We start from the raw sequence: 72,089 nt of genomic DNA, 5'->3' as shown, positions 1-72,089 counted from the left end.
GTGCTAGATCCGTGCCCAGGATCTGAACTGGGCTACTGAAGCTGAGTGCACAAACTTAACCACTCAGCCCTGGGGCCAGCCCAAACATCTCTTATTTTTAAAGAGAAGTTAAAACATGGAAAGTACTATACTTAGTGCTTTCCTCCTTTGATTTCATATATTTGACACAAATGAATGAGCCAGTGTCACCCCCCCCACTCCCTGACTCCCAGAGTTTATGCTTAGGATGAACAAATCATTTATTTTCCAAACCAGGATCATTTAGAGCAAAAAGAGGCTCTAGTGAAACTCAACAGGGCACATTTTTGCTTTTCCCCATTCAAACTTTCTATGTCTCATCTTCCTCAGTGAAAGCACTGGCTCGCAACATAACACAATTATTCATTTGCTCAGAGCAGTAAAACATTTGAAGTTGTTTCAGAATTGCTTCATTCACACTACCACAGAAAACAAACCTACTCAAAAGAGTTCAGGATTTGGTTGTGCTTCTGCTCCGCCTTCCACCTCTCCCAAGACTCAGGGTATGTATTCAGCTATTGTGTTCATACTTTTCCTTTTGTTCTTTCTTCATTGTGGTTACGGAAGTCAGCGAAATACAATCGGGTTCATTTGTTTCAGTCTTAGTTTTTTATCCCTTCCCATCCTTCGTGATTTGATTTGATTTGATTTTTGGAAAATGTAGAACAATAACAGGGTTCAGAAAATCAAAAGTGTATAAAATTTTATTATCAGAGAAGAGTCACTCCCCCTCTTAGCCCTTTGAGTCTGTGAGCATGTATTTTCCATCCCTGACTGGTAACTCTCTCATGGAAAGGTGACAGTTTGTGTCCTTGTTGAGTATATGGAGAGGAGATGAGAAGAGCTGCAAGTTGGAAAGCCCCAGGTGGCACAGAACCCCTGTGGATCACCCGATTTATTGCTGCTCCTCCAGAAAACTTCCCTGGCCAGGGACTCCACTTGAAATACTAAAGAAGCAGAATTTGGTGGGGAGACTTCCTCTGTAATCTGCCATCCTGGTGTTTGGTGGAGAAAGAGAGGAGTGAGTATCTGGGAGATTTGGTAATCCTACATCTGTTTTCATCATTTTCGCAACTCAGCAAGGCTTTTAATCTTTCTGGAAACCCCCTCCAATATCATGTCACCCAGGATATGATTATTTACTACTATGGATATTGGGCCAATAAATATCTTCTAAATATAAGACAAGGGAGGAAAGCTCTCTCCCCTAAATTGTCTTCTTTCTTCTGCACCCATCAACAAACATTTCTTAAGCTTGCGCACATAATATCTTCTTATGATGCTTAAAGCCTATTTATATCTAGACTAATATTCTTTCACCATTATAAAGTTGTTCATTTTTTCCCTTTGTCTTGACCATATTTACCAACATTAGTCTCATTTATATATCATTTATATTTTTATTGAGTATAGAGTTACTTTTATTTCTGTTTCATTAATTTATTCTTTTGTCTTCAATGCCATCTTCCTTCTACTGTCTTAAGTAAAACTTATCGGAATGCATAGGTTAACTTTAAAATGTGTTTTCACAGTTTAAATTTATTCCCTTAAATCTATTAAATCAGGCAGGCTGATGATTGATGAGGATTTTAGGCTGGTTAATTTTAAAACTTCAGATGAGAAGCAGGCTCCGAGGAGTGGAATTTGCTTCCCCTTTGATCAGAGATAGTTGCATTTGTGAAGGAAATCTCCATGCCTCCCTCTCTGCACCAGGAGGAAGAGGGGATGGCCTTATCTCTGGAAACTCTTAATGGGGAAGGCAAGAACTTAAGTTGTTTACTGTCTGGCAACCTCATGTAATTGACCCCCCACCCCAAAATCCTCCTTTGTCTTTAGCTGAAGATAATATTTGAGCAGTGACTTCTGCCATTTACTCAATCCGGTTTGATTCTTACCTAAAAGTTATGGGACCGCCCAATGGCCGGACCCTACCGGCACTGGTACCATTTTAACTTTTTTTTTTCTTTGTCTCATAAAGAGATAACCCACATACCTATGCCTTGAATTTAGCTCTAACCCTCAACTTGGGGCAGCAGAAGCTCTGACTGCTCATGGGTCCTGTCCCCATGCTATTCCATACTATTCTCTAAATAAAAGAGCACTACTGCCAGATCTTAAGAGTCTAAGAAATCTTTCTTTCGACTCCTCAGCTCACCGACCCCTCATCAATGATGTTATTCAGATTCTCTATATTTTATTTATTTTTGTGAACTGAGTGACATTTTCAGATATAAATCTATTGAACTCCATCTTGTGTCCCTCCCTTCCCAAAGCTTTTTATGTGTAAAAAAGCAATCATCAATTCTAAATCATACAAGGTTAAGCCATTAATGTGAATAAATAAAGCTGGTTTTATGGAATCTACGGTGAATTAGGGGCTGCATGCCCAATCAGTGGAGTTGACATTACCTAGCTCCATTAATCATTTGTAATGGGAGGACACTGGCCAGGACTATAGCATTTTCTTATTTTTAGAGAGAAACAAAAACCTCAGATTGTTTAGAAGTTGGCATATCATTTAAAAATTTTAAACTACATAATGGGAAAAAGAAGAGAAATATTGAGGCCATAAACTGCCCATTTTCCCCCATTGTGTAGCCTATGTTTAGACGAATGACATTCATAAATGCACATCCACATACCCTAGATAAAATGCTAGCAAATCATATACAACTTAGAAAAGAACTAGCTTCCTCTTTCAAATTAGTTTGAATCAATATTTATATGTCCAATAATATGAGGTAGGATTTTGCAAACAAAGGTGCAATTTGTTAATATTGAATTTGCCACACTAAGGAAAATGATACGCACACTCTCTTTCCCTCTAGATCATCTGGCTTTGAATAAAATAAACTTCTTCTAGACATTAACATTATGGTTTCTGGTGAGTTGATAATGGGAATTCTCTTCCTCTTCCAGACTGGAGTTGGGCTTCTAGGGAATTCCTCACTTCTTTATCTTTATACATTGACATTGTTCACTAAACACACTCAGAGACCCACCGATCTAATTCTCAACCAATTGGCTTTAGCCAACTCCCTGGTCCTTTTCTCTAGGGGAATCCCTCAGACATTGGCTGCTTTGGGTTTGAAATATTTCCTGGGAGAAGTTGAGAGTAAGGTTAGCTATTATACCCACAGAGTGGCCCGGGGAGTTTCCCTCTGCACCACCTGCCTCTTGAGTGGCTTCCAGGCTGTCACAATCAGCCTTAGTGATTCCAAGTGGGCAGAATTCAAACTTAAAGCTCCCAGATTTGTTCAACCCTCCTGTCTCCTCTTTTGGATTCTTCATCTTCTGATAAATATTGTTGTGCCAATGAAAGTGACTCACCCAGAGAATACTACAAACATTACAGAAAAGCATTTTGGATTGTATTCTACAAAAGGGTCTGATTCATTTACGTCCTCACTCTATGCATTCCTGTTTTCCTTCCTTGATATTTTGTGTTTGGGACCCATGGGTTGGGCCAGTGGCTCCATAGTGCTCTTCCTGCAAAGACATAAGCAGGGAGTCCAATACATTCACCACACCGGCCTCTCTCCCAGAGCCTCCCCGGAGACCACCGCCACTCGCACTGTCCTGCTTCTGGTGACCTCATTTCTTTCCTTTTATTCTCTCTCCTCCATCTTGTCACTTTATACGAGTTGCTTTGCCAACCCAAGCCTGCGCCTGGTGAACATCAGTACATTCCTGGCTGCTTGTTTTCCAGCTTTCAGCCCCTTTGTGCTCCTCAGCTGTGATATTCAAATCTTCAGAAACTACTTTGTCATTTGTCGTAAAACAAAGATCTCCGAGTGGTCCTTTGACAAACAGCTACCGTTCTTCCGACAGTTTGTAAGCACTCGATAGTCAACGACTGTGGGTCTCAGTCTAGACTCCTCTAAAATTTATCCTGTTTTCTTTCCAAGATGAGATTTCAGTTTTCTGATTAAATTTAATTTTCTAAATGCATTTGCTATTTCCTCTTTGAATATTGCCTTCCAAGGCAGCAAACATAAGTTTTCCTCCCTGCAGAAACTACACAACCAAGAAAAAAGGTCCTACTTATATTGACACTTGGCATTACCCTAATGAAATGGCAGGGCCTATATAATAGCCCTATAGTGGAAGACCCACTTGATACTGTTCCTGCCCTACCGTGCATGATTTGAATTAGCTTTTCTTTTCCTCTTTTTATCCCCAAACCTCCCCAGTACATAGTTGTATATTCTAGTTGTGAGTGTCTCTGGTTGTGCTATGTGGGATGCTGCTTCAACCTGGCTTGATGAGCGGTGCCACGGCCGCACTCAGAATCCGAACCGGTGAAACCCTGGGCCCCGAAGCAGAGCACGCGGACTTAACGACTCCGCCACAGCGCCAGCCCCTGAATAAGCTTTTTAAGGCTTCATCCTTTGAAATGGATCAGCTAAGGACCAGCAGGCACTTGAAGAAACATTCTACCCTGAAACAGAAAGATAAAGACAGACAAATGGGGAAGAAAAGTAACATGGAGAAAACAAGGCATACTGTGGAAGTAGAATAAAATTTTACAACTTGCAGATAATATTGTTGGTGAGATAGGAAACTCTATTGCATGAATAAGACAAGTGTAGGATGCTATTAAAATGAATGATAGAAGGCTAAAAAGAGCTTTTTGGAATTAGGAACATGACAGAAGACATTAAATATTCAGTAGAGTCGTTGGAAGATAATATGGGGGAACCTCTAGGAAATTGGAAGAAGGGAAGAGAACATTAGATACATTAGGAAAAAATAGCAGAACTTCCCCAGAGGTGAATATCTGAATAATAGGTGTCCCTAGAAGGAAGAAATACAAACATGGAGAGGAGAATAATATCAAAGAAATTATACAAGATAGTTTCTCAAAGCTGAAATACATCCATTTACAGACTGAAAGAGCCCATTTGTTTAGCAGGAAATTAATTAAAATAAGCCCATATCTCACTCATCAGCCATGCTATGGAGGCAACCCATATGCAAAGTGGAGGAAGATTAGCACAGATGTTAGCTCAGGGCTAATGTTCCTCCAGCAAAAAAAAAAAAAAAAAGAGGAGGACTGACAATGGATGTTAGCTCAGGGCAAATCTTCCTCACACACACACAAAATAATAAGCCCGTATCTAAATTTCAGAATTTGGGGAAGGAAAAACATATTATTAAAGATTCCAGAAAGCAGACATCAGGTCATATCCAAAGGGAGAAAAATCAAAATAGCTTCAGATTTCTCAAGAGCAACATGGAAACTGGAACGCAATGGAGCAACGCTGCCAAAATTCTGAGATGTTTTCCAAACTCAAATTGGATACCTGTCAAAATGTCAATCAGAGATGATTTAGAATGGAGATATTTTCAGAGAGGCAAGGTCTGAGTGTTCTCTTTTATTAATGCTTCTCCAGGAATTATTGAAGGCTAAAAACTCTATAGAGAAAGTAGCTGAAAAAGAGGAAAACGTGGACCCCTGGAAACTGGAGATTCAACCCCCTAGAAATGCTAATGAGATTTGTTCAATGACAGAGAAAGGAAACCTTGGCTGACAGCTGCACAGCCAGCCTAGAGATCACATAGTCCAGTTGGTCACAGAGAAATTTATTCAAGAAGGATGTAAAACTGATAGAATTCCTGATGTGTTCTGCGGAGATTTAGGAATAAACGAATAGTTTGTACATGGAGAAACCAAACATATTAACATACGTTAATTTTTAACTTCAGGAAATTAAAATTGTAATGAGAATAGAAATGTAACATAAAAGCTCATGTAGTTCAGTGGTTAATAGTTGTAACGTATAAACACTGATCATTTATTTGACCAAAATATATGTATTTAAGCTAGCGAAGAGGGTTTATTTGCTATTCTGTCAAATGCATCTCTAAATGATACACCGGCAAATGTAGTTGAAATATATAAGGTAATGTAAGGAATGTTGAAGCTGGGATCAGAGAAGCAGACAGGGCAGATCATGAAGGAGATTATGGGCTAGGGTGGCCATGTTTAAGACTTCGTCATTTTCATTGGACTCTCATTCTGTCAAATAGTTACTTCATTCTGTTAACTGTTATACAACTGGGCTATGGAAACTGAGTTTCTATTCTGTAATGACAACATAATCCTCACTTCCATCAAACCCAATCAGGTTTGATTTCCAATCCTAGATCCCCATTCTTGATCATCTGTCATCTACAACTCTTTCTGGAAGCAAATTCAAAGTTTGAATTCAGGAATCTGTATCCCCTCTACCCATTTGAAGCATAAAGAAAATAAACAGAGGCTTACAAAACCTTTGAATATACTAGAAGGAAGAGATCTAGACTGAACTTTCTGGAGTGTCTTCAAGCAAAACTTGGCCAAACTGGAGGCATTATTTCTGCAAGGGATTTCTGTCACAGACAGGAGGATGGCATGTCATGAGGGTACCTCTGGAACTCTCATGTCCGAGACCCAATATTATAACTAAATCTAGGCATCAGAACCCTTTACCACTGCCACCTCATTCGACTTTTAACATTTTGAATAGCCAGTAACAGGGAATAGAACCTTCTGCGAATAAGATCATTATCCCCACAAACTTGCTTGACAAAGCAATCAGCAGAGAAATGGCACCTGTCTCACTTCTAGCTTCCATATATCAGCAAAATTTTAAGAAAACTTAGATTTTATTTAAATTCTTTTAAAAATGTTAAGAGAATTTTAAAAACTTGTTTCACTCCCACAACATAGCAGAAAAGGAACTGGTGAATTTAGACTTCTTAGAATTACAGCTTCTTCAGTTCAGGAAGGCACACTAAAAAGAGGGTGATTGATGCTGAAGGTCAATTTACCGTACCCATCAAAATAATCAAGAAAATATTAATCTAGGTATCAAAGTACGAACAGTACAAAGTCTGTTAATATAATTCGCCATATCAATTCTGAAAGTAAAAATTCAGATATTTATAGATTCTAACACTTGGTAGAATTCAGTGTCTATGTTGAAAAATATTACCAAGTCAGAAATAGGAGGAAATGCCCTTAAGATGGTAAAGGTTATACATTAAAAATCTCTAGCAAACGTATACTGGAGAAATATATATGCATTTCATTTAATATCAGGAACAGAGAAAGAATGTCCATCATTAATACTTCTATTTAAAATAGTACTGGAGATCTTCTCTAATTATATAAGAAATGAAAGGGAAATGCTAAAACTATTATTTTCAGATAATATGATAGTCTATGATGAACATCCAATAAAAGCACTGGACAAATTGTTAGATCTAATGGGAGATTTCTGAAGGGCTATGCCCCAGGCTTGTGTCCATGCCTCTTGGATGCTGTTCATGGCCTGGCCAGCCAGAACTGGGGGTTTTTGAGAAAATATAGAATTCACTATGTGTCTGTCAGTATACTAACCATGCCACGTGTATTAATTAATGTAATCCTCATAACAGTATATAGTATATTATTATTTGTCCATGTTAGAGATTCAAAAACTGACACATAAGGAGATTAAATGACTTGAATGTGTTAAATGATTATGCATGTGGAAGTTGACCTTGGTTGGGAGGCCAGTTGGTCTTGGAGTCCATGTTCTTAACATTCTTGGTGTGGTTGGAATTCCAGCCTCAAATTTTGATCCCATTACACCACCCCAGTGTACGCTTCTATTGCTAGAGTCCGATTAAATCGAGAATATAAATTTACTTTAGGTCACATGAAGATTGTGCTCTTCTGTTCATTTAACTTCATCCAAGTCCTCACAAATATTCCATATATGAATATGAGGAACTTAGTTTGATACTGTCCAGGTCCCTGAGAGAAACTGCTAATCAGATCACAGATAGGGTTTGAAATCCGGGATAGCTACTGCACTGCCCTGCTGTGTTGCTCATATTATTGGAGAAAGGGGGAACCCTTGACTATGGAGGAGAAATGGCAATAGCCCTATCTCCTGGAGAATGTGAGGAAATGAGACAGATGAAAGCCGTCACAGATAATAGAACATTTGGCTAGAGAGGAAGTGGGATCATTAAAATATTATTTGAGCAGATCTCACTGAATTTGTTAGGTTTGTCAGGGCAGGTTAACAAAATACACTTCTTATAGGCAACCAAAAAATAACCAGCCTGATTCCTCTCATCCCTCCTTTATAGACACTCTCTCTTTCTTGTACCATCTTCTCTAGTTTTCGTCCATACCTTTTACACCAGTAAGGGAGCAAGATAAAAGAAATCGTCCCCCTCAAAATGACGGCTGGTACAAAAGGGAAAACCTGTGTGTGAATCCTAATATTTATGGAGCCGTTTCACATTATGTGTTCAAAGGAAACAGTGCACAATCTCATGAGTAAAATGCATGCATGTTTATGTTATTACAACTCATTATAATTTCTCCTTGTCATCGTTCTTCCATGTAGCATAAATTTATTCCCTGTCACTTTGAGGGTAAACTCATCCCCCTCAGGGTGTCATCGGTCACTTTGGTGTCTCTTTCTGTTTTCGGGGTGGAGTTTAATTCCCATCAGCTGAGTCGACATTCAGTCATATCAATCCTCTGAGTGTGTTCCTGTCACTTTGTAGAGGAGGAAGTTTCACATTATGACATCCTGTCTTCTGCAGCAAAACCAAGCCATCTGAGCTAGTCTGGAGGAGCACAAAATCCCTTAAAAATGTTTGCCAGCTTGCATCTAAAATTTGATTTTGAAACTTCAAAACAGCGGGTTTTGTTTTCTTCTTACTCCTTTCTTGACCCTAGGGTGATAGATGCCTCTGGGACTAAGGTTGGAATGGGGCAGGATTGCTAAACAACAGAAAAAAAACAGGAGGGAAAACCTACAGTGATTAATATACCAAAATATAAGCCTAATATACATGGGAGTAATCAATCATGCTAATGAAGAAAGTGGAGATAGCTATGGAAAAGTGTAGAGAGCTATGGGAGGAATGTCTTCATTGAGGAGGAAGAGGGGAAAGAGTATTCGGGAAGTGGGGGAATGCTGGGATTACTGAGGAGCATGGAATCCAAAAAATCATTTAAGGAAGTAACGAGTGGTCAAAAATTTCATAGGTTGCACGTTATGGAAGTCAGGATGAAATCCTAAAACACAAAATGACTGACTTCTTTTCCTCTTTGGGTATGGACTATTAACACACTGAGTGAAGCTGCCACATTGTGTTAAGATTATCAACAGTTTCTCTATCATACTTTAAATTTTTTGCCTCAATTAGATTTTTAAAAATATAATTATTGCCATTCAGGCACTTTTTTTGGATATTTACAAATAATTATCAAGTTCAATATTTCCATATTTCTTTAGCATTTTTGGTTTTGGTCTTATGCTTAGAAAATCCATGTGTATATCAAGATTTAAGTATATATTTACATGACTTTCACTGAGTCATTTAGCTATTCCATCCATTCAAAGTGTATCTATATGTAAAGAATAAAATTGGCACACAATTACCCCTCCACACACATACTGTTAATCAGTTTACCTAACACTATTTATTGAATAAACTATCTTTCTCCTGTTATATTAAATAATATATTTCCCAGATATTAGTCTTCCTTTGTATTTGGGTCTTTCACTGAACTATTTATTTTGATCCTTTGGTAAATATATTAAATTAAATTAAATCAGATGAGGTGACTCATGGTAGGCCTCTCAATAGCTTGACCAATGTCATTAGAGGATTGGGGATTTGAGCCACGGTTATAGGTTCTATCTCCCGACCTTCTCCAAGGAGGGAGGAGGGGTAGATATTGAATTCAATCACATGGTCAATGATTAAAACATCATGCCTACATAATGAAACCCCAGTAAAAACTCTGGACACTGAAGCTTAGTGGAGCTTCCTGGTTGATGAATACATTGAGGTACTGAGAGGGGTAATGCCCTGATTCCAAGGGGGGAGGGACTCTTCTGCATGTTGCCCTATTTGTCTCTCCATTTTACTGTTCCCAACTTGTATCCTTTATAATAAAGCTGTGTTCATAAGTATAGTGCTTTCCCAAGTTCTGTGAGTCATTCCAGTGAGCTGTCAAACCTCAGGGGTGTCGTGGGAACTCCCTAGATTTGTAGCTAGTTCATCAGAAATGCAGGTGACCTGGGGACCCCTGAAGCTTGTGTCTGGTGTTTGAAGTGGGGGCAGTCTATTTTGGGACCATGCTGTTAAACCTATGGAGTCTGATGCTAACTCCGATGGTTGACATCAGAGTTAAATTGTATTGTAGTACACCAGTTGGAGTGGTATCAAAATAAGCAGTTTCATACTTTTCAAGTTCCTGAACTCTGAAGATGCATTTAAAGGGACATCAGTGGAAACAGTGGAGTAAGGACCCCGAAAAATACTTTCTTTCATAAAAATAATGAGAATACTGGCAAATATGGACAGAATAAATTTTTTCAGAACTCCAGAAATTAACTAAAGGCTTTTGGCAATCTGGGGAATGTTTATTCAAGAAAAAGCAGAATCTTAGAACAGTGAGTTTTGTGGCATTTTATTTTATTTAATTAATTAGTTTGTTTATTTTTTGGTGAGGAAGATTGGCCCTGAGCTAACATCTGTTGCCAATCTTCCTCTTTTTTTTTCTCCCCAAAGCCCCAGTACATAGTTGTATATCCTAGTTGTAAGTCCTTCTATGTGGGATGCCACCTCAGCATGTCTTGATGAGCAGTGTGTAGGTCTGTGCTCAGGATCTGAACCAGCTAACTCCGGGCTGCTGAAGCAGAGTGTGCAAACTTAACCACTACGCTACTGGGCTGGCCCCCTTTTGTGACATTTTAATTTTCCCTATTCTGATTCTCTCCCTCCCAAGCTTCACAGTAGCCTTGAAAACCAATAGCCCACAATCTCTTGGGGAAAACCAGTAGCCTGGAAGCCTTTGGAGGGGGCATAGTGGGGTTGAATCTCCTTAAAAGCCCATTCCCAGAGAACTGTCATTATTTGAACTGCCTGGTGCTTCCCTGGAAGACCCTATTCACGAGGTTGTCTTTATTTGACCTGCCTCAGTGCTTGACCACTGTAAAGAGCCTTCTCCCTACGGACATTTGTTAGAAACAATTGGTGGCAATTGTTTAACATCACAATTCTTGAGGTAGTGTCTAGCAGCTGGGGCAAAAAATACACTAACCAAAAACCTTAAAAGGAAAAGCTGGGAATGCAATACTCATACGGGGCTTTGAAAGCCTCAGCATATTCCTGGAAATCCAGAAGACCATGTACATGTATAGGGCTGTGTTCATGCTCAAGAAAGATCTGAGAAGGCCCTAAGTTCTCACGTCTGACTGACCTTGAAGCTCTGTGCAAGAGGAAGTGGAGGCTAAAGTGGATGGAAAACTGCTTGGCTGAGTGTTGAAGGCATGCCCCAACAGACACACAGAGCCTGTCTTATTTAAAACACAACCCCATAAGGCAGTAATTATAATTCATGATGATTGGCATAAAATATATGAATATGTTATTTCTATGACAATAATAGCACAAAGGAGGGGAGGAGGGAACAGAGCTATATAGAAGCATGGCTTTGTATATAATACTATTGAAATTAGGTTGTTAAATTGTTTGAATTGTAATCACCAGGGCAATGACTAGGAAAGTAACTCACAAATATAACAGAAGAAATAAAAAGAGAATTAAAATGATATATTAGAAAATATCTACTTAATACAAAACAAGGCAGTTATGGAGACATAGTGGGACAAAAAAGACATAGGATGTAATAGAAAATAGCAAAGTGGCATATGGAAATCAAACCTTAGTAATGACATTAAATGTAAATGAATTAAGCACCCCAATCTAAACACAGAGATTAGAAGAATGGATTGAAAACACATGATCTAACTCTATGCTGTCTACAAGACACACCTTAGATTTAAATACACAAATAAGTTGAAATTAAGGAGATAGAAAAAGATGTGCCATGCCAACAGTAACCAAAGTAGAGCTGAAGAACCTATAACTAATATCAGTCTAACTGTCTAAAAACTATAAGTAATATACAGTTTAATAAAATAGACTCTAAGAAAAGTTTTACTAGAGACAAAGAAAGACATATTATAATAATAAAAGGGTCAATACATTAAGAAGATAATTATAAACCTACCTGCACTTAATAACAGAGCTCTAAATATATGAAACAAAAATGGACAGAATTGAAGGCAAAAATAGACAATTCAGCAGTAAGAGTTGGAAATTACGATAATGGATAGAACAACTAAACAAGTTCAGCAAGGCAAGAGAAGACTTGCATAACAGTGTAAACCAACTAGAACTAACAGACATCTACAGAATGCTCACCCAAGAATAGCAGAATACATAGTCATCTCAAGTACACATGGAAAATGCCCAAGGCTAGACCATATGTAAGGCAATAGAATGAGTTTCAATAGATTTAAAAGGATTGAAATCATGCAAAGTATATTCTTTGACTACAATGGAATGAAATTAGAAATAAGTAACAGAAGGAAATTTGGGAAAGTCACAAATATGTGGAAATTAAACACATTCTTAAGTAACCAGTGGGTCAAAAAGTAAATTACAAGGGATATTAGAAAATGCTTTGAGGTGAATGAAAACAAAAATACAACCTACTAAAACTTATGGGATGCAGATAAAGCAGTGATTAGGGGAAAATTTATAGCTGTAAATGCCTACATTTAAAAAAGAAGAAAGAACTCAAATCAATAACCTAAACTTCCACTTTAAGAAACTGGAGAAAGAAGAGCAAACTGAACCCAAAGCATGCAGAAGGAAGGAAATATTAAAGATTAGATAGGAAACAGATGAAATAAAGAATATAAAAACAATAGATAAAAATCAACAAAGCCAAAGTTCATCCTTTGAAATATCAACAAAATTGACAAACCTTTAGCTAGATTGATCAAGAAAAAAAAGGAAAGAAGACTCAAATTACTAAAATCAGAAATGAAATAGGGGACATGACTAATGACCTTACTGAAATAGAAAGGCTTATAAAGGAATGGACAAAATCCTAGAAACTACTGAAACTATAAGAAACAGAAAATCTGAACAGATCTATAACAAGAAAATAGATTGAATTAGTAATTTAAACATGTCCTATAAAGAAAAGTCCAGGGCCAGACGGCTGCTTCATTGGTGAATTCTACCAAACATTTAAAGCAGAATTAACACCAATCTTTCACAAACTCTTCCAAAAAATACAAGAGGAGGGAACACTTCCACAGTTATTCTATGAGGCTAGCATTACCCTGATTCCAAAGCTAGACAAAGACATTACAAGAAAACTACGGTCCAGTATCTCTTATGAATATAGATACAAATATCCTCAACCTAATACTAGCAAACTGAATCCAGCAACACTTAAAAGGACTATACACTAAGTGAGATTTATCTCAGAAAGGCAAGAGTGATCCAACATAAGAAAAATCAACAAAAGTAATACACCACATCAATAAATGAAAGAGAAAAAAACCACATGATCATCTCAACTGATGCAGAAAAAGCGTTTGACAAAATTCAACATTATTATTATTTTTTAAATGAACTGATCCATTTCTTTCTTTCTCTTTTGTGAGGAAGATTGGCCCTGAGCTAACATCTATTGCCAATCTTCCTCCTTTTTTTTTCTCCCCAAAGTCCCAGTGCATAGTTGTATATCCTAGTTGTAGGTCCTTCTGTTTCTTCTATGTGGGACGCCACCTCAGCATGCCTTGATGAGCAGTGCCACGTCTGCGCCCAGGATCCAAACCTGTGAACCTTGGGCTGCTGAAGCAGAGTGCGTGAACTTAACCACTCAGCCACAGGGCCAGCCCCTCAACATTATTTTATAATAAAAAACATTCAACAAACTAGGAACAGAAAGGAACTTAACCTGATAAAGGGCACCCCTGAAAAACCCACAGCTAATATCATACTTGATGATGAAACGCTGAAACTTTTCCCCTTAAGATCAAGAACAAGACAAGGTTGTCCACTCACCACTTCTATTTAATACTTTCCTGGAGGTTCTAGCCAGGGGATTAGACAATAAAAAGAAACAAAAGGCATGCAAATGGAAAAAGAAGAAATAGACGATCTCTATTTGTGGATGACATAACCTTGTATACAGAAAATCCTAAAGAATATGACAAAAAAACTATTAGATATAGTAAACAAATTCAGCAATGTGGCAAGATACAAGATCAATAAAAAACATTAATTCAAAGTATTTCACTGTTCACTGAAAATACCAACCCAATAGCAATAAGTACCCCTATCACTCAGACAGTGGGCTTTAAATACTACTTTTCACTAAAACGAACCTTGAAGAAATGTATGAACCCAGATCTGGGGCAGGAGATTTATAAGATAACCCTGGAATATCTCGCAAAGCCAGATTGCAAAGGAGGTATATAACACACTACGTGGCCCACGCAAAACAAAACACGACTCAGGAACCACGTTAAAGAGGCTCTCACTCTAAAGGAACAGCATTTTGAGTACCAATAAAGATAATAACTGCAATGGATTAAAACATATCAGTTAAATACCTGAGTTTAAAATGATACTAAAGAAATCTAATTCAATGCCATCGAAGGATGCTAATAAACCAACTCATTAGGTTGATAACTGGCAAATAAAAAGAAAGAATCAAGAATTTATTCTGATTTTCCTATATTAACCATACCATTGGCTAACCAAATAGTTGAGAGAATATTTCTCTTTATGGAAACGTTAAAACTAATAAATGTGGGAGAAATGAAGGAAATTGATTATCACGACTCTTTAATTTCTAATGAATCAATAGATGTAGGAATTGATTGACAAGCAGGAATTTTAAAAAAAGAGAGACAACAAGTCTTTGTGTGTCTCCTGTTGAAAGAACATGACACCATCTAGGAAGTGGTCTTGCCAAAAATATGGAACTTCAATCTAGATAAGGTCTTTACACTCAACTGAGAATGTCCAGGAAATAAAAAAAACCATAGGAATCTATTAATGAAATCACAGGATGCTATCAGCAAAATCCAGATTGTGAAAAATACTACTAGGAAAACAATGTAATTTCTTCTTCAATTAGTTGTTTAGAAATGAAAAGATGGAGGTGGAACCAAACATTGAAATAGACTTAACTGTCAAATCTACCAATTACAACGTGTAGACCTTATTTGAAATCTGATTTAAGCAAACTATAAAATAATGACTCTAACACATTAGAAATTTGAAACCTCACTGAATTTAATTTTCATTTAAAAATAATTTCATATGCGAAGAAATGTAAGAATAGCACAAAACCCTTTTTCCTGAACGATTTTAGAGTAAGTTGTCAACATAATGCCCCCATCACTCCCAAATAAACTAGTGTGTATTTCTTATAAGCAAGGACATTTTCTTGCATATTTGCAGTGCGACAAACAGAAAATAAATATCAGTTCATTACTACCATCTAATACACAGACCCCATTTGAGTTTCACAAACTCTTCCAATAATGCCCTTTATGGCAAAACAATCCTATCCAGAAGCAAGTGCTGCTTTTAGCTGTCAAGTCTCTTTATTCTTCTCCGATTTGCAAGAATCAGTCTTTCCTTGACCTTCATTTTTGAAGATTACAGGAGAGTTATTTTGTAGAGTGTCTTTCCATTTGAGTTTGTCAGATGTTTCCTCATGATAATATTCAGGTTATGCATTTTATTTTTTGGCATGATGCTGTTCTTTTCACTGCGTCCTTTTGGGTAGTACCCGATTTCAATTTGTCCCACGTGATGTTAATTTGCATCACTAGATTCAGGTGGTTCTTGCCAGGTTTCTTCACTTTACTGTTTTTCTTTTGTCATTAATAAGTATTTTGTGAAGAGATAATCTGAGACTACGCAAATATCCTACTCCTCATTAAACCCAGACCCACCATTTTGGTACCATTGATGATTCTTGCTTGAAACGATTATCACCACAGTGATTGCTAGATTGTGATTTTTTTGTAGTTCCTCATTCTTTATACACTTATTCATTCGGAATTCTGCTGTAAAAAAAAGTGTCACCACTTATTTATTTCTATTAACAGAGGCTCATGGATTCTTATTTTATTCAATGTACTATAATCCATTATCATTGTTACAAATGACCCCAGAGGTGGTCAGTGAGATCTCCTTTAAGCCGGCTTCTCTTGGAACGTCCCCGGTGCTCTTTGAGCACCTCCTTATTTACTGACACAAGATGTTCCAGGCTCATCTTGTGCCTTCCAAGGTCCAATCCTGGAAACAGCCACTTCTCTATTAGCAAAGAATGATATTGAGAAACTAAGACCTGGGCAGTAGTTTTGCTCACTGCTATGAGTGGGAGAGGTGTCGCTAGTTCAAGATGTAAGAAATATATGTATATACATATGCATACATATATATTTATATACTGGAAACCATGCATTCATGCCAAAACTCCAATTCCAATGCATAATAGAGTTTATTCTCTTTCGTGTTTGTAACTTCCTTCTCTTTCAGTGAGACACCTGGCTCCTACTGTCTCTAATATGTTTACTTATTTGATGAGTTCCCCTCTAAGTAGCAGATCTTTAAACTCATGCCACTGCTCCCTCCCATAGCAACATCTGCTTCTTCCACTCAGTCACCAACCTGGGCTTCCTTCCCCCGCCTCCTGCTCAGATGTCATTATCATGCTTGGGCACTAATCCCATGCTGGGATGGGTCATCAGCCATGTCCCCTTCCACCCTTTCCCACCAGCTCCACCTAACGGATTTTGGGCTAGAAGGAAGAATGGAAGGACTGCATATTTGACATTAAGGATTTGCTCCTAATTACATATGTATGAGAAAATAGCAATGAGGTTATATATATATATATATATTTTTTTTTTTAAAGATTTTATTTATTCCTTTTTCTCCCCAAAGCCCCCCAGTACATAGTTGTATATTCTTTGTTGTGTGTCCTTCTAGTTGTGGCATGTGGGACGCTGCCTCAGCGTGGTTTAATGAACAGTGCCATGTCCGCGCCCAGGATTCGAACCAACGAAACACTGGGCCGCCTGCAGCGGAGCGCGCGAACTTAACCACTCAGCCACGGGGCCAGCCCCGCAATGAGGTTATATTTTTAAAAAATAATCCTTTAAGAAAAACTGAAATATTTATAAATGAAATGTGTTGTATTTGCTTCAAAACAATAAGAGATTGGGAGAAGTGGGTAGATGTAGAGAGAAAACCGAATTGCTTATAAATTGGTAATTGTTGGTGCTGGTGGTAGGTACATGAGGGTTCATTACACTTTCCCATAACAAAATATTTTTTTAAAAGGCAATAAACAAATTTCCCTCCTAACACATAGTTCTCAAAATTGTTGTGCTTTTCCTTTGTATTTTTTTCCATTTGAAATATAACACTTTATCAAATATATGGGAAAAATATACTTTGGAGTATTTTTTTGAACTGGAACTAATTTATGTAGTTTTGGAAAGAACTGGATGGCTCCAAATCTGAATGTTTACATACAGGTTCAGAGCAACTCTTTCCACTAATCCAACACTTTTTTAAAGTTTCTTTTAAAAACAATATATTTTGTTTTTCTTTAGGTATTTTATATTGCAACTGTGACGTAATGAATTAACTCTTTTTTTCCAAATAGGTTGCTGATGGTATTAGAAACCCTCACTTTTGTTATTTAATATCTGGCTGCTGCTGAATTCTTAATAATTCTAGTTGTTTTTACTTGGCTACACTTTTCCTCAAAAAACAAAAATATCAGAGGCATAATAAGTATGAATTTATTTCTAATTACTTTTTCCTCAATGAAAAAGCATTTATTGCTTTTATTGTGACCTTATATATGGGAGCTTATTAAAAATTCAAGCAGACTCAGAGTGACATTGGCAAGATGGCAGAATAGGAGGTCCCAGCCCTTGTTTTCCCACAGAAATATCAATTCAACAATGATATGTGAACCTAAATACCTTTATGAGAATTCCAGAATCCAGCCAAGAAGTTGCAGTACTCCAGGCAAGGACAAAACTGAGAACAGCTGCATTTAAATGGGTAGGAGCAATTTCATTCTACCCATGTCTGCCCTTCCCCCAAGCTGGCACAGCTCAGTCCCAGGAGAAAACGCCTTGGCTCACAACTTCTCCCCTGAGGGGAAAGAGAAGAGTGGAGCATGCATCCAAAATTCTGGCTTTTTGGAGGGCTGCCCAAGGTACTGGTTTCTGTCTCACCTTACTCAGAGTGCTGATGGAACTGGCATAATTTGGATACCGGTGGATCATGAGAATGAAGAAAAGCAGAGAGCTGGCATGGCTCTGTGTACTCAGGAGAAGGAGCACAACTTGAGGCTTCTCCCTTGGGTGGGAGAAGAGTGTGTCCTGTATTCCAGCTCTTCGGAGTGCTGCCTGAGAGACTGGCTTCTGCCTAGCTTCATTTGAAGCACTGACAGAACCAGCATAGGTTGAATACCTGGGGGCCACTGAGGACAAAGGAGAGTGGGGGCAGCTTGCTGCAGCCAGTACAGTTTAATGGGGAGGGGGGGCGGAGAAGCAGCATAACCTGAGGCTTCTCCCTTGGGAGGGAGAGGAGTGGTGCATGCATCCAGACTTATGGCTTTTCAGAAGGATTCATGAGGGGCTGGGATCTGTCTTGCCTGACTCAGGACACTGATGGGGAGTTGGCAGACCTTGGATGCCTCATGGCTGCTGAGAACAAGGGAGAGCAGGGTGGCTTGCTGCTGTAGAAATGGAGAAGTTGTAGTACCACAGACACCAGAGGAGCAAGAGATTACAGTCCCTGGTAAAAGAAACTGGCAACCCTCTTTGAGAAATTGCACACACAGGCCCAGAAAAGTCACACCCCTCCAAAAAACATGTTTCAGAGGACCCCAGGATCTCTAGCCCAGCTTATTGGTGAGGGTCTTCTTCTCTATGAAACCAGTCCAAAAGGCTAGGAGAAGTGGTTTTTTCAAATGCACGGATCTTAACACAAATTTATGATACACATGAAGAAACAAGCATGGCCCAAATACAGGAACAAAATAAATCTTCAGAAATCAATTCTAAAGAAATGGAAGTATATGGGTTACCTGAAAAATAATTCAAAATAGCCAACATAAAGATGCTCTACAAGTGCAAGAAAATAATGCTTGAACAAAATGATAATATCAACAAAGAGAAAACATTAAAAAAGAACTCAACACAAATTTTGGAGCCAAAGAATACAATAACTGAACTGGAAAATTCACTAGATGGGTTCAACAGATAACTTGATCAAACAGAAGAAAGAATCAATGAATTCAAAGATAGGTCACTTGAAATTATCCAGTCAGAGAAACAAAAAGAAAATAGAATGAAAAAGAGTGAAGAAAGCCTGAGGGACTTATGGGATACCATAAAATGGACCAATATATGTATTATGAGAGCCCCAGAAAGAGAAAAGAGAAAGGGGCAGAAAGTGTATTTAAAGAAATAATCACCAAAAACTTCCCAAATCAGGGGAAGGAAATGGACGTCAGATTCAAGAAGCCCTATAGACTCCAAACAGGATCAATCAGAGAAATCCACACTGAGACACATTATAATCAACTTGCGAAAACTTAAAGACAAAGACAAAGAGAGAATTCTGAAAGCAGCAAGAGAAAAAGCAACTCACTATGTACAAGGGGACACCCTTAAGACCCTTAATCTCAGCAGATTTCTCAGTAGATGTCTTGCAGGCCAAAAGGGAGTGGGATATGTTTGACATGCTGAAAGAAAAAAACCTGCCAATTAAGAATAATATATCTGGCAAAACTATCCTTCAAAAATGAAGGAGAAATAAAGACTTTCCCAGAAAAATAAAAGCTGAAGGAGTTCATAACCACTAGACCTGCCTTACAAGAAATGCTAAAGGGAGTCCTTTAAGTTGAAATGAAAAGATGCTAAATAGCAACATGAAAGTATCAGGCTCTCTGGTAAAGAAAAATATATAGACAAATACAGAACACTATAATACTATAACAGTGGTACATAAATCATTTTTAATTCTGGTATAGAAGTTAAAGATAGAAATACAAAAAATAACTATTAAGTTATGTTAATGGACGCACAATATAAGACAATTTGTGACAACAATAACATAAAATGTTGGGGTGAGATGTAAAAGTGTTGAGTATTCATACATAATTGAAGTTTTTATTAGCTTAATATAGATTGTTATAACTATAAGATGTTTTATGTAAGCCCCATGGTGACCACAAAGAAAATACATATAGAAGATACAGAAGAGAAAACCTGAAAGGAATCAAAGCACGTCATTACAAAAGAAAATCAATGAAACACAAAGAAGACAGCAAGAGAGAAAAAGAGGGACAAAAAAGCTACAAGACAAACAAAACAATTAACAAAATGACAATATTAAGTCTTTCCCTATCAATAATTACTTTAGATATAAATGGATTAAACTCTCCAATCAAAAGACATAGATTGGCTGAATGAATTTTTTTAAAAAAACAAGACCCAATTATATGCTGACTACAAGAAATTCACTTTAGATTTAACTACACACATAGGCTGAAAGTGAAAGTATGGAAAAAGACATTCCATGCAAATGGCAGCTAAAAGAAAGCAGGAGTGCACATACTTAGACAAAATAGACTTTAAGTAAAAAAAATTCTAGCAGGACATAAAACTATAAAGTGAGAACACCCAAAAGCTGACTACCTTGTAATAATTATGCTTAGTATTTTATTAACCATCTTCTAACATATATACATGTAAATAACAGAGATGTATGTATGTATTTTACATTTTTAACAGGCATTTTTTTTTATATTGCTTACTTATCAGTTTCTCCTATATACATACTTTCACAAATCCCCACAGTCCCCTTGTGTAGAACAATGTTACAGATCTGGTGAACATATCCCACATCTTTTTCCATGTTCATACAATCATATATATACAATACGACACAGTTGCCTTCAATTTCTACACCAAAAATTTTAACAATTTCATCACAGATAAAATATTTATGACTAATGAGGAATATATAAAAAGTAACCATATACAATTGTGTAAATACAATCCAGCTTAAGAAATAGAATACACAAAATAACTTTGACCCCTTTGCAAACTTATCTCTTCATTTATCCTCCTCCCTGAAGTTATTTACCATTCCTGAATTTTATTTACCATACCCTTGTTTTTCATTATGTATCACTTATGCACAAAGTACAATTTATTTTGCCTCTTTTAAAAAATTTTATGAATGGAATTGTACCGTATGTGTATTTCGATGACTCTTTGCTCATCATATTTGTTAGATTCAGTAATTTTCACTGGTGGTACTATTCCACCGTAGGTACTCCACACCTAATTATCCATCCTATTTTTTTATTTGTTTGTTTGTTTATTTATTTTTAGGAAGATTAGCCCCGAGCTAACATCTGCCACCAATCCTCCTCTTTTTGTTGAAGAAGATTGACCCTGAGCTAACATCTGTCCCCATCTTCCTCTACTTTATATGTGGGACGCCTGCCACAGCATGGCTTAATAAGTAGTGCATAGGTCCATGCCCAGGATCCTAACCAGCAAACCCCGGGGCACTGAAGCAGAGCATGTGAACTTAACTGCTATGCCACCGGGCTGGCCCCTATCCATCCTACTTTTGATGGGCATGTTTTATTTCCAGATTTGTTACTGCAATGATATTAGTAAAAGCAATAGTACTGAGTTTGATGACAGAGAAAGTGTTTTTAATGATCTTTAGCTGTGATGAGGCTAGTTAGGGAGAAGCAAAAGAGAGACTTTTGGAGGAGAAACAAACCAATAATAAACCAGAAAAAAACTCTTTTCTTTTTTTTCAGGAACATTTAGGACTTTCTTCTGAAATGGTAACAGAAAAGGAATTTTCTCTTCTTGTCCAATACTGGATCCATTAACTGTTCATCTATTTTTTAAAATATTTTATTTTATTTTTCTATTTTCTCCCCAAAGCCCCCCAGTACATAGTTGCATATTTTTAGTTGTGGGTCCTTCTAGTTGTGGCAAGTGGGATGCTGCCTCAGCACGGCCCGATGAGCAGCGCCATGTCCATGCCCAGGATTCGAACTGGTGAAACCCTGGGCCACCAAAGCGGAGAGCGCGAACTTAACCACTCAGCCACGGGGCCGGCCCCTGTTCACCTATTCTTATCTACCACTTCAGACCAGAAAAGAAGTCTGTCATAAATGTCAGAAGAAACTACAAATGTTTACGTTCAAAATTGCCAATTGCAACAGAGAAATCAGGCCCTGCCTAGGAAACAGAAGCCTGGTTTTCTCTTTTCATATTCTAACATTTCATTATAGAAATTTTCAAACACACACAAAAGTAGAGAGGAGAGCATAACGAATATTATGTACTCATATACCTTGAGCAATTACTGATTTGCAGCTGTTTTTCATAAACACCCCTACTGACTTCCCACTGGGTTATTTTAAAGCAAATTACGAATAATGTACCATTTCCATAAATATCTTAGGATGTTATCTCTAAAGAGACAGACTTTTAAAAGAGCATAACCACAAAACCATCATCATAACCAAAAAATTTAATTATTCTTTCCAATGTCTAGTGTTTGGAGTTCTCCAATTGTCTTTTTTTTTTTTTTTAAATTGAGGTAACATTGGTTTATAGTATTATATAGATTTCAGGTGTCCAGCGCTATAATTTGACTTCTGTATACACTACAGTGTGTTCACCACCAAAACTCTAGTTTCCGTCTGCCACCTTTCCTCCTTTCCCCCTCCCTCCAACACTCTTCCCCTCGAGTAACCACCAATCTCTCCTCTGTGTCTATGTTTGTTTGTTGCTGTTGTTTACCTCCACGTACGAGTGAAATCATATGGTATTTGTCCTGCTCCATCTGACTTATTTCACTTAGCATAATACCCTCAAGGTCCATCCATGTTGTTGCAAATGGCAAGATTTCATCTTTTTTTTTATGGCCGAGTAGGATTTCGTTATATACATATCTCTCTCAAATCTTCTTTATCCACTTATCTGTAATTGGGCACAGAGGTTGTTTCCATGTCTTGGCTCTTGTAAATAATGCAGCAATGAATGCACGGGTGCACCTATCTTTTCTAACTAGTGTTTTCATATTCTTTGGATGAATACCCAGAAGTGGGATAGCTGGATTACATAGTAGTTCTATTCTTAATTTTTTGAGGAATCTTCATACTGTTTTCTGTAACAGTTGCACCAATTTACATTCCCACCAGCAGTCTACAAGGGTTGCTTTTTCTCCACATCCTCTCCCACGCTTACTTCTTGTCTTTTTAAAAATAGCCATTCTGACAGATGTGAGGTGATATCTCATTGTGGTTTTGATTTGCCTTTTCCTAATAATTAGTGATGTTGAACACCTTTTCATGTGCCTGTTGGCCATCTGTATATCTTTGGGGAAATGTCTGTTCATATCTTCTGCCCATTTTTCAATCAGGTGGTTTATTTTTGTTGCTGTTGACTTGTATGATTCTTTATATATTTTGGAGATTAACCCCTTATCAGATGAATTGCAAATATCTTCTCCCAATTGGTAGGTTTTCTTTTCATTTTGTGGATGGTTTCCTTTGCTGGACAAAAGCATTTTAGTTTGATGTAGTCCCATTTTTAAATTTTTGCTTTTGTTTCCCTTGCCTGATGAGACATATTCAAAAAGATACTGCAAAAACTGATGTCAAAGAGTTTACTACCTATGTTTTATTCTAGGAGTTTTACAGTTTCAGGCCTTACATTCAAGTCTGTAATCCATTTTGAGTTAATTTTTGTGCATGGTGTAAGATAATGGTCTACTTTCATTCTTTTGCATATGGCTGTCCAGTTTTCCCAACATCATTTATTGGAGAGACTTTCCTTTCTCCATTGTATGTTCTTGGCTCCTTTGCAAAAAATTAGCTGTGCACAGATGTGTGGGTTTATTTCTGGGATTTCAGTTCTGTTCCATTGATCTGTGTATCTGTTTTTCTGCCAATACCATGATGTTTTGCTTACCATACCTTTGTAGTATACTTTGAAATCAGGGAGTGTGATCCCTCCAGCTATGTTCTGTTTTCTCAGGACTGCTTTGGCAAAACAAATAGTTTTCTGCTGTACTGATCATGTAGTCTCAAACGGGTTCCTTGCCTTGCCTGACCTACGCACTAGGACATATGATTCCCTAATTCTGTGCTCTGTTCCAATCTACCTGCCTCTACAAGTGGGAAGTTATTTCCTTAATCTAGGGCTTTTAAAGCTATCTGCTCAAGCCTCCTCAACATGACAGGAGAAGCCTACCTCAGCCACTCCATGACTGGATGTTACTTCGATTTCTTCATTCTTTTTAAAAGTTATGCTGCTTTGCATTCTTTCCTGTAAAACATCTTTGACTCATTAGAAAACATCTAAATCATTTGACAGATAAATTGCAAATCTTTTTCTGCATCTGAAATTTGATGTTCCAAGAAGATGTAATAACACGACTCTATTTTATAGATAATGAAATTGTGGATTATTGTCACTCACTGTCACAACACAAAGTCACAATTTCCCAGGCACATATAGTGGTCGGTAGTCACACAATCTAACACATACCAGGCTAGACAGCACAACCCTGTTTTTCAAAGCCAGTTGGACAGTGATTCGCTTTCATAATCACCATAGTAAGCATGTAAAAGAAAAGTCTATCAAAAAAACCTCACAAATACTGTCATCTTTACCTACAGATATTAACAGAAACAATGTCACAGACTTCCTCACGTCTCTCAGTGCTATAAAGACCTTGGCACAAGTCCCCATGGTTACAATATCCATTCACCACCACTTATTGTTGCTTTCCAACAGCAGCAGGTCACCTCTAACACAAACAGCCTTACACCTAAGGAAACAAAGACTCACACTGGCAGAAACTATCCCATGAACATACACAACTCCACACAGGGTCCCAGACACCGAATGGGACCCACAAACTCACCCAGTGCAAAACACACCCATCTGTTCCACTGCCAGACCCTGCTCCAGTCCGTCTCTCACACCCAGGTAAGCTGGTGGCCCTGCCCAGGGTCACTCCCGTGGACTTTACCAGGGATGCTCCCTCCTCCCTGATGCCCCAGTCCCTGGTCACCCTTCATCCCCATCTCCACCCACTCTGGACTTCAGAATGCGTGCCCTAGCTTTCGCTGTGAACCTTGAATTCGCCCTCAGCCACGCCAAAGACAACCGAGCCTCCAAGGTGGCCCCAGCCGGGACCTACTCCCCGCCGCAGGGATCACGGCTCGGGTGGAGCTTCGCAAAACGCGCCGCAGACGGGCGGGGCCGCGTTGCATGCTGGGAGCCTTCTGAAGCTCCACGTTCCCAGCTTCCGGAGATTCGCCGGCTGTGGACTACATTTCCCAGAAGTCTCCGGGCCCAGGTCCTTTCAGGGCGACGAGCGTTCGCCTGCGGAGAGCGCTTCGAACCGCCGGGCTCCCCGCCTCGGAGGCTTTTCCGGCTCTTCTTTCCCAGAAGCATCTGGGCCCGAGCTCGCCTCGATCTCTGGGTCCCTTTCCGGTGTCCTCAAGGCTTTTGGACCCTGCGCGGTGAGTCGCTCGTGTCCGAGGAAGTGATCGGCGCCGGGTGAGGGTGGGAGGGCTCCGCGGACTTCACCGGAGCCGGATCCGGACCCCGGGGGGGATGGGGGACACCGCGGGGGGCGGACGGAGCGTGGCGAGTCCGGAGCCGCAAGCCGGGGTGCGGGAGCGGCTGAGCAGGATGGTGTGTGACAGGCGGAGTGCCCGGGCCGGGTGTGCCTCGGCGACCGCGTGTGCGGTCGGGGTGGGGAGGCGGGGATGGGGGCTGGCCTGGTGCTTTAGCTCGGGCTGTGTGCGCCCTGGGTCTCTCTAGACTCTCTTAGGGCGTGCCGGAGTTCCGTGACCGCAAGGAACGAGTCCTACCCTAAGCCACAGAGGGGACGTTTCAAGCTGGTTTCGAGCCAGAAGGCACTGGCACAGCTCGAGGGTTGCAGTGAGAATGTTCTCTCTGGAAGGGTCCTCGTGACAGGCTCCTGGGAAGACGTGATGGGAAGGACCCAGAGGTGGGATTCCTAGAAGGGGCGCCTCTCAGAGCTCCTTAGGGGCCACTACATGCCTCAGAGCCACTGCAACCAGACCTCTGTCCCCGAGAATTCCGTCAACTCAGAGATAGAAGCCAACCCTGCCTTTTTTTTTTTTTTTTTTTTTTTGCTGAGAGAGGAAGATTCGCCCTGAGCTAACATCTGTCGCCAATCTTCCTCTTTTGTTTTTATGCTTGAGGAAGATTCGCGCTGAGCTAACATCTGTGCCAATCTTCCTCTTTTTTTTTCCCTGTTTTTTTTTTTTTGTTTGGTTTGGTTTACTGGGGAAGATTAGCCCTGAGCTAACATCTGTGCCAGTCGTCCTCTCTGTGGCATGTGGGTCGCTGCTGCAGCATGGCTTGATGAGCAGTCTAGGTCTGCGGCGCTGGCGAATTAACCACTAGGACACGCCAGCCCCCAACCTCCCTTCTAATTCCATTTGGCTCTGTGTGGATGAAAGCAGATGTGGCCCCAGAGGGTGTTCTGTTTGGGTTTTTTTCTTTGTTAGTTTAGTCTCTTTGTGCTCCCAGAAATGCTGGTGTCTCACGATTCCTTTTTTCCCCCCACTGCTGCCGGGTTTCTAAGAAGGACCCTGAAGAGGAGGAAAGAATTGTGGCATATTTAGAAATCAGAGTGCAGGTGAGTTTGTGTTTCTTTTTGATTTACAGAGTGACTTTTGGTTTTAGATCATGAGAATGTTAGCTTTCCTTGGCCTGAAATATCTTGCCAAGTAGGGTCGTTCCCGGGTCTTCATTTTGGTGAATCACCCACTAGGGGGATGCATCGCTCTTTGCACGGCCCCCTATCGTCTTTCTCAATTACCAGCCATCTGCTCTTATGGCAAAGTGTTCAGATCCTTCAGTGCATTCTCTCTGTAAGCATTTTGGTGGCGTGACAATACAACTCCCGGAGATGAACGTTAGAGCTTTATTTTAGATTCACTTACTTGAGATTACTACTTACATGGGATCGTGTACAAACTGTTTTTTATCTTCTCCACGGTCATGATTTTTGGCGCAAGGCAAGGTAGAAGAGGATTATTTCAGTTAATAAATGACAACATTGAGGCTTTTAAGGACTGAAATATGACTGGGCTGTGAGCATGGGGCTTTTGCAGTTTGCACCAACAAGGGCAGAGACTGCCAGATAAGCTTTAGGTAGAAATCTGTGACATTGCTAGCCTTGAGTTGTTTCAGGTCCAAGTTTGTGTGGGTTGTGAGAGGCAGGACTGCGTTGTGGTTAAGCTCTGGATCTGGAGCTTCTGGCTTCAAATCCTGGCTCTGGCTGTGACCAGCTCTGTGTGCTTAGATGACTCAGCATCTCTGTGCCGCATTTACAAAATTGAGACAAAATAATACCTGCTTAATGGAGTTGTAATGATGGAAGAGGAGTTCGTATGTGTAAAGCTCCTTAAGGACACTGCCTGCCCCACGATGCAGGCTTAGGAAATATTACAAGATGCTGTTATGGAGTGATTCTGGATCATTCTCCATCACCTTTTCATGGATTGAAATAGGAAGATGATTGTGATGGGTGTTTGCAAGTTCAAAAAACTGATCATGGGGCCGGCCCGGTGGCGCAGTGGTAAAGTGCGCACGTTCCGCTTCGGCAGCCTGGGGTTCTCTGGTTCGCATCCCAGGTGCAGACATGGCACCGCTTGGCAAGCCATGCTGTGGCAGGCGTCCCACATATAAAATGGAGGAAGATGGGCAAGGATGTTAGCTCAGGGCCAGTCTTCCTCAGTGAAAAAAGAGGAGGATTGGCAGCAGTTAGCTCAGGGCTAATCTTCCTCAAAACAAACAAACAAACAAAAAAACCCCAAAAACTGATCAGATGCTCAAATGGTCTAGTACAGGAAATCTTAACCTCACGTTTTCTTATTCCATTTTTGAGCTTCCAGGTGACCACAAACGTCTTGAACTTGAGACAGAAATTTTGTAAGTATTTGCAAATTCTTTTTTTTTTTTTGAGGAAGATTAGCCCTGAGCTAACCTCTGCTGCCAGTCCTCGTCTTTTTTGCTGAGGAAGACTGGCCCTGAGCTAACATTCATGCCCATCTTCCTCTACTTTATATGTGGGATGCTTGCCACAGTGTGGCTTGATGAGCAATGCGTAGGTCCACACCTGGGATCTGAACGGGCGAACCCTGGGCCACCAAAGTGGAATGTGTGAACTTAACTGCTGCGCCACTGGGCCAGCCCCACAAATTCATTTTTTAATGGGCAAAATGTCTATAATTTCATGAGATTATCAAGTGTACGTGACCCCAAAAAGATCTAGATCCATTGGTCTGGAATAAAGACATAATAGCCTTAATAAAATTAGTGTCCGGTTTTACAGAAAAAGTTAAGTAAATTGCAGTATATCCTATGATGGAATAACATGCACCTAATAAAAATCATGTTTAAAAAGAATTGAGAGAAGGAAAAACGGGAATGATAGAATATTAAGCAATAGTTGTAGTTATGAACAAAAGTACTCAAGACTATTATGAGTTATCTATGAATCCCATTCAAAAAGACAGGGTTTTGAAAGACATTTTGCAAGGATTGTGTCTAAAATGTTGCTTTAACTGACCATTTGTTGAAGAGGTGGGGAGGCGTGGCCACACTTGGGAAGCACACACTTTGTGTGCCATATTGTTCTGTTTACGTGCATTTACTTCCTTCTCAGACTTCAGGGGTGACGCACAGAATTCGTGTTCCCTCACGGGAGAATCTCGACAGTGAAAGCATCATTGTGTTGATGAGTTACAGCTCCAGCATGTTCGACAGCTGGTAGGTGTCATTTGTTTCAGACCCACTGATTTTCAGCATCGGACCTGGTGGTTCAGTTTTCTTAATGACTGAAATATGCCCCGCCCCTATCACTCCGTTTTTTTATATTTGCAAGTATCTTTGTATTTTTGATTATGGAATTAATACAGATTTGTTGCAAAAAATTCGGCAAGCCAGGAAACATATAGAGAAAGCAGCGAAAATTACATCCTCTAGAGTTAATCATGCCTAATATTTTGATATATTTTTATTCAGAGTTTTTTCCCGTGAGCCTCTGTGTCTGATTTTATTTCTGTGGAATAAGATGACAGTAAGTGGTGATATAACTGAGTTGAAGACTTTGGCTCTTGGTTTGAGAAAGAAACTCAAGCCAGACGTGGATTTTATTTCAATCTTCAATATGTAAGAAAGAAGAGGGACATGCCAGTGCCTCCTTTCTTATTCGAAAACTCTCAAGTATTTACAACTTTTAGAAATATAGAAATGCCCTTTAAAAATTGATTACCAGGGCAGCAAAGACAGACTTTCAGAATTAGATTATTTTCAAGGTTACTTCCACAGAGAAGAGCAACGATCTCTGATATACAGTTGTCTCATGAAAGGCTATTTTACAAATAATATTTCCAAGGACAGATATTAATACCAGAGGGTGGAATAAGAAGGTTATAGTTATAAATATTCAGATAAGCCACTAATTTGCACAGAAGAACAAGAATGAGCCTCCAGTTAATGTTCTCAGCTTGACACTGAATTGGGTTGTGTTTTCTGAGCCAGCTTTCGAACGCTGACTCCTGTCTCTCCATCTGTAGCTTCTGGGAAAGGGACGTTTTTCCTCTCTCTCTTTCTGAGAACCCGTTTTGCTCATCTTATTATTTAGGAAGAATAGTGGCTCAAGGCTGGGCTGTGCAATTTTAGTTAGCATTATAAGAAAGCAGGCCTGAGAAGCACCGCTTTCATTATGAGAAAAATGGAGAGAGTGGCATTAACTTTATTATCATGGGATAAGGGACAGTAATCTTCATCTTCAATAATAATGGCTAGGGGCTGGCCCCGTGGCCGAGTGGTTAAGTTTGCGCACTCTGCTGCAGGCGGCCCAGTGTTTCGTTGGTTCGAATCCTGGGCATAGACATGGCACTGCTTGTCAAGCCACGCTGAGGCAGCATCCCACATGCCACAACTAGAAGAGCCCACAATGAAGAATATACAACTATGTACCGGGGGGCTTTGAGGAGAAAAAGCAAAAATAAAATCTTAAAAAATAATAATAATGGCTAAAGCTTAGATTAAGCAATTATTCTACACCATTCAGTGTGTTATATGGATTTTCTTACTTGCTCTTCAGTGCAGCCATCTGTGGTAGACACTGTTCTTGTCCCTCTTTTATTGACGAGGAAATACAAGTGTTGAGAAATTGGTGACTATCAAGCTCAGATTTACATCCTGAAAATCTGATGCCAGAGCCTTTGTCTTAATTTCAGAAATACTTCTCACGTTGTGTATCTTTTACAAACCTGCCTGCTTCATTAAGAAATTTATTGTGCATGTCTTTCTTCGTCCCTTAATATGGTCCAAGAGCATCATGGCTAGTGAGGGTATAGTGAGCCATAATTTATTAAACGTCTTGCCTGCAATTACGTAGTTTCTAATTCTTGGTTATCATAAATGATTTTTGGATGAATATCCTTGTGTATACATGTTGTGTACTTCTCTAGCTATTTAAGGATACATTTCTATACGTGGAATTTTGGGTAAAAATTTGCCTCCAATATAAGACCCTGAGATAGTAATGCTTGGGGGGTAATATAACGACTAAAAGACATAGTTTTTACCTTTAAGACAAGGAAGACATAGGAGTGTACATAGTACATAGGAATGTACAAAATGTACATAGGAATAAGTGTAAGGCAGCCCGCAGCAAAGACCAAAAGGTTAATTCAGGTGACCTTTCTTAGGGACTCATGGGAAGGTAATTAATTATAGGCAATACTGTTGGGTCATGACCAACTTTGCGGAGGCAAGTGGAATTGATCCTGTGAGTTTCATTCCTTACAGAGTTTATCCTGCTCATGTCAGTTGCAAAGTGAGACTGATAGAATCGGGTGATTCAGCAGTTATCTGGAAGGTGTCATGTCTGAAAAGACAGGTTCAGATACAGAATAAACGCTTTTGTCAGAAGCCGTGAGAAGAAGCAAGATCGAGACCTCATCAATATATCCATGACATTTCTTGAGGAATTTCAGCCATTTTTTCTAGGTAGGACATGAGCATACGTAGAAATCACATAGTTAGTATAATGCATGGTCATGGTTACAATAGTTTTGCAGAATAATTAAACAAAGAGGACATTATGATCACAATAAAAAGGTAAGATTGTAGTATAGAGATAGATAACTTTCCAAACTTTTTTTCATCTATTGATGTCTGATTGTGAGTCTTTCTATATTGATATATACATGTAATTTATAAACATAATCATACTATACATCCTGTAACCTGTTTTTTCTGTTGACAATATATCTTCGTTATTTCTCCAGCCTAGCGTAGTTCCGTAGTGTTCCACGGCATGGGTGTTTTGAATGCATTAAGAAGTCAGCTTTTTGGGCTCAGACACTTGTACATCCTGTCTGCCCGTGTCCTGACCAGCTTGCTTTGCTCCTGAGCCTGTGAAGGATGTTCTAGCATGAACCACGTGGCCCCTTCTCAGCCCTGAGCCGTGGGAATGGAGGAGGAGGATGTGGTCTGAGCAGGACTGAGTGGGCCCATCTCAGGTCCACATCAGCATTCCCCAGAACCGGGAAAGCTTGGAACGTCTTTACAGACCTGAGTTTTCCAGAGAGAGAAGGCAGAATTTGGGATTTCTTGGTCTCAGCCTCAGTTTATGTGCTTTGCACATAATCATCTGTGTCAAAGTCTGTTTTGTCATTGACCAGGACATAGAGGTCTTGGGTGAACCGGGCAGTGCTGGAAACCTTCCTGCTCGAGGCCCTTCGGGTTTGCGGTGAGAGTTTAGATTCCACAAATGGTGTGTGGGACGTGGGTTGGAAGCGGGAGTGGAGGAGAGAAAGCTGATATTAGCTCAAGTCAGGATGGAATCAGTCAAGCACGCCTGCTCTAAAGCTTCGTTTTCCTTCCCCAGCTCTGACTTTTCTGGATTCTGTGCGTCACCAGTCGAGGAGCCCCATGGAGCGTTAACGAGCTCCTACGATTCTAGAACCATGACTGACGTAAGTTGGTATTTCTCTTTCCTTGAAATATTGTGATTTTTAGGTCATGTGACTCTTCTCTTTGCTTATCCTAAAGCTTTCTGTCTAACAGAGCCCCATCCCTGAGCCTGCTTCTCTGTTTCTCCTCTTCCAGTGATGGATGGCACCAGATAGCCCGGGGTCCTCCCTGTGCGCCTTCTCCAGTCAGTGTCACCATATTCACAGGACACGTTATTCCCCTTTCTTGTGTGCTCAGTCCTCACTCAAGGGCAGTGAAGGAATGGAGTCTTTTGAGGGAAATACTGGCACTTCTGTCAAAGAATAACTCAAGGAAATGTAGTTAACAGCACATTTTTACTTGTGTACAAGGAAAACCAATAGTTTAATTGACAGATTTCGTGTATCAGAGGCACAAACAGGATTTATATAAGAGAAGGAGGAAAGGGGAAGGAATGGAAGGCTGCAGACATTTTGAAAACAACAGTTTTCCTTTTTCAGGCAAAGATTGGCAGGCCGCTGGGAAAGAAGCCAGGCAGGACACCATGCCCTTAGGCAGCTAGATGGTCCCCCAGGAGAGCAGTTCAGTTGTTTGCGCGTTCTTGTTTTGCCGTGACATGTCCATGGCAGGCTGTCCTGGGTCGTGCCCTTCGTTATCACGTCCATCTTCATCTGGCCAGGGCTGCTCCATTTCCCTTCCCAGAATTTCCGTTCCCATGTCCCGTCTGGGATGTGATAAGTTAGTGATGAGGGGCTCATTGGACCACACAGGAAAGCTTGGAACGTCTTTACAGACCTGAGTTTTCCAGAGAGAGAAGGCAGAATTTGGGATTTCTTGGTCTCAGCCTCAGTTTATGTGCTTTGCATATAATCATCTGTGTCAAAGTCTGTTTTGTCATTGACCAGGACATAGAGGTCTTGGGTGACATCTGTGTCATGTATTGTATACTGTATCAATATCCTCCAACTCAGAAAAAGGAAGGTGTTGAGCAAGGGCAGGTTGACGGTAACAAGTAAGATGATAATCCAGATTCTTAGGTACTGGATGATAATAGATTCCCAGAATTAAGGAAATCTTTAGAAGCTTTGTCCAACCTACGTGTATAAATATAATAGAGTTATTCATCTCATATATCCGTATGATGAACTGAATTGTAGCTAATAAAAACATTTTCTGTAGTCATCCTAAGAAAAAATGCTTATGATGTAACCTAACAGAATGATAGACTTGAGGTTTAACAACGATAATCCTTAATTTAATGGGAATTATTTTTCTCAAATAGAGATTTTATAGTACATTTGCAAAAAGAAGTTTTCATGGTTTTTTTTCCTTATTCTTTAAAGGGAAACAAGGGTGGAGCAATTTACATTTATACAGAATTTATGAGGAAGGTTGTGTGTTTGTAGACACACACACTATTTTTATTTAATGGAGAAGAAATTGGGATTATTTTGTATATTACCACACAGATCTGGATGGCTGAGTCATCCCACAGTACCCGGGAAGTTTCTTCTGCTGTAACAGGATTCTTCTAGAACATGTCGACACGCTGCTTTAGTCACACTAATTTCCTTACTTTTCCCTACCCATCTCACAGGCTTCCTGCCAACCTGACTGTTACACTTCTCTCTTCTTGCACTTTATCCTTCGCAAACCTCTTCTTTTCCTTTGAAGTATTTCCTTAATTTAAGTTCACAAGTAATGCGTGGGTTTTTGGCTTTAGGCCCTGGTGACTTTCAGCGACGTGGCCATCGGTTTCTCTCAGGAGGAGTGGGAGTGCCTGGACCCCGCTCAGAGGGACCTGTACATGGACGTGATGCTGGAGAACTATAGTAACGTGGCCTCACTGGGTAAGGTGTCTGCCCGAACGAAATCTCTGCAGTGCCAGCTTCCTCCCCTGGGAATTACAGGGCTCGCTTTGAAGAAAGCAGGTGGCTTTCTCCTCTGTGCTCTCAAAGGAATGTTTTGGTATTTGTTGGGTTAGAAGTGGGTTCGTTAAGCGCTTGATCTCCCCACCCCTCCGTGAGCCTCGCCCCGTCCTCTGGCCCTTCCTGCACTGCCTTTCTTGAAGATGGGGAGCTGGATTCACATTATGGGGCGCTTATGTCATAACCATTATCAAAGAAGCCAGGTTTCCTACTGTGTTTAACGTCAGCATTGCTCTAGATGATCTGTGTCCTTGCTGCTCAGTGTGGTTCTTTTGTTTGAGAAATCACAGGAAGGCCAGAGCGGAGCTCATGAAGGAGAAAGGACCAAGAAGGTAGTGAGGGAGGGCCCAGGTGACAGGCAGTTTTGGTGCTTTCGGCGAAGCATGTGGATTGTGTTCTCAGTGATCAGAAGCCGTGATTTGGTTTATGTGGGGTTTTAACTGTTTTCTGGTCAAGTATTACACAAATACCTAATGTCAGCTTCTTCTGGGGCTTGTTAGAAAGGCAGCAGGTCAGTTCCCAGCGCAGACCTGCAGGACAGAATCTGCATTGATGCAAGATCCCCAGGTGATTGTTACGCACACTCGAGAAGCACCGTTCTTTGTTATTTTCAGACCCACAGGCAGGGAGTACAGCTCGACACGGGTCCTGATAACCTCTGACTTTCCACAGAGCCCCCCACCTTAGGCAGGGGCGGACTGATGCACAGAATTCATTTCCTACTAAGTGGACACGTGCCTTTACTTACAACAGACTCGAAGTTGAACATTACATTTGTGACCTTTGCATTTTACGCTGAGGTAAATCCTAAAAATGTCTCAGGAAGCTTCCTGTTTTCCCCTTAGCAGAATAACAGCAGGAATAAGAATGTGTCTAGTTACCCTGTGCTTACTGGAAACGAGGCTCTGCTCTGAGCAGTGCAAACACGCTGACTGACTGTGCCTTCGCAGCATCCCCGTGTGGTAGGTGCCATCTCCTTATGATAGATGAGCACAGTGAGGCACATAGAGTGTAAGTGACTTCACAAGGTCACACGGCGGGTGGGAGGCAGTGGCAGCGACTGAACTAGGAAGTCTGGCTCCAGAGTCTGTGTCCTCATCCGCTGTGTTCTGTTTGCTCTAAAGACGTGGCGCCCGGATATGTCTACAAGATCCTTTTCCTGTTTATGTGATCTCATGCTCTTCATTCCTGTCATCCTTCTCTTCTCTGAAGTCTTTATCAATATTGTTTCTACCTTCATTGCAAATTTAACCAAGTCTTTTGAGCTCTTAATTTTTTTCAAATGTCTATACCATCTGGCATTTCTTTTTCTTATAAGCAGACCCTCCCTTCCTAAGCCAGATGTGACCACATTGTTGGAGCAAGGAGAAGAGCCCTGGATGGTAGTGAGGGGAGGGCCAAGAATTTGCAGCCTAGGAAGGTGGAGGCAGGAGAGAACCATGACTGGTCCCAGAGGAGAAGGAGGAACAGCTGGGACGGGGTTGGAAAGCTCCCTATGATGGACCATGGTCTGGGGAGTGAAGGCCCGACCCCTGGGAGGAAATAGAGATCTCAGTTTGGGCTCCCAAAGGAACCTCATCTTGCTCTCGTTTCCCACTCCTTGTTTTTCTTCTCACATTTCCCTCCCACGTCAGTGAGGAAGGTGTTCTTTTTTGTTTCCAGTGCAACCATTTTGCTTATATTGCTGGATTCAGCTGCTTGCCAGCCCTTTTGCATTTGTGTGTGTGTGTGAACGAATGTATGCATTCATTCATAAATTCTGCAAATATTTTGAGTGCCTACTCCTAGCCAAGCATTGTACTGGCACTATTAATACAATCACGAACAAGATTGATAACACTCATTCTTGTGCAGTTTAGGTAGTCAGGAAAAACATAAAATAAATAAGTAAATAAATGGACAAAGAATGTCATGTAATGAAACATGCTGTTGAGGAGAGGTAAACAGCATAAGAGAATAGAAAATGATAGTAATTGACAGGACTGATGCAGATAAGATGGTCAGGGAAGGCTTTCTTGACTAGAAACATGAAGCCTGGGATCAAGTTATATGAATATCTGGAGGAAGATATGTCAAGCACAATGAACAGCATATGCAAAGGCCCTGTGGTTAGAAAGGAACTTTATTGGAGCACCTGTGAGAAGGCCAGGCAGAATTAGTAAAGGAGCATACACTGAGAAATCAGGTCAGGGTGATAGGCAAGGGCTGGGTAATATGCAATTTTTTTGTTGTTTTAGTAAGTTGCATTGTTTAGTCTCTTTAGGTCTGAAACAGTTTGTACATCTTTCCTTGACTTGCATTCCCTGCTGCTTTGGAAGTTCGCATGACCCAGCTGTTTTGTCCAGTGTTCCTCAGTTTGGGTTTGCCTGCTCCTTCTTCTTGATTGATTCAGATTATGCGTCTTTGGTGGGCGTATCACAGAATCGATGCTGCGTTCCCACTCTCCTTGCCTTCTGTCAGGCAGTGCAAATGACTTGTCATCACTGATGATGCTCCCCTTGAACTTTGATTCGAGTGGTGTCTGCCAGCCTCCTGCCTGTAAAATTAAGCAGTTTTCCTTTCATGAGTATTTTGTGAGGAGGAACTTGGAGACTAGTAAATAGCGTATTCCTCTTCAAACTTTCTGTTTATTCATATAATGGATTTCTAGTCAGTGGATTGTAATCTTTTCTTCCCATTATTTATTTTGAAGTTCAGAATATTTGAGCTTGTCCCAGATTTGTCCGGTGGGGACCCTGTCACGATGGCTTCTGCGTCCGTCGGCACATCTCCATCACTCTTTGAGCACCTCCTTGTTTTCTGACACAGCAACATGTTCCAGGCTCATCCCGTGCTTTCCCGTGCTCCAGCCCACTCAGCCGTTTCTTCAAGGTGCCCTGGTTTCAGTTAGTTGAGAATGGTATTTAGAAACTAAAATCTGAATACAGATTTGCTCATTTCTACTGGGAGTCGGCTGCTCCCAGGCCCTCTCAGTGGACAGACCTATGGACTATACTAATATGCGTATACAGCATATCCATGCACACACATTACATCTATATATTGAAAAACGTGAGTTCACACAGACCTCTCCAATTCCAGCTCAACACTGCGGGTTTCATTTTGGCTTATTCACTTGCCATATTTCTAACTCCCTGCTCTGACAGTGAAAATCCTGGCTTCTGTTACCCTTCACGTATTTGCTTACTTGATCAAACTCTCTCTACGTAAGCAATCTTGCATCACCACCACCACCACCTTGACCCTGTGGTGGCCCCTCTCATCCCAGTTGGGTTGACAACCCATGCCAGGTCCCTTACACACAGACATTTGTCCTATCCTGCTTGTTCTGACTCCCCACATGGGCAACCCTTTATACTGACACCTTTCTCACACTGGTTGACCTTCAGTACCTTCCTCTGGGCTTCATTTGATTAAATCTTGACCGCTGAGTATGCATTTTAAAAATATCCTATGTGATGAAATGGGAAGTATTCGTTCAGCTCTTCTGCCATGTACCAAAGTGTGACGGTTGCCTTGACGAAGACCGCTGGTGCAGTTGTTTATTGTGAATGAAACTAGCCGCTTGTTTCGTGGAACACCTTTTTTTTTCTTGAAAGAATGACTGATGGACAAACTATGGCTATCCAGACCAAGGGAGTTGGAAAACATTTTCTTGCAAGTGAGCCTGTCACTGCAAGAACAACTAATGGTATTTGTTGCCAATGATAAAATTCAAACTTTTAAGTAAAAATGAGAATTGTGTAAAACCTATATCCGCCAATTGGAGCTTTATAGTTTCCCAATATAGAAACATTTTTCTGATGAGATAAGTGGTAATATTAATGTGATTTTTTTGATGCTATATAATGAAATATGTCAATATCTCAAAGATCTACATAACTGAGTAAACCACTATTTTTCAAATAACCAGTGCATGATTACAAAATTATGCATGGATAAAGATCATCCAAATTGCAATGGTTTTTTTTTTTTTTTTGAGGAAGGTTAGCTCTGAGCTAACTGCTGCCAATCCTCTTCTTTTTGCTGAGGAAGACTGGCCCTGAGCTAACATCTGTGCCCATCTTCCTCTATCTTATATGGGGGACGCCTGCCACAGCATGGCTTGCCAAGCAGTGCCATGTCCGCACCTGGGATCCAAACTGACAAACCCTGGGTTGCCAAAGCAGAACAGGCGAAGTTAACCACTGCACCACTGGGCCGGCCCCTGCAATGGACTTTAATGTAACATAGTATGAAAAGTTTGTGGGTGTGGTTGCATATTCCACATTGCTGCTAAGCTTTAAGAAACTACCACTTCTCAAGTTTTACTGTTGTATCAAAGAATAATACCCACAATTATCTTATCAGGCTCATAAAATATTCTGCCATTTTACAATTACATATCAGTGTGAGGCTGGATTTTCTTCATATATTTCAACCAAAATAGCATTGCCACAGATGGAATGCAGAAGCATGTATGAAAATCCAGTTGTCTTCTGTTAAGCCAGATATTCAAGAGATTTGCAAAAGATTAGAACAACACTTCATTAATTTTTTTGTCTTGGGAAATATAATTACTTTTCATAGAATATGTTTATTGTGTTAACATTTAATGATTTGTTTTAAAATGAATGAATACCTCTTTAAATTTCTCGGTTTTAATTTCTAAGATGGTAAACATCACAAGATATAACCCACATCAACAAAAGCTCTTTTGAGTCCTCCATGATTTTTTTTAACATCTAAAAAGAAGTTAAACTTGTATTTATTTATTTATTAACATCATTAAGCCTTACACAAAACATTCAAGTACCAAATAATTATACTGCACGTCCTTGCATAACAATTCAAATTTATTGAACTATCTTTTGATGCTAAGTTGTACAAAACTACACTCCTTTTAGTTTACATTTGGCTACCTCAAAGTAGTTTTAGTATTAAGTTGGTCAGCTGAAATCCTGTGGCTTCCTTTTAGATACACACACAGTCTTTACACCCAAATGTTAATGTCTACAAAGCAATAAGGCATCGTTAAATAAAATAGCAATAGTTACTGCAGTTTGCAGCTGTGACCAATTATCCATAATCAAAATTTCCACAAACATCCACAGTATCATCCACCATTTAATAGCTCAACCAAAATCTACAATCACCGATAGGCAAAAATGCTAAACTTGTCTATTTTGTATTGCAAATACACTTATGCATGAGCAAGCAAGGGATTCACCAGTAAGTTTTAAGAATCTAAGGGATACCGAGACCAAAATATTTGAGAGCTACTAAGGCCTCAGATGAATGCTTGGGGGTGTTCACTGAGGTTTTTCCACTCAGGCTGGGTTGGTGCTCCAATGTACAACCTCTGGAATCTCGACCTTGTGGAGTCACCCTGTGGATGCGTAACTTCATATTTGCTTCCAGCTCCAAGGGGCAATCTCTGCCTAGATTTTTGGGTCTTCTTTGCATGACTCCTCCCTGTAATAAACCTTAAACCACAAATTCCAGCCACCTTAGCAGCCCTGAACTGGGATCTTAATATCCTTTGCCCAGTGAGACCACTGCTGTCTATGTGGATTTCACTTTCCTGTGCCTTGGTTTAGAGGATACAGCCAATAGAAAGGGTGAATGATCTCCTGATATGTTTTTCTTATGTCAAAGTTTTTCATCCCTGTGCCTAGTATCCAGTTTTATAGTTTTATAGTTTTTTTGTAGCAAGGCAGTAAGTCTAATGCCAGGTTTTTCTTTATGGACAGAGCTGGAAACCTCTTACCTTCATTTTCAAGAATATTTTTTGCTATACATAGAATTCTGGGTTGAAATCTTTCTTCTTTCAGCTCCTAAAGATCTTCCATTATGTTCCAGCTTCCATTTTTACTGATGTAAAGTCAGCCATCATTCTTATTGTTGTCCCTCTAGATTTAATGGGTTCTCTTTATCTTTGGTTTTCAACTTTTTTATATGATGCTCCCGGTTGTTGCTTTTCTTTGTGTTTATCCTGCTTGCAGATGGCTAAAAATAGGCTGATGTCATTCATACATTTTTAGAAAATTTCAACTATCGTCTCTTCAAGTATTTCTTTAACTCTCTCCTCTTTCTGGGACTCCATTGCCTGAAGTTAGATTGTTTGATATTGTTGCACAGATTGGTTTTTTTTTTTTTGGTCTTTTTTCTCTTTGTTCTTCAGTTTGGTTTTTTAGTTATTGAATTTCCATTTGGTTGAATTTTAGAGTTTCTATTTCTCTGCTGAAATTTCCCATCTGGTCACTATCCATCTTTTCTTCCAGAATCTGTAACATATAGTTGTTTAACGACCTTGTCTGCTGAATCTAACATCTGCATCATCCATTCTCTCTTTTGATTGTGTTTTTTTGGGGGGTTTTAGGTCAGATTTGCCCTGTTCTTCACTTGTCTCATAATTTTTTATTGTGTGCAGACATTTTGAATAAAAGAACAGTAAAGAATGAATCCTTCCCCTCCCCGAATGTATATGCCCTTCTTCCGTCAGTCATTTAGGATGAGGGGCTGATAACACAGATCCCGCCAAGCACGGAGCTGATCTGGGCCTGAGTCATAGCTTTTGTACAGGAGGAAGACATGTCCTCTACCCTCTGGGTCCTTCTGGCTGGGCCAGAAATTAAATCATGAGACAGAATAGCTGGAGAAAATCAAACAAAGCTTTATAACATGTATACATGGGAGACACTCAGGAAAGCTGAGCAACTCACCAAAATGGCAGAGGCTCTCGTCTTAAATACCATCTTTGGCTAAAGACAAAGGAGGGTGTTGGGGGTAGTGGTTTGGAACTTCAAGGGGGTGGAAGGGAATTTACATGGAGATGGAAATGTAAATGGGCCAACTACACACATATGACCTGAGAGATACGTTCTGCATCACATTACAGTTATCTATGTGGTTAGCTCCTTCCTCAAGTAGGCTCTTCTGTTTTAAATTCTTTTAGGCAGTTGAGGGGGAGGTCAAAGTTTCTTTCAGAGTCTTTGGTTCTTAAAAATAATCAAGCCAAAGAGACACATTTTGGGGTGACCAATTCTGATCCCCCACAGTTCCACCTTTGAAACTTTAAGAAGTTTCATAGTCCAGCAGCTGAGTGGTAGATTGTTCCATCTCACTGAACACATTTCTTAGTCCTGATAATAGATCAGCCCAGTTAAATTCATTTCAGAAGAAAGTGATGCAGTGGGCTCCCAAAACTAGGCCTGTGTTGTGGAAGCAAGCAATCAGGTATTTAGTAAGAAGTATTTCTGTGGAAATAAGAAGAAAAACAAGGTTCACGGTTGGAGCAAATTGTAAACCAGTTTCAGAGCTCAGAGGACAGCCAGTTAAGATTTCTAGGGGCCAGCCCAGTGGCGCAGCAGTTAAGTTTGCATGTTCCACTTCAGCAGCCTGGGGTTTGCTGTTTCAGATCACAGGTGCGGACCCAAGCACTGCTTGTCAAGCCATGTTGTGGCTGGTGTCCCACATATAAAAAGTAAAAGAAGATTGGCGTGGATGTTAGCTCAGGGCCAGTCTTCCTCAGCAAAAATAGGAGGATTGGTGGCAGATGTTAGCTCAGGGCTAATCTTCCTCAGAAAACAAAGAAGATTGTAGATGTCAGTGGAAGCATCTTTTGCAGCTTAAAATGTCTCTGATGATGTCATTGAGTGTTCAGGTATCCTTTTGAGTGGCTTACACAGCAACAGGCATGCAACAGGTAATCTCTCTTGGTTATATCAAGTTGCCTGGCTTCAGTTTGCAAGGGCTTTTGGAACAAGGGTGGTTTCAGTTCTCAATGACTTCAAATAAAAATGATGGAAAAAATTGAAAGTGGTGGTTTGGAGATTTGGAGCCAGATATTTCAGGAGACCAGAAGAATTCAGGATCCAGTCCACTTCACAGGTAGATGACAAAAACCTCAAAGACATTTAACAGAACTAGGACCTAACATCCACAAATGTGTATTATACTTTTTACTGAAACATAATTTTTCTCTCTAAAATCACCCTCAATTTTACCAAAGACAGCCAAACTAAGACTAACGGTTTGCAAAGTAAGTCTAGTTTCAATAAATTTGGCCCAATTGTTTATATAAGTACAGCAAGAATAGCAATTGATTGTATAGGTTCTTTTAAACCTGTTTTCTGAAACTTTTTATAAGGAATCTCAGATTGAACTTTAAAGGCCTCTTGAGGCCAGGAAAGCCAAGGACTTATCAGACAAAGCCTGTAATACCTACAGATTTGGGTGTATTTTTCTCTTCTCGAGGTCCCGAAAATATTTAGGTGTTTCTTGCACTGGCCAGATAAGTGACCTTCCTTCCTTACCTGGTAAGGTTGCTAGGAACCCTGTAAACAAGGTACCAAGCCAACATTTCCAAGTGGCTTTATTCTGTAAAGTCTAATCTTTAATTCTCAAAAGTTGTCTGGTTATATCTGAGTCTATGCCTGTTTCTCTCAAATATGACATTTCAGTCAAAGCTTTGGTAAGATAACTAATGTTTCCAGTTGTGTCCTGTTATAAGGAGAACAAATTCTTGTTGAACTTACATAAATATCTATATTGCCATGAAAATAACAAAACTCACTTGCTAAGAGTTTCCGAATTCAGGAGGGATCAGGTAGGGAGATTCAGTTTTGTTTACAGAAGTATAATTTTCCAAATTGTTGTAAGTCATAGTTAGCTTAAGAGAAAAGAGAAAAGGTTTTTCTTAAAAAAAACGCTTTTTAAAATCAATATTTCTAATAAAAGTCACAAAAATTTATAATCATATTCATCAGTTCATTCAGTCCTGTGTAATCAATTTTTGATCTTAATCTTCTGTTAGCAGTTTTATGGGGTCATCACTTTCTCCATTAGAGTTTGATAATTTCTTACCCAGTTCAGTTTTAAAATCTGAAAGTTTATCAGAAGCTTGTATTCTAGAGTAGGTACCAGGGTCCTTTTCATGAATCTCTCTGAAGATGAAAAACATCTTCAAAAGCATCAGAGTAAAACAATAACTGTCTGGAAGTGACAAAAGACTTAAAAATGACAATTGACAAGGAAATTTGGTTTATTCTGTGACACACAACACTTTAAGATAATAACGAGAATTGTGACTGACAACCAGGACAGATTAGAATTTTTTGGAATGTTATATAATTTTTGAAATACTTAAGTCAATAACATTTACCCACACACTATCACAGGTGTCTATGAAACAATGTTTAGTTATCCATTTAACCATGGTGACTGTCAAAGAATTTTAGGTGAATGCAGAGGCTAGTTGTAAGAAAAACCTTAGTACCTGTGATTAAAGACCTGATAAAACGATATAGGAAATTTATTTTGGTAAAACACAAAATCCATACCCTTCTGATAGACTACTCAAAGCAAAAACCTTTTATAATCTCTTTACCAAGAATAGACTAAAAGTTCAAGAAAATCATCCTTTTAAGAGAGGGGAAAAAAACAAATTCTAAGTTTGCACCAGCTTACTTTTAATATTAAAACTTACTTAAATTTAACTTTAGCCAACTTGAACATGCATAAAACTCTTTTCAGAATTTCTCTTCCACAAACCTTCTGTAACTTTCTTCTTACATTCAGAATTTGTCCCATGCCTTTTGTTGTTGTTGTTGTTGTTTTCCTTCTTCTTGTAGTTTAGGACAAATTTATCTTTCTTTTTTTTTTAAATTAATTTTTTTGTTTTTTGAGGAAGATTAGCCCTGAGCTAACATTTGCCACCAATCCTCCTCTTTTTTTGCTGAGGAAGATTGGCTCTGAACTAACATCTATGCCCACCTTTTTCTACTTTATATGTTGGATGCCTGCCACAGCATGGCTTGATAAGCGGTGCATAAGTCCACACCCGGGATCTGAACCCATGAACCCTGGGCTACCAAAGTGGAACGTGCAAACAACCACTGTACCATGGGGCTAGCCCCCCAATTTATCTTTCTTAACCTGACAAAAATATTTCCATTCTTTATATCTTCTTTACTAAAAACTTACATCTTACTTTGCTTGAATACAAACATTTTTCTTATTAATTTTTAGTAGCTTTAATCACATATTAGAATTTTTAACCCTTAGAAACCTTAATTTTTTATGTAAAAACTAAGTAAGTAATTACAGAGTGTCTTTTACATTAGCATACTGTGGCTTGGCAAGTTTATTAATACTTTTTATAGTTTTAGAAATATGTTACTTTATAATAAATATTTTACTTAAATACAAGACATGTTTACCAATAGACCCAAAACACCTTTTAGTTTTTTCTGTAATAAGACAAAAGTAGGTAAACTTATATTTAGTAATTAATGTCTAATATTTTATATTATTTAGAAATAATGTACATATTTAATGAATTTTCCATCATTTAATTGAGCCAAACTTCACAGTTTCAAATTACTAAAGAGATTTTTGAAGTTATTAATTACAAGTTATAAAGTATAACTTTTGCTGAAAGTTTAAACTCATCTCATTTACATTTAAATTATTTCTTCCCAACAATTATGTTTAGATTACCCATGAAAATTTCATGAGACATTAGACAAAATTAGCTATCATTTTATTACTTTTGTTAACTAGTTTTGTAATAGAGATAACATCAGCTTATTTGACCAATAAATGTACAATAAAGGCTCCATGTGTGCATCATATGCAATGCCAATAACTCTGAGGACATGTCCATTCTAATCAAACCAACAAACTTAAGTAAGCTTTCAGTTACCAAAGATTATTTTCTATCATGTTAATTTGAAAGACATGTAAGCACTTGCTTTAAGACACTTAAATAGAGCTCTTAATTTTGGCAATATCATCTGGAGGTAAAATATCACACATATAGGCACACAGGTAGACACAGACAGAGACGTAAAATTTTTGTTATGAATCAGGTGCAGTGCAAAACACTAGTTGATGAGAAACATTTGTATTTCAAAGAATGGCTCTCAGGTCCTAGTAAGATGGGAGCAGAAAATCTGCATCATAAAGGCACAGAGAAAGCCATTGAGTTTTTTTCAAGATGGAGTTTCTGGGGCATATTTGCCTTATGTGTTTCTACTGTCTCAATCTCTTGTCTCAGTCAACATCTAGGAGTATTTGGGGAGGAACAGGGGAGTCTCTGGGGTTGGCAAAAGACAGGTGAACTTTGAACTGCCTTCTAGGACTGTACCTCCACCTTTGCAGGGATTTGCAAGACAAAGACAGTTGCTTCCAGTTCCCCAAAGAACCGGTTTACAGCTTGAATGACAGAAAAAGAAGCTGACCCACCCCTCCAGCTACATCCTTCCAGTGGCTTCTTTATATCAGGGAATTTTTAGCTTGAGAGGTGAATCAAAGATTTGTATGTTGTAAAACTTTCAGGACAATGTATCACACCTTTAAAAGTCTGCACAAAGCATTTAACAAAGGCCCTCTTTCTAAGTGTACAATTTAACCCCAGACCAATTTACCTTGGTGGGGGAGGTTTTATTATCCGTTAAAGCACCCTGGTTTTTACCTCATGTTGTGTGGGTTCAGGCAACCTTACTGACGTCCCTTTAGTAAGTTTAATTAACACTGTCTGAAGGGCAGATTTATATGCTGTCTTACAATCAGGCATGGGAAATATTCCCTTTCTCCACTGAGACACATTGTCTATCCTCACAATACAATCTATAATACAATCATGGAAAAAGATACAATCGCTCCATGTAAAGCCCATAAATATATTAATTTTTCTACAAAATTTCATCTAAATTCCATCATAGTTTTCATTAGGACTTTATCAATAGGTCTTGGTCTTATAATTTTGGATAGAGGAAGCATTCTCAGTCAGACATTTTTATTTTATTTTATTTTTTTCCTTTTTCTCCCCAAAGCCCCCTGGTACATAGTTGTATATTCTTCGTTGTGGGTCCTTCTAGTTGTGGCATGTGGGATGCTGCCTCAGCGTGGTTTGATGAGCGGTGCCATGTCCGCACCCAGGATTCAAACCAATGAAACACTGGGCCGCCTGTAGCGGAGCGTGTGAACTTAACCACTCGGCCATGGGGCCAGCCCCTCAGTCAGACATTTTTAAAACATACTCAGGCACAGTTGATATAACCTCTTTATATGAAGTCAGCTCAAACATTCCAACCTTTAAAATCTTATCAACACTTGTACTTTCACATTTTCTCAGTTTAACTGTAACCCAAGTGTGGGTCTTAAGGCTAGTAATTTGTTTTCTTTTTTTGGATTTCCCGTTTAATTTGGCCCTTTCATAGTGTCCAATAAAAGTTATGAGAGCTCTCACAATTTTTTTCCCCAATTTAGAAGTTTTTCCAATTTAAACAATCCATACCTGGCCACATTGACAAGTAGGATGTTAACAGCAACTTATACCAATAAGCTTAACCATGGATACAAGAGGCATCCCCAAAAGAGATTCAGAAAGTTCATATCCAAAAATAGTCAAAGCAAAGGGCTTCATTGCATGACAAGCAATGAAGGTTGAGATGACAGAGGCCTGTTATGAAAGCAGCTGGGACCCCTTATGACAAACTCCCCTGAGAGCTCACACAGCCAGATAAAGAGTGTGTCCCAGAGCCCCAGTCTACTCAACTGGCCACCAAGATGCATGCTGGTACATGCATCCTCTGGATGGCAGAGACCAGAAAGGTCACAAAGCCAAGCTCTCAAGACACAGAACAAGACAAAAGAAAAACCTCATCTGAAGCACATTAGCAGCTTTAGCTAAGCCTTGGGTATCTCAGGGCCAAATTAGTACCCAGGAGGGAGGAGCCACAGGCTTGGGGGTCATGTGTGCTTTACAGAGTACCTTGTCATTGTATGGACATTTTCTTGAAGTTGGTGGGGTGACCTGTGTCATTTACCCCATTCCATGACCACCTTTCCTTTCTCAGGACAATTCTTGAGGTAGTGAGTGCCTCAATGGCTCTTCACTGCCCACCAAATTTTTGGCCTTTTTGGCTTCCAAGATGCCCTTAGCAACAGCTTTCACTTCATGTGCGTATTCCCAGACAACAGGCTCAGAGAGATGCCTGTGTCTTATGACAAATGACAAAAAAAGACAGAGATAAGGAAAAATACTATCTCTGGGAGGAAAAAGATCTACAACCAATGAGTGCTCAACCAAATCCTAGAGTTGCTGAGTCCAAGAGGCCAGCTTCACTAAACTTTTCTCCTGCTAATCTAAATTTAGAAAAGCAAAAAACTCACCACTCTCACTTCCATTGGACCCTGCAGGCAGAGATCCAGGAGACTGATGTGGTAAGAACTCTTGCCTCCTGCCAGCTCTTGTCAGGGGTCCAGGATCTCTCAGCTGCATTAGTTCAGGAGTGAGCAGCATCCAGCCAGTGAAGTTTTATCCTATCCAGTCATCAAACTGTAGGGGAGGAAGACATATCCTTTACCCTCTGGGTCCTTTTGGCTGGGCTACAAATTAAATCATGAGACAGAACAGCAGGAGAAAATCAAACAAAGCTTTATAATATGTATATGTGGGAGACACTCAGGAAAACTGAGCAAATCACCAAAATGGCAAAGGCTCTCATCTTAAATACTATCTTCAGCTAAAGACAAAGGAGGGTGTTAGAGCTAGTGGTTTGGGACTTCAAAGGGGTGGAAGGCAATTTATGGAGATAGAAATATACATGGGCCAACTACAGACAATGTGACCTGAGAGACACATTTTACATTACTTTACATTGCATTACAGTTATCTCATGGTATTAGCTCCTTCCTGGAATAGGCCCTTCTATTTTAAATTCCTTTTTTTTTTTTTTTGAGATCGGCCCTGAGTTAAATCTGTTGCCAGTCTTTTCTTTTTATTTTCTTCTTTCCCCAAAGCACCCCCGTACATAGTTGTATATTCTAGTTGTAGGTCCTTCTAGTTGTGGCATGTGGGACGCCGCCTCAGCATGGCATGACAAGCGGTGCTAGGTCTGCACCCAGGATCCGAACCAGTGAACCCTGGGCCGCTAAAGCGGAGCACGTGAACTTAACCACTCAGCCACTGGGCTGACCCCTTAAATTCTTTTAGGCAGTTATGGGGGAGGTCAAAATTTCTTTCAGGTTCTTTTGTTCTTAAAAATAATCAAGCCAAGGAGACAGATTTTGGGGCAGCCAATTCTGATCCCCCACACTTTGATTAGTTTCAGTTATTTTCTGGTTTCAAATTAGATTAAAAGATCTTTCTTTGCCCTGAACTTCCCACATGACCACTGATGGGCTAAACTCTGTGTCTAAGAGTTTGAGCTGGGTGGAGCTTGTAGTACAGCTCTAATTAGTTTTGTTTCACTTCTTGTTTGAATGCCAGCAGAAGCTTGGAACTTAATAATATATGAACTGCAAGATTTTGCCTGCTTTCTAGCCAACATCAGTCTCTCAGAGAAGTTCCTGTGAGGGAGAATTATCTTGTGTAATGAGTTTGTTTCTGAGTTTCAGGATTTTCTAGATTCTAGTTCATCCTGTCAGCCTACACAGTCATTAAAAGTTCAGCTGGAACTACAGCTGGGCACAGAAAGGTTTGATTGATGGATGGGCACATTTTGGTGTCAGGGACCATCTCCATGGGAAGACGAGGGACTTGTTAGTGATCTTCCAGAAAACTGTCAGACTGAACATTAAGATCATAGAACTGAAAAATCAAAGCTGAGTTTGTCATTTGACAGGGGAGAGACTTGATGCTTAAGAGTTCAGTAAATCTCTCGATCCAGTTCCCTAGGGGTATTATTTTCAATTTGTCTTTTATTTATATTATAGAGGGCTTCTTTTTGGGTAAAGGAAATAAAGTGTGTGGTTTTCTTGTTTTCTTTCAGATCTGGAGTCAACAGATGAGACCAAAAACACATTTTCAGAAAAGGACAATTCTGAAATAAAATTTTCCCAATGGGAGATAAAGGAAAGAAGCAAAACCCTTGGCCTTGAGGCATCCATTTTCAAAAATAATTGGAACTGCGAAAGCAAATTTGAGGGACTACAAGGACCTCAGGAGGGGTACTTCAGTCAAATGATAATCAGCTATGAAGAAATGCCCACTTACAGAGAAAGCGAATCTCTTACTGCTCATCAAAGAATTCATAGTCAAGAGGAACCCTACGTTTGTAAGGAATTTGGGGAGGCTTGTAGTCCTGACTCCAAACTTGGTGAAGATGAGAGAACTCAGATGGCTGAAGAGCATTTTGAATGTAAGGAGTGTGGGAAGGACTTTTTAAATGCCTATCACCTCACTGTACATCAGAGATTTCATACTGGTGAGAAGCCCTATGAATGTAAGGAATGTGGGAAGACCTTTAGTTGGGGATCAAGTCTCATTAAACATGTGAGAATCCATACTGGTGAGAAACCCTTTGCATGTAAAGAATGTGGGAGGACCTTCAGTCGTGGCTATCACCTTACTGAGCATCAGAAAATTCATATTGGTGTGAAATCTTATGAATGTAAGGAATGTGGGAAGGCCTTTTTTTGGGGCTCAAGCCTTGCTAAACATGAGATAATTCATACAGGTGAGAAACCTTATAAATGTAAAGAATGTGGGAAGGCCTTCAGTCGTGGCTATCAACTTACCCAGCATCAGAAAATCCATACTGGCAGGAAACCTTACGAATGTAAAGTATGTGGAAAGGCTTTTCGTTGGGGCTACCAGCTCACTCGACATCAGATATTTCACACCGGCGAGAAAGCTTATGAGTGTAAAGAATGTGGGAAGAACTTTAACTGTGGCTCAAGTCTTCTTCAGCATGAGAGAATTCATACTGGTGAGAAACCCTATGAATGTAAAGACTGTGGAAAGGCTTTTAGTCGTGGCTATCACCTTACTGAGCATCAGAAAATCCATACCGGTGTGAAGCCCTTCGAATGTAAGGAATGTGGGAAGGCCTTTACTTGGGGTTCAAGCCTTGTTAAACATGAGAGAGTCCATACTGGTGTGAAATCGCATGAGTGTAAAGAATGCGGGAAGGCCTTTGGTAGTGGCTATCAGCTTACTCGACATCAGAGATTTCACACTGGTGAGAAACCCTATGAATGTAAGGCATGTGGGAAGGCCTTTAATTGTGCCTCAAGTCTTGTTAAACATGAAAGAATTCACACTGGTGAGAAACCCTATGGATGTAAAGAATGTGGAAAGGCTTTTATTCGTGGCTATCACCTTACTCAACATCAGAGAATTCATACTGGGGAGAAACCTTTTAAATGTAAGGAATGTGGGAAGGCTTTTCGTTGGGGTTCGAGCCTTGTGAAACATGAGAGAATCCATACTGGTGAGAAATCCTATGAATGTAAAGAGTGTGGGCAGGCCTTTGATAATGGCTATCAACTTAGTTTTCATCAGATATTTCACGCTGATGAGAAACCTTATCAATGTAAGGAATTTGGGAACACCTTTCCTCATGGCTCAAGCCTTGTTCAACATGAGAGAACTCATAGTAATGATGAGCCCTACAAATATGAAGAATGGGGGGAAGCCTTTATGTGGACACCTTACTCAAATGAGACAATTGATACTGGCGAAACTTACAAGTGAAGCGATATGAAAGAACATATGGATGTTTTTGTGTGTGGATAACTTATTCAACATGAGGAGAAATCTTACTCTTGAGAAACCTTATGAACATAGGGCATGTGCAGAAGCCTTACCTGTGTATGGACAATTTACTTGTTATCAGAAAACTCATACTAGTGAGAAGTATTTTGAATATAATGAACATGGGAAGGACTTTAGACTTCTGTACAATCTTACTGAACATCAGTTTATACTGATGTGAATCCATGTAAATGCAAGGAATGTGTGAAGATCTTTAATTCATGGCACAAAGTCTGATACACACCAGAGAATTCATGCTCATTAGAAACACCTTAAGGAAGGTGGCAACGACCTAAACGTAATTCGGTTTTTACCCTGCACATCAGAGAATTCATACTGCTGTGAAATCCTGTGAATGTAAGGAATGTGGGAAGGCTCATAGACGTGGTAAACATCTTAGAGCACATCAGAGAATTCATCCAAATGAGACACCCTTTGAATTAGAATTATAGGAAGGCTTCAGACAAGTGCTACTCAAACTATTGTCCAGAGGCAGGTGCTAGTCCACAAAATTATTAGCTGTCCATCATGAGATTAATGCAGAAAATGAGCATAAGTGTCTGGAAACTTCTGCAGCAATTTGATATTGCCATAACATTATCATTGTATTTTACAAAAGTAGCAGTCCACGAATAATGAGAAATAAAAAACAAAAAGTTTGTCCTTACTCAGAAATAATTTGAGAGACAACCTTGACACTTTTTCAAACACGAGACAAATCACAATATGATTTACTTAGAATAAGAAATCCTTTGCTTGTCACCTCTCTTATTAGGATAGCAGAATATTCATACAATAGGAAGATTTGGCTAATGTGAGAATCACGGTTTTCTTATGCCCATAAAAGCATGGAGAATTTATACCAGATGTGTCCATTTAGAGAATCTATAGAGCCTTCCAACACTATTTAATCTTTGTTAAACTTTAGCAAACTCATCCTAGAGAATAACCCTGTTAATGTAACAAATGTAGGGAACCCCTTATCTATGCCACAAACCATACCTATTGTCATCTCAATTCCACCTCCTTACTGCCTGTGGGCTGTTGAGCAAAATGCTCATCCCCTGTGGGCATCTTGTTTAAAATGCTGGTGAGGGTAACTATCTGATAGTGCTGTTGTAGAGACTGAGTGGGTTTAGTATGGGTCAGATTTTTGGAAGGGTGTCAGGTTATGTAACCTACGAACAATACACAATAGCTATTCTTATTATCCTCATCATTAGTATCACTACTGGTGAATTCGTAAGACAGGAATGCCCTTTTGATGTAACGGATTTAGAAAAGCTTCCCATAACCACTCATCTATTTGAATTTCAGATCATTCTGGATAAAATCTAGTAAAATGTAAAAAACTAGAGAGGATTCTTATTCAGAATTTATCCCTCAAGCTGCATCAAAAATTAAGACTGAAAAGAACTGTTATGAATTTAGTAAGTGTTAAAATGTTGGGAATATACCCGTTGAAGAATCAGGGAACATTGTGAAGCAATGTACCTGTAATGAATTCCAACAGACAGGTAGTAATTAAAATTCTCCACTCATTTCAAAATAAATTAGAAATTAAAGAGAACAAAAAGAAAATGTGCATTTGGGAATTCCTTCCCAAGATTGTGGTATGACAATTTTCAGACATTCAGAAAGTTTAAAGCGTAGTATAATCAACATCCATATACTCTGTGTAGAATCAATAGTTCTTACTATTTGGCCATATTTGCTTTCTCTCTGAATATATATGTATGTATGTGTATTTATGCTCATGTACCATTTGACTTATGATGTGGAAATCATGAAACTTCTTTCCTGAACACATCAGCATGCTTCTTTTAAGAATAAGAACTGTCCTATTCTTAACTCTGATACCATGGTCACACAAGAAAATCATCAATAATTCTGTAATAATCTTTTATATTCACTTCATATTTCCGAGTGAATCTCATATTTGGATATTAGAATGCATCTCAAAGTTGATGACTTCTCACAATTGCTTTCAACCAGGTGTCTGTCATGATTTAGTGCTAGCATCAAAGCATATTAGTTATGATGAGATGAGTGTTTATATACTCACAGAATAACCCTTTAAAAATTATTCATTTCCAAAAATTTCAGTTCCATCAAAACTGCATTGACAAACAAATGTCTGTAGTTTGTCTCAGTCATTGTTTTAATCTGCATCTCACCTCGATGTCCATTTTGTGCGGACAGACCACTCATGAACTCACTGTTCAGTGATTACCATCTAGTGGTTGACAGCGTTGTCCCACACAATTGCAATTTTAATAATCAGTATAACACAAAGCAGAATACTTCGAGTGTTTTAATAGGATGAATCATTCCTAATCAGTATTTTATTCCTCCTGGGTACCATATTTGCATTTTAGCTAGGAGATGTGGAGATGGTGCCTTATCCCAGTATTTCTGAAGTGATTTCTCAAAAATCACCAGTCCTTAACAGTACTTGAAAAACGAGGGGGCTTCTCTGGTTAAAGCAGCTTATGAAGCAAAATCTAAATCCCCTCTTAAGGAACAACCAAAAAGCACCTTATCAGTTTATCAAAAGACTTGAGAGTATTCTAGTGAAGAAAATTGCTGAACTTTGTTTAAATTGGTGTATCTCAAACTTTGCCCTGGAAATACCAATTTCCCTTACTTAGGGATGTGAAACTGCATTGGGAAATGTTGCCATAACTAAAAGAAACTCGGAAGTTGCAAGATTCAGTCACCAGTTCTGGCTCTTAGCTGTGATGGCATGGCACTTAGCGTCATGCTCTCAAAAGGATGCCTTCTAATGTTCTCTCTTATTTGTGAGTAAAAGTCTTCGTTGTATCTAAGTAGAAATGGCTCCTGGGTTGTATCAAATGTCATTTCATCATCTCTTCCTACAATTGTATAGACTGACTTTGTTACTGTGATAATTTATGATGACAGATTCTTTGACTTCTTCCCATTCCTGGATATGCCCAGGTTAGTCATTGATGCATTCTTTTCTGTTTTTTGGGGATGCACTGCTTGATTTCATTTGCTGTTATTTTATTTAGAGTTTTTACATCTCATGAGTGAGACTGTATAATAGTTTTCTTTTTAAATGTATTTCTGTTTGTTTTTGCATTGCAATTGCCTGTTTTTAAAATTGGATGACTGTATTGGGTTGTTTTGTTTTGAATTAGAGATCCTTAATCACTTTTCTAGTTCCATATGTTGCTTTTCTTGTCTTTGAATTCCTACTTTGGACACCACAAATTCACTGTGTGCCCAGCACAATTTCTTTAAGGAGCCTTCATAGTCGTGTAGTCCCAGCTAAGATCCATATAAAAGGAACGTTCCAACACAGCCCTTCACTGAAAATCCTTCCTTCTGTGTTCTTGGGAATACTGTATTGGGAGGTTGGAGCTCCTTATAGGACTGTTACGATCATGCGTGTACATGTCTTACAGAGCACACGTGTACTCTGTAGATACTGCACACCATGTACTTTCTGTATATTCTGGACGTGGAATTGCTTGGGTTTGGTCCTGAGTATGTCTGTGTTCAACTTTAGTAAGTTCAGTTCTTCTAAATAGATTTCCAAACAAATGTACTGACTGGCACTCCACCAGCAGCGTATGAGTGTTCTTTCTCCATATCCTTGACAATACTTAGCATCATGAGTTAAAATTTTTTTTTTTTTGCTACTTTGGTGGGTATATAGTGGTACCTGATTGCCATCACTGTGGTTTACATTTCCACTTTTTCTGATTGTTGGCGTTTTGGATATTCTTGCAATCTCTCTCCACTCCTTGCTCCTGACACTGGATGCATTAGGTGCGTCTCGCTTCACAAAGCATCTGTACAACCTGTAGGACAACACTTAACACCCAGGCCATGGCTCTGTGTTTGTGTGTGTGTATGTTCATCCCCCAGCAGACAGTGAGCTGGTTGATGGCTGTGATGAAATCGGCTTCATCTCGGTATCTCCAGCTCCCGGTATGAACTATGACCCGTAGATGTTAGACACAGGATACAAACTGACTGAAGCAATGAGAAACTATATGGAGTCAGATAACAGGTTTACAGAAGGACAGCGGGCTCCAGTGATTTTTGACTCATCAGCAAAATGAAATGTACAGAGAGATTCTCTTCCATTTTTCACTCTGCATTTCCTGGTGTTGGTTGGTACCATGATAGGTTGCTGGACGTTCTATGCTGACATGACAACATCCAGAGGAAAAAGAGAGATCATTTCCTGTGACTCTCTCTTAGGAGCAAGGAAGCATTGCCCATTAGCCAAGAGTGTACGTGTGCTCTTGCATTAATTGCTAAAATGGGTTATGCATAATTTCTGAAATAATTACTGGTTTTATTTTAGATTAGTCACAGACTTTCTAACATTTCATTTAAATAAGAATTCTAGCAGACTCATAAATTTCATTAACTTTTCGTGCATGTATGAAGAAAGAACCAGAATAAAGTAGATCATTTATTTTAACAAAAATTTTACAAATATGTATACATTTCATAAAACATGACAATTTAAATGTATGTATAATTAAGACCACCAAACATAATTACAGACCATTGAGAGGTTAATGTTTATTTTAAAAAGACAGCAAAAATTCTGAAGTATTAAAGTCTATATATTTATTGAGAACAGTTACTAGGAGTTTTTTATTATCTGATTTTTGGGAGCTGTGGGGAACAGGGGAAATATTATTGGTCTAACCTTGTAAGTATTTTTTCCTCCCAGAGTCAGAGGAGCCTACTCTTTTAAGTTTAATTCCTGGAATTCTGTTAGCCTCAAGACTAAAGATGGCCAAAATTTACAATGAGGAAATGAACAAAGGTGTAATTGGAATTTGGGGAGATATATTTATTCAGTTCGTTTTCATAGCACGTGCACACGTAGTACTAAATTCAAAAGAAAAAAAGTGTTATTCTCTCTGCTTTCCTCAAAGATCTTCAGAGATAACTACTGAAAAACTAGGTTTTTCAGCCTCTTCCATATTTTTGGGCAGACGTTCTATGTAAATAGAGTATATTGCCTCAAGGTAGACATTCAAGATTTAAAAATATTCCTTTAATGCTTCATAATATAGCGTCAGCTGTATACCAGTATTATGGATTTCACTAATAAAAATTTGGGTTCAATTTACCTTTATTATACTTGAATGTTTACTGTGGAAGAAAGGGTCTACATCATCTTTGGCCACAATTTTTAAATATCCACTCTGGACCGGTCGCCCTCTGTGCCTGGTGCACAAGAGAGACTGTGGCCTTACCCATCACCATCATTAGGGATTCTCTTCACGTCTCTCCTATATTGAATTTCCAGTTTTCTACTCGCTCACCTGATGGAAAGCCTCCAGTTGCTTTCTTAGAAGGGGTGATTGTGAAATACTTCACGTGGTTAAAAAGGTTATTCTACCCTTCTGTTTCTGGTGTCTCTTTATTTTGGCCAGCAAGTTCCCAGGCATCTTATTTTCATGGCGGATGGCAGAAGCACAAAAGGCTGGGCTAAAGTGTCTTTAAAGTCTATACACCCATTCTAATTAGTCCATATTCTGTTGATTAGACAAGTCATATGGCCAAGCGCAACATTAATGGGGCATGCCAAGGACAGACAGTAAGGCAAGAATTAGACACATACTAGAAGCTACCAGACTTAGACCAACACTGCTGGCATCAATGTGAGTCAACACAACCCATTATGCGGATGACTGAGCAACAGTTGATGATTTCAGAGATGATAATTTATCCCTATGATGGTAATCGATAAAAAATATAAACTTTTCCTATAAACATGTTCATAGTTGTTAGATGAATTTATAAATTTACATGTATTTCTTATACATATAAAAATAGTGAAAACGTTCGGCAAATTATTCTACATTATATAGTTTAAAGTGAGTCTCATGATGACTTGTGGTAGAATGATTCAAATCACCATGTGATATGTCTGCTTATGAATAATTGTGGAGAAAATTACAGAAAAAAGGGAAAAAATGTGATAGAACTCTGTATGTTAAGATGCTTTTTAATATCGAAGTTAAAGACATCTCTTCTTCCTACAAACTTCCTGAAAATGACCCCACTGTGTGAGCACAATTTGAGGAAGAAACAAAAGGTCTGAACAGACAAGTGGGTGTTCTGGGGCTCGCTCCCAACAGGGAACTCCTTCAAATGACTATTCTCTTGACCACAACGCTGGATAGCGAGGTGCCCTAACAGAAGACTGTGCAGAATCCCGCCGGCAGCCTTTGAAAAGATGGAGGCTGTCGGAGGTCATGGAGAGGAGCTGACTGCTGGTTGACCTGAGAGCTCGCCCCGGGCAACCGGAGGCCCCTTCCCCACTCATCCCCACCCTCCTCCTTGGCATGTACGTTCTGCCCACTGTTCCTGCGCTAGCAGCCATGCCTAGGACACAGCCTTGAGAGAATAATGTGGTGCTGAGACCATCCGGACTGGGTATGTGGCTAAACCCAGTTAAGGCCTCTGTATAAACTTTTAAGTCTCTGGCGGGTGGTCCAGAGATGACTCACTTGCAGCTGCCCAAGACAGGCTTCCTATGTAAGTTCCCTTGCTTATTAAACCTGCCACCTTCCAAACCGGAGTGGTCTGCGTCTTCCTTTACTCTCCTTGCTCTCTCTGCGCGGGGAGGGGTAGGGGCGGTTTCGAATTTCACCCAGGAACTCCTGAGATTGCAAACCACCACCAAGAAGGGAAAGCGCTTGGAGACAGAGAGGAACTGGAGGAGGGTCAGAGCTGTGGGAGCATCGCTGCTGGGTGTGAGCCCCATCTCCTCTTCCGTGAAAGCTTGGTTCTGATTTAAATATCATTTGGCTGGACCTCCTCCCCTGAGTTCCCTCAGCCACCCTCTGGGGGTCACTTAGTCTAGACGGCATGATGCTGAGCCCCTGCATGTCTGAGATTTCTCTTTTGCTCTTCTATTAGTCTGGGTTCTCCAGAGAAACAGAACCAATAGGAGCTATCTATATCTATGTAGAAATATAAATTTAGATATAGATAATATATACATACGTGTATAGATACAAATATGTACATATAGATAGACTTTTCGTAAGGAATTGCTCACACAGTTATGGAGGCCAGGAAGTCCTCAGATCTGCAGTTGACAACCTGGAGAGCAGGATAACCGATGGTCTATCCTAGTCCAAGTTTGAAGGCCTGAGAACCAGGAGAGCTGGTGTAAGTTCCAGTTGGAGTCTGAGTCCAAAGGCAGGAGAAGACTGATGGCCAGCTCAAAGGCAGGCAGAGGGAAAGCATGCTTTCCTGCTCAGCCTTTTTATTCTATTCAGGCCTTCGATGGCCAGGGTGAGGCCAACTCACACTGCGGAGGGCAAATCTCCGTTAGTCAGTGCACTGATGCAAATGTCAGTCTCCCCCGACGCACCCCTACGCACACACCCAGAATTAGCGGTTAACCAAATTTCTGGGCACCTGTGGCCCAGTCAAGCTGACACATGAAATGAACCATCACAGCTCTCATATGACAGGGTATCTTGGCCAGAGCACTAGATACTGTCAGTGTCCCACCCAACGATCACTGCCAGTTCTATTCCAGCAACAACACGCCTATCCCAAGGAGGGTGGCTGAGTCAATTATGTTTACACTCTCCTGTGTCAGGCATAGCACTAGATACAGATTCACATCATTACCTAATTTAAATCTAGCAACAAAACCCTGTGCATGTGGGACTCATGTCACCATTATACCAATGAAGAAAAAGAAAGCTTAGGCAAGTTAAACAACTTGGCCAAGGCCCATGAGCTTCTAGGGGGTGACGTGGATTTGAACGAAACGGCTGTGTTTCACGGCTTACTCACTCAACATGACACAAACATGAAAGAAGGAATTGTTACCTACTTAGGAGTGAAGAAACCTCAATTTCGAAAGTTTTATCAACTCGTGAGAATTAGCCAGTGTCCAGTATCAAATGTGCCTTTAAAAATACTGGGTATATATTAGACATTTATACTTTAGGGCATATCTTTAATTTTTACAAAATTGGGGAGACCTCAAATTTTTGCAAGTAACCTGTTTTCCTCATTTTTTAAAAACCTTATAAATATTAGTCATGATACTTCTACATAATTATTATTAATGCCTACCAATTTTTCCATTTTATCTATACATAATTGTTGTTGTTGATTGTTTCCAAACTTTGTTAATTTTGTTAAACTTGTTAAAAATTTTCCACTTAATTCACTTTTAACTTTGCTCAAGGAGGTACTGAAATGGAAGTTTTTCTATTTTCATAGATACGTTTTCATAGATACGTTATGTTTTCTACTTGGATGTCATGTACCCACATCAAGGATTAAATGGCCTTCATTTATATTTTATAAAGATATGGGTAGTCTATGTTTCCTTCATCATTTTTCTTATTGTGGTAAAATATGTAACATAAGATTTACGGTTTTAATGATTTTTAAGTGTACAATTCAGTAGCACGAAGTACATTCACATTGTTGCACAACCACTATCCATCTCCAGAACTTTCTCATTATCCCAAACTGAAACTCTGTACCTATTAAACATCTCCCCATCCCTTGGCCTCTGCCCCCCCCCCCCCCCAGCCCCTGGGAACCACTATTCCACTTTCTGTCTCTATGAATTTGACAATTCTAGGCACCCCATGTAAGTGGAAGCATGAAATATTTGTCATTTTGTGTCTGGTTTATTTCACTTAGCATAATGTGGTCAAAGCTTCCATATTATAGAACGTATCAAAAACGTATTCCTTTTTAAAGTTGGAATAATATTCCACAATATGTATAAACTAATTTTGTTTATCCATTCATCTATTGTGGACATTTGGATTTTTTCTACCTTTGGCTATTGTGATACAATGTTGCTATGAACATTGGAGTACAAATATTTGTTCAAGTCCCTGCTTTCAAATCGTTTTTTTTCTTTTTTGCTGAGGAAGATTAACCCTGAGCTAACATCTGCTGCCAAACTTCCTCTACTTTTTTATATGTGGGTCACCGCCACAGCATGGCTGACAAGTAGTGTAGGTCAGTGCCCAGGATCTGAACCCGCAAACCTGGGCCGCTGAAGTGGAATGCTTCAAACTTAACTATTATGCCATGGGGCTGGCCCCCCTGATTTCTATTCTTTTGGGCATACACCTGGAAGTGGAATTGTTGGATCACATGGTAATTTTATGTTTACATTTTTGAGGAATCACCATATTGTTTTTCACAGCAGCTGCACCATTTTACATTCCTACCAGGAATGTACAAGCACTGCAATTTCTCCACATCCTCAACAATGCTTTTTATCTTTTTATTTTTTTCAGCCATCAAAATGGGTATGTAGTAGTATTTAATTGTGGTTTTGATTTGCATTTCCCTAACGATTAATGATGTTGATCATTTTTCATGTGCTCATTGACCATATGTATATCTCCCTGGGAGAAATGTCTATTCAATTCCTTTGTTCATTTTTAAATTATGTTGTTTTTTATTGTTGTTGAGTTTTAGGTATTCTTTACATCTTTTGGATATTAACCTCATCAGATAAAAAATCTAAAATATTTTCTCCCTTTCAAAGGGCCGCCTTTGCACTATGTTTATTGTGACCTTTGATGCACAAAGGTTTTTAATTTTGATGAAGTTCAATTGATCTATTTTTTCTTTTGTTTCCTGTGCTTTTGGTGTCATATCCAAGAAATCATTGCCAAATTCAATGTCACGAAGCTTTCCCCCATGTTTTCTTCTAAGAGTTTTATAGTATTAGCTCCTACTTTTAGGTCTTGGATCCATTTTGAGTTAATTTTTGTATATGGTGTGAGGTAAGGGTCTGACTTCATTCTTTTGCATGTGGATATCCAGTTTTTCCAGTTTTCAACCATTTGTTCTTTCCCCACTGAATGGTTTTGGCCCCCTTGTCAAAATCAATTGATGATAGATGTTGAGTTTATTCATGGACTCTCAATTCTATTCCATTGATCTGTATGTCTATCCTTATGTCAGTAACAGAATTTTGAGGACAACAGCTTAGTAATAAGTTTTGAAATCAAGATGTTTGACTTCTCTAACTTTGTCAATTTTAAAAAATAACCCATGTGCACTTTAGCACGTATTCAGTGCATGTTAAGTGCATGGCTTTTATAATAAAGTCAGTATGTTATCATTAAATCAGTATGTTCATCACACAATTTTTGTCTGCTTGCATTATCACTTACTGAGGATATGTTAAAGTCTCCCACTATGTGGACGGATGTGTCTATTTCTCCTTGTAGCTTCTGGCATCACTTTCTTCTCCAGGTTCATTCATTTTGTAACATCTTAGGGGAGCCCAGCATTACTGACTTTTCAGTTTTCTTTGTCCGTTTTGCCCCAAGGCAGATTTAATATTCTTAGATACTCAGCTATCTAAACATTTGACAGACTATCTATGAGCATTTGAAATAATAATTTTTCTATTTTACTGAGCATTTCCAGATACTTTGTAGGATTTTTGGTTATCTAGTGTGGCCCAAAGAGAAGTCTCCACATTATTTCATGAAGTCCTGCCAGATTGTTTTTGGTGCCTACCTACTTCAGCCTCCTGTACCATTGTTTCACAGCTCTTAGTTGCACTGCATTATGAGCATCTTCTTACTGGTCTACATTTCTAACTCAACAGGCAGATCTTTGAAGGCAGATACATTTTAGATTTGTCACTGGGTCCCAAGTAGAAGGGCTAGCTGTAGGACAAAAGAAAGTGCTTGGTCCCAGCATCCTGATGGGAAATGAATCAAAGAGACAAAGTTTGAGAGGTCATGATTGGAACTTATGCAAACTTAGTAGATGGTAGGCTGGTGGAAGAAGGAATGGAAATATTTGTTTCTGGGTTGAATGGGAGAAGGGCCAATTGTATGTCTACAGGAGGTAATTTGGGTCTGGGAGTTCACAGGAGTACCTATCCCAGGCCTTAGGAAACCTTCATCCTTACAGTGACATGGACATAGGCCTTTTATCTGGTTCTTTCTGTCAGGAATTCAGCTCAGGAAAGATCAAGGATGGACATCATGGTGTAGATCTCAATCCTCAGACTTCTCCATGGGTCTAGTTCCAATTCTACCTTTTCTAAGAGAAATTGTAAGCCCTCTCTGCAAACTCTACATCAGAAATATGGCACCTGATAGGCTGGAGTTCTATCTTCACTCCTGAAGGGATGAAGGGTTCCCACGGTTGGAGATAGCAGTCCAGACTTGAGCCCAAGTTTCAGAATGGAATTATCGTCAATTGGTCAGTTGGGAGATGCAAGACAGGATTGTTCCCTCACGGATTGTAGCGCCCCTTTCTCTACCTGCCTCAAAGCATCGCTCTATTTCAATCTTCCAAAGCCAAACCTGGCGGAACAGCTCCCATTTTAAAAGCCAAGTATAGCAGGGTTTGAAATTCCACTTACTTCTGCTAACACTCACTGCTTACGTGTCTCAAGCTTAGGAGCAACTTATTAAAGCTTCTGTCTTACAATATTCTATAAATTAACATGGCTGCTCTTCTTTCCCTACGGATGATCTCAAATAGCATCTCCTAATGCCTTTACCTCCAAAGTTCATGCAATTTTCAAAAGGTCATTTAGCACTTTTCTCATTCTACCAGAAATGCAGAAAAGTATGTCCTAGAAGGAAAATAAATGTGTCTCCCACTTGCAAGTACTCTGAATGTTTGATGAGGTGGGGATGAGTACTTACATGAGAACACTCATGAGAAATCTTTGCTCTGCTTTTGATTAAGATTGTTGGGTGTGATGTATATAGTATAGATGGCAACCTGGACGAATCAGTAAAGATTATGTTCATCTATGAGTAAGATAGACCCAGAATGGCAGTGATTCAACCAAGAAAATTTTTCTGTCACATAAAATTCTGGAGGTGGGCAGTCTAAGCCTGGCATTGTAGCTCTGCTCCAAAGCCCTCCAAATCACATTATTCAAATCCAGGCAGAATGGACTCATGGAGGAAGAAAGAGAGAAAAGGGGATGAACCAGGTGCATTAAAGGAAGGTTCCCCCAAATTGCCACACAATTCCAGCTATCTCCAGTTGGCCCTAACTGAAGACCCATGGACCAATAAGGCGGAGGAAGATGATCATGATCCTGAGTGCCACATAAGCAAGTAAAAAAGTGATGATTTTTTTTTTTTATTATGGAGGAAAGGGAGGTGAATATTGGGGGTAATTAGCAGACTTGGCCCCTAATTCAAATACCAATCTTGGAATGCAACTTCCTGGACATCAGTACTGGTACAAAAGATTCTAGTAGGCTGGACTTTAATAACTGAACCGGGAGCTGACAGGAACACTCAGTGCTGGATAATCTTTCTGGAATTTTTGGTCTCTCACGTCCCATTAGTCTTCACATCCTGCTAATTCTACTTAACATATGAAAAACATTTGACCTTTTTCTACCATCACAGCTGTAGTGAATCTTTCTTATGTCCAATCTGGATTATTGCAGTACCTGGTAATATTGGGCAGACACCTTGCAGTCAGTGTCTTCTGATGCTCCTTCCATTCCCCCCTACATCTAGTATATTCTGTATGGCCACCAGATCGAACTTCCTAAGACACAAGGCTAGTGTGACTGAGGACTTAACTTTTGAATTTAATCTAATTTTAATTAATTGAAATTTAAAAAGCTGAAGCAGTGTAAAATATTTTCCCATTACTGACCACTTTATTGCTTTGGTAGGACTACATTTCACTTTAACCACTGTGTTGCATAGTATTATTTTTGTGTTAGAGTGTACACGTTGTGTGTATATGTTATTTCTAGCATTATACATAAACACATCATTGATCTAGTTGATGTCAAGAAACTGATGTGTTTATTTGCATATTTTCTGAAGATGAGTTACAGTGATAGGAAAGAAGTAATAATTGTTAATTAAATTTAAATGCTACTTTAATTATAATTAAATTATTATTCTAGGTTTAAAAATAAGTATGTACAAATTTTTTTTTTTGAGGAAGATTAGCCCTGAGCTAACATCTACTGCCAATCCTCTTCTTTTTGCTGAGGAAGACTGGCCCTGAGTTAACATTCGTGCCCATCTTCCTCTACTTTATATGTGGAACACCTACCACAGCATGGCTTGCCAAGTGGTGCCATGTCCACACCCGGGATCCGAACCAGCAAACCCCAGGCTGCTGAAGCAGAAGGCGTGCACTTAACCACTGGGCCGGCCCCCAAATTTTTAAACTTAAAATGAAAGTATATTAATGATGCCCAATCAAGTGGAGACCAATGCCATGGCCAGAACAGTGAAAAAAAAAGAGACTGGAAAAAGATGTACTGTGAATTTCACAATGAACGCCAACTGTAATTGCTGTGACAGAGCAAAACAAAAAAGCTGTTTGCACAATAAATTAAAAAAAAACAAAAAAATCAAATTTTAGATGGAGAGATAGAAAGATAAATTATTAGTTTACTTATAGAAAATTTTTTAGGATATTATGAAAAAAGACTAAATTATATTTTATAAAAAGTGAAAAATATCTTCAATTAAGCCACCAAACAATTGCTCATAGAAGATCTTTCTAACAATATCAAGGAGCAATTAACTCAAGATTAGAAAGGCTACACATACTCTTCTTCAGCTTTAGATGAGTTGTGCAATATGAGACACTGCCCAATTAATACTGTGGGTACATTTTGTCTCAAAAGACTTTAAAATCAAGAAGAAATGTTGTCAATTTGCACCCTACAAAATCAGATTCATAGCACAGATATTTTTGAATCTTCCATATACATCAAAAAAATTCCAGCTAGGTATGAAAAAAGTCCTCATTGGTTGAACGGTGGAAGAGTTTTACAAAGACTTACTGACTTTTAACTCCAGTTCAAGACTTTAAGAAAAATACTTGCCAAATATTTCATAATCAAAACCCAAAACATGACAGTGTGATTTATCTTTTCTCACCAGTATCACACTGCATATGAACAAACAAAATCCAAGGAAAGGAAAAGCCTTTTTTGTGACCTAGCTAAAAGGGGAGGGACATTTGTTGAAACTGAAACTTTTCATAAGTTAGTAAGTTTACATGTTTTCCTAGCATGAATCAATATACAGAATATTTTCACCAGGATCAAAAGCATTGTGAAAATATGCTCGCAATGAAGAAACAGGAAGTCTTAGCAAAGAATTAGAAACTATAAAAAAGCACTAAATGAAAATTCTAGAACTGAAAAATGCAGTGTCTCAAATTAAACATTAGATAAGCTTAATAGCAGAACTGAAATGACAGAAAAAAGAATCAGTGATCCTGAAGACAGAGCAATAGAAATTAGCCAATCTGAAAAAAAGAAAAAAGGTTGAAGATAAATAACAGAGCCAGTAACCTTTGGGGCAACATCAAAAGATTTAACATACGAGTACTTGGAATCCCAGAAGGAGAAGAAAGGGTAGGAAAATATATCTGAAGATATAATGGCCAGAAGTTTCTGAAACTTGGTGAAAAGCATAAGTGTACAGATTTCAGAGGTTCAGAGAACCCTAAGCGGATTAACACAAAGAAAACCACACTGACCCATAGCATGCACACAGCTGAAAACCAAAGCTAATGAGATAATCTTGAAAGCACACAGAGAGAAATGACATGTTACGGAGGAAAAATAATTCAAACAAGTTCTCATCATAACCTATGGAGGCCAGAAGTCAGTGATACAATATCTTTTTTCAAAAAATACGAAACAAAACCCAGAATTCTATAGCAAGAAAAAAATATCCTGCAAGAACAAAGGCATTTCAGTAAAAGAAACTATGAAAATTCATCACTAACAGAAGTGCATTCCAAAAAATGCTAAATTGTTTTTCAAGCTGAAGGGAAATGATACCAGATAGAAATTCAGATCATTGGGAAGGAAGGAAGAGCATGAGAAAAGGTAAATACATGCGTAAATGTAAAAGATGAGCGGTTTTTTGGGTCTTAACCTCTTTAAAATACATAGGGGCCGGCCCAGTGGTGCAGTGGTTAAGTTTGCATGTTCCACTTCTCGGCAGCCCACGGTTCACTGGTTCAGATCCAAGGTGCGGACATGGCACCGCTTGGCAAAAGCCATGCTGTGGTAGGCAGCCCACATATAAAGTAGAGGAAGATGGGCCATGATGTTAGCTCAGGGCCAGTCTTCCTCAGCAAAAAGAGGAGGAGTGGCAGTAGTTAGCTCAGGGCTGATCTTCCTCAAAAAAAAAAAAAAAAGACATAACATGGCTTAAGTTTCAAAGTGGAGTGCCAATGTGACTTTCCATGGATTACTTATTAATTTCAAAGAAAAAACATACTAATACAATGGAGAGCTGGTGCCAATACATGAATAAAGAGATCAAACACAGTTTCACTTGTATGCCACCCGATATTTTACAATATTAAGTACACAATATTATCTAAGTAGTCTTGTCAAGAATGTTTAATCTGAAACCTAATCAAGCCTCTAAACATAACCTCCAGTTCACAATAAATACAAAACAGAGAGACAAGTTAAGCCCACTTTGCAAAAAAAGAAACAAAACAGGACAAACACAGAATGTGCAACATCATACAGGTTCTCTCTCAGGAGTCTCCGAAAAGTCTAAGTCACAAAAAAGGTGGAGGGTAAGTTCTTGACCAAAAGAGACTCAATAAGCCCTAATATTATAAAATATATGAGCTGAGTCTGGTTTTTGGCTTTTAAAAAAGCCAGCACTTTTAGAAAACATTCTTTAAACAACGGGACAAATTTATAAATGGACTGAATATTTTATAACATTACAGGGTTACTGTTAATGTTTTTTAGGTAAACAATGGTTTAGTGATCATGTAGAAGGTTATCTTTAATTCTAGGGGTTATATATTGAGTTTTTAGAGGTGAAGTTATGTCTAAACATTCACTCAAACAGCACAGCTAAGTGATCTATGTACTATATTGTCAGTATGTACTAAGAATGATATATGCGCATCTGTACAGACACAGTTCCATACATACGGAGAGAGATATCAGATATATTGAACCTAGGTGGAGGGCAAACAAACCTTCATTATATCACTGTTCTACCTTTTATGTAAATTTGAAAACTCAAAAGCTTGAAGAAAACTTTTCAAGTCAACATCTATCTTTTGGCTACCCAATTGTTAGTTTCTAATTTCTCTGAATTGTGGAGAATGTGGATTGTGTTTTCTGTATGAATAGAATTTATTGTAAGAAGATTTCCTCAAACCACGCTCCAATTTTTCAACAGTTATACTCTCAATATTCAACAAAGGCACAGGGTTTCTTCCTATTATTAATCTTCAGGGGCATGAGCTTTGAATATAAAAGTTTCTTATTTCTACGGGATTTTGTCCAGAATGAACTATCTTAAGTAAAATATGGATAAGTGCTGACAGAAAGATTTTCAAAATATTCTCATAGGGTCTTCCTTCCACAGAATTTATTTAAAGTAACACTAGTGATTATCATAAAAATAATAATATTTAGTAAGCAAATGCTATGTACCAGCCCTTCCAAATGTTTATATTTTATGTGAAATAATTTAACCTTTACCGTAACATCATTACGTGCTGAAACAGTGATCTTGGTAAAGGATGTGCCACCGCCAAAGGCTTTCCGACTTTCATTATATTAAGACTTTCTCATCTCTGTGAAATCTTTGATGTTGAGTAAGTTGATAGCAACGAGTAAAGGCCTTCCCGCAGTCCTTACATTTGTGTGGTTTTACACCGGTATGAATTCTCTGATGTTGAGTGAGTCGATCACTACGATTAAAGGCCTTACCACATTCTTTACATTCATAGGGTTTTTCACCACTATGAATTCTCTTATGTTGAGAAAGACCTGAGATAGAACGAAAGGCCTTCTTGCATTCTTTACATATATATGGTTTCAAACCAGTATGAACTGTCTGGTGATAAATTAGTTGAGAATTAAGTCTAAAGGTTTTCCCACACTCCTTACATTCATAGGGTTTCTCCCCGGCATGAATTGACTGATGTGTTTTAAGGTCTCCAACGCGACTGAAGGCTTTCCCACATTGTTTACATTCATACGGTTTCAAATCAGTATGAATTATCTGATGTTGAATAAGGTATGAGTGAAGCTTAAAAGTCTTCCCACATTCTTTGCATTCATGTGGCTTCTCACCAGTATGAATTCTCTGATGTTGTGTAAGTTGAGAGCCTCTACAGAAGGCCTTCCCACATTCCTTACAATCATAGAGTTTCTCACTACTATGAATTCTCTTATGTTTAAGAAGGCTTGAGCCCCTACTAAAGGCCTTTCCACATTCCTTACATTCATGAGGCTTCTCACCAGTGTGACTTCTCTGATGTTCAATGAGCAGATAGCTGCGAACAAAGGCCTTTCCACACTGTTTACATTTATATGGTTTCTCACCAGAATGAATCTTCTTATGTTGATAAAGACTTGAACGATGACCAAAGGCCTTCCCACATTCCTTACACAGATAGGGTTTCACGCCATGATGAATTTTCTGATGTAGACACATATGTCGGTATAATCTGAAAGTTTCCCCACATTCTTTACATTCATAGGGTTTCAAACCAATATGAATTTTCTGATGTTCAGAAAGGTGAGAATGACGTCTAAAGGCCTTCCCACATTGCTTACATTCATAGGGTTTTACACCAGTATGAATTATCTGATGTTGAATAAGCTGTGAATAAAACCTAAAGGCCTTCTCACATCCATTACATTCATAGGGTTTCAAATCAGCGTGAACTTTTTTATGTCTAATAAAAGGCTGAAGAACTGTAAAGGTCTTTCCACATTCCTTACATTCATAGGGTCTCACACCACCATGGTCTCTCAGATGTGCAGTAAGGTGTGAATATTTAGTAAAGCTCTTCGTACATTCCTTACATTCATAGGATTTCTCTCCAGTGTGAATTCTCTGACAAAGAGGAAGGGAGATACGTTTTCTGAATGTCACTTCACTAAAACATCCCACTTTAGGTCCCTGTTGGCTCCTAAATTCAACACTGCACTGTTGGTCATTTCCGAAAATAAAGCCCATGAGGCTGAAGGTTTTACTTCTTTTCATTGTCTCCCGATGGCATGAATTTACTTCATAACTGCTGTTTTCTGAAGATAACTTGTTGGTCTCAGTTGTGAAGTCAAAGTCTGAAAGAAAATGAGAAAACAAACAAATGCTATTTTCCTGTGCTGGGGGTGAAGAGGGGCCTTCTATAGCAAAAATAGTGATAAATTGAAAAGGATATTCATTAGAAGTAAAAGGGTCATAAAATTCTAAAATACAGTCATGAAATTTTAAGATGGCAAGAAGGGCTCAGAAAATTAGGAAAGTTCACATGACAATGTAATATTTGTGAGCAGGCAAAGGAAAAAACTCAGTAGTTCTCACATTTAGTTGTGGATCAGAATTTCCGGGGGAACTTCCTACATTTTCGACCTTTCAGACATCCACTGAGACTGAGTGTACCAGAATCTTTAGGAGGAGCCCCTGGTCAACTACATTTCTAACATTATCTACCAAATGGTTCTCTATGTAATTTTTTCAATGGTTTGTCTTTGTCTTAGAATGAAACCCAAACACACAACTATGAATAAAAAAGCTCTGTTGTATTTATACAAATGCATTGCAAGCCCTTGACATCTTTTCCCCTACATCCTCTCATGCCACATCTCTTCAGCTTCTAGAATATACCACAACTTTCCGCATCGCCTGGGGCTTCACACAGGTGCTCCACATTTCAGGAATCCTGAGGCAGCTTCTTTAAATTACTATCTTCAAGTGTTACAGGTTAGAAGTTACCTCCTCAGAAAGGCTGCGTCTGCTAACTCTAAATAAATACATATCCTTTATTTTATATTCCAACACCTAAGGGGTTTTGTTTGTTTTTTTAAAGATTGGCACCTGAGCTAACATCTGCTGCCAATCTTTTTTTTTCTTCTTCTTCTTCTCCTCAAAGCTTCCTAGTACATAGTTGTATATTCTGGTTGTAGGTCCTTCTGGTTTTGTTATTTGGGATGCCACCTCAGCATGGCTTGATGGTTAGGGCTAGGTCCACGTCCAGGATCCAAACCAACAAAACCCTGGCCCGCCAAAGTGGACTGTGTGAACTCAACCACTTGGCCATGGGGCTGGCCCTACGTTTTGCCACAGAAGAATTCCACTCATGTCCAACTCCTGCTTGACCCATTTAGCACGTTAGATTTCCTCAGGCTGCTCCACTATCCCATTGCCAATCTTCAGCCTGCATTCAACACATCTATTGTTGCAGAGTCCCAGGCACGCAGTTTCCCAGACTCTTTCCCCATGTTATTTAGTTATCTTATTTTTTCCCAACATCCTCAAGTTTATTCGCTTAGACTTTCATAAGCCTTTTAAAATAATATTAGTTAATACAATTCCTGAAATACATTTCCGTGAAATTCAAGAACGACTGGCTTTGGCTGTAAAGAAACAGAAGGGAGAATTTGGGAAAGACATTGGAGAAACAAAACAGATTGAGTACCTGTAGGTTGGATGAATAATATTAAAACTCTACTGATGAAGGTAACACACCACCTGATTACCTTGAGTGAGATAAAAGCAGAAAATCATGGCCATGCAGAGGAAGGACTGAACAACAGTGGTAGAGACATGCATATTTTTAAGGGAACAGGCACTTAAAGAATGATCAGGTATCAACTCTTCCATTTATATTTTTGACAAGCTAGTTTGGATGTGCATTTTTCTCGCCTATAAGGTAAATAATAGAGGAAAGCATACTTTACTGTAATAAGGTGTGAGAGATTAGGGTCAGGGAGAGAGAGTTGACAACTGTTACATAATTTTCAGAAACTAAATGGTTATTTTATTCAGTGCCTTCCCCGGTAACCTTGATTTTCAGCCTTATTTACCTTGATTTTCATCCAAGTTACTTTTTAAAATTCAATATTTTATTCTACAATTATTTAATACTTACCTTGTGGTAAGGACTTGTTTTCCAGGGGTAGTTGAAGGAAGTTTTGCAACAATACACAAGTTTTAGAGTAAGAAAATAAATCATAAAACAAATGAGGCAATACATATGTAATAGAGGAAAAATAATAACTTTACAGTGAAGAAAACTGACAGACACCACCTTAAATAAGTTTTTAAGGTTAACATCCCAGTGGTACGTCACGTTGATATCACGTACCCCCAATATGACATGATGAGAAGGGAATTTCTTTGGTATTCTTCCCCCAAATCCATAATCTCAATTTAATCCTGAGAAAACATCAAACAAAGCCAAATTTGAGGGTACTCTACAAAACACTTGACCAGTACTCTTTGAAAGTATCAAGGTCATGAAAGAGAAGGAAAGATGGGGAAACTGTCACATTTGGAGGAAACTACAGACACATGACGACTAAAAGTAATGTGGTATCCTGGATTGTATCCTGGAACAGAAAAAAGACATTAGTGCAAAAATTGATGAAATCTGAATAAAATGTTGAGTTTAGTTAATAGTACCGCAAAATGTTAATCTGATAGTTTCCATAAATGTACCATTGTTATGGAAAATGTTATCATTACAGGAATAGTATTTCCATTACTGGAACTCTCTGTACCACATCTGTAACTCTTCTGTAAATCTAAAATTATTTCAAAATAAAAATGAAGGCAACAACAAGCAGACTCTAGAAGAGATGGAAAATCTGAACAAATCAACTTCCACAAAAGAAATAGAAAAAAAATTGTATATTGATCCCCACAAAAAGCCTATCACCATTAGCCTCCCTGTTGACTAGTTTCAGTCTCTATAATCTGTTTCCCACTAATGTGGACTAGGGTGCCTGGGAGAAACAGCTAATTCCTAGTCCAGGGCAGAGAAGACACAAGGTGAGTCGGGGACCTCTTGTACTAAAGTGCAAAGAATTTTTCAAAGATCAAGAGAGTCAATAACTTGTGCTTCTGGTCACGTAACATTCAGAGAAGTCAGATTTACCCTCCTACCTTAAATACTGGAAACCAAACAAAATATATGAAATGGCTTTCAGATCTTAGACAACAGGCAGTACAGGACAGTGGTCCCCTAAGAGAAGGGAAACAAGTGAAGTGAGGACTCCAAGTGCCACAGCTGACTCCTGAAGCGAATTTCCAGAACAGAGCCCAGGGAGGGGAACTGAAACAGAGCCCAGCTTTACCCCTGAGTTGAGGAGAAGGAGTAGACTAAGGGAGAGAAGAAGAACAGAATTTGCAAGGCAGCGTACCAGAAAGGAGGGAGAGGCGTGGACAGAAACCTCTAGAGAACCATCGAGGGATCCCCTTGAGACTCCGGCTGAGTAAGGATCTCACACGCATGTGAGGAAACGAATGAGGTCCAGGAAAGGACCACCAGACAGGCACAGGCAGAACAGTCCCTGGTAGTCACAGAGGGCAGAGGACAGTTCCTGTTTCCACCCGCCAGGATGGAAAGATCCCCGGACAGGGGAGGCATCAAACAGAGTCCCGAGCACGGTCCTGCCTCAGGATGGGGGCCAAATTAGCCCTCGACTAAAAGCTGTTCTGGACCCGCCCCAATAGAGCTTACAAGCAAACCACAAAAGGATCAACAGGTTCCAAATTACATAACTGAATCCCAGAAGCAAGCCCCCAAATATGCACAAGAATATTAAAGACAGTGTCCCAACAGAGTAAAACTTTACAATGT

The 72,089-nt window shown here is 39.3% G+C and overlaps 2 protein-coding genes across 10 annotated transcripts in view; one reads left to right on the top strand and one right to left on the bottom strand.

Annotated features, from left to right (window-relative positions):
• The first annotated feature begins 25,377 nt into the window (after positions 1 to 25,377).
• ZNF283 (zinc finger protein 283) lies at positions 25,378 to 53,643 on the top strand. 8 transcript variants are annotated; one of them, XM_046681463.1, is made up of 7 exons: positions 25,378 to 25,516; positions 26,617 to 26,667; positions 27,929 to 27,965; positions 28,702 to 28,805; positions 31,942 to 32,029; positions 33,730 to 33,856; positions 48,697 to 53,643. In XM_046681463.1, exons 4-7 carry the CDS (start codon positions 28,774 to 28,776, stop codon positions 50,400 to 50,402), a joined length of 1,953 nt encoding a protein of 650 aa, XP_046537419.1. In that variant the 5' UTR covers positions 25,378 to 25,516; positions 26,617 to 26,667; positions 27,929 to 27,965; positions 28,702 to 28,773; the 3' UTR covers positions 50,403 to 53,643. The 8 variants fall into 8 exon arrangements, with proteins under 8 accessions (XP_046537419.1, XP_046537417.1, XP_046537414.1 ...); XM_046681461.1 differs by lacking the exon at positions 27,929 to 27,965 and adding an exon at positions 25,821 to 26,010; XM_046681457.1 differs by lacking the exon at positions 25,378 to 25,516 and adding an exon at positions 25,554 to 26,010.
• A 12,056-nt stretch (positions 53,644 to 65,699) lies between these two features.
• Positions 65,700 to 72,089, bottom strand: part of ZNF404 (zinc finger protein 404) — a 26,024-nt gene continuing 19,634 nt past the window's right edge. For both annotated transcript variants that reach the window (XM_046681466.1, XM_046681465.1), the window contains one exon: positions 65,700 to 68,568. In XM_046681466.1, coding sequence (XP_046537422.1) covers positions 67,046 to 68,568 — 1,523 coding nt within the window. In that variant the 3' untranslated portion in view covers positions 65,700 to 67,045. The remainder of the gene's footprint in view (positions 68,569 to 72,089) is intronic.

This window comes from Equus quagga, chromosome 13 (genome assembly GCF_021613505.1).
Source record: "Equus quagga isolate Etosha38 chromosome 13, UCLA_HA_Equagga_1.0, whole genome shotgun sequence".
In the NCBI taxonomy this organism is placed as follows: Eukaryota; Metazoa; Chordata; class Mammalia; order Perissodactyla; family Equidae; genus Equus; species Equus quagga.
The sequence above is the reverse complement of the archived record's forward strand: the minus strand, read 5'-3'. Positions and strand labels throughout refer to the sequence as shown.

Bases quoted from the DNA above. Each gene is read 5' to 3' on its own strand.
- ZNF283 (XM_046681456.1), top strand. From the start codon at position 25,611: ATGGGGGACACCGCGGGGGGCGGACGGAGCGTGGCGAGTCCGGAGCCG. The intron at 26,668-28,701 runs GTGAGTTTGTGT...CTTCCTTCTCAG, and splicing joins ATTTAGAAATCAGAGTGCAG to ACTTCAGGGGTGACGCACAG. The intron at 33,857-48,696 runs GTAAGGTGTCTG...GTTTTCTTTCAG, and splicing joins TAGTAACGTGGCCTCACTGG to ATCTGGAGTCAACAGATGAG.